The sequence below is a fragment of the Lissotriton helveticus genome, chromosome 8 (assembly GCF_964261635.1).
Source record: "Lissotriton helveticus chromosome 8, aLisHel1.1, whole genome shotgun sequence".
NCBI classification, from domain to species: domain Eukaryota; kingdom Metazoa; phylum Chordata; class Amphibia; order Caudata; family Salamandridae; genus Lissotriton; species Lissotriton helveticus.
The window spans coordinates 1,231,437,706-1,231,509,794 of record NC_136069.1 but is presented as its reverse complement, the minus strand read 5'-3'; positions in this window follow the sequence as shown (position 1 = coordinate 1,231,509,794).

Below are 72,089 nucleotides of genomic sequence, written 5' to 3'. Positions count from 1 at the left end.
AAAGCTGCAGTTGCATTATCATAAAAATAAAGGTCCTCTCAGTATTCTACAATGGAGTTGGAAAGCTGCAGTAGTGCAACACTACCAATAGAGGCCCTCACAGTTTAGTACAATGGAGATGGAAGCAGAAGATGAGCTATACTGCCAAGAGAGATTCTCACAGTATGGTACAATGGAGATGGAACCAGCAGATGTGCTACACTACCAATAGAGGTCCTCGGAGTATAATACAATATAGATGGAAGAAGCAGATGTGCTATACTACCAATAGAGGTCCTCACAGCATAGTACAATGGAGATGGGAAATGCAGTTACCCTGTACTACCAACATACATCCTCACTTGCATTGTGCAATAGAGATGGGAAGTTGAGATTTGGGGTCCTCAACCTGGAAATTCACATATACAGTCTTGCTACTCTAATGACTTGTGTTTGTTTTTCTAAAGGGTAAATAAATATATCAAAGCTGTTTGATTATGATGAGACAACATTGCTAATTAGAATAAATGTCTTCACTGTTCTGGAAATAGTTGATGAAATCCCAACATATATAGGGAGAAGAAGTTACTGGGATCTATGTGTGTCAACAATATTTAAGTGGTGGAGAAGTATATGCCAGTCTCAAAGCAAGGATTTTGATTTAATCTGGAGATTTCCATATACAGTCGCTATTTTTTCAAGAATAAAGAAATATGATAAATCTGTATGAAAAGTATGAGTCAACATTACAACGTACAATAAATGTCTTGATTGGTGTATAAGTAGTTAATGACATTGTACTACATATAGAGACTATCAGTCACTTTGATTAAAAGTATCCAAATTCATTCCTATTTAATTTGTTTACATGTGTACATACGTTTCACTATGCTACCAAGAGAGGTCCTTACAGAGAGTTGTACAATGGAAATGGAAAATGTGTTTCACCTGTGGTACTCACAGAAAAGTACAATGAAGATGGAAAGCTACAGTTGTACTATATTACCAACAGACCTCCTCACAGTATAGTACAGTGGAGCTGGAAAGCTGCAAAACGCTGTACTACCAAGAGAGGTCCCCTAAGTATAGAATAGAAACAATATAGAAACAATGATTTTTTACAGAAAACAATGTCCAAATCTAAGTCAATTGCCTGGTCTCAGTTAATGTTTTGGTTCCACAATATCATAAGGCCATTAGAAAATTGACAATGGCTCAGTTGGGAAGCATCTCTTATTATGTTGTTTATTAATTACCATTTTCCCAACCTTATCTGTCCAGATGATTTCAGTATCTAACATACATTAGTACTGGATCCTGTAATTCTGATGTGGCTGGCAACACATGTTCCCTGCCCCATCACAATTACAAGATCTGTGAATTTTCCGTGGATCCAAAGCCTTCACTTGGGGTTTTTGTGCATTTCAGTTGCTGAAAGGAAAGATCTCTTGGTGAAATACAAGGGAAAATACAAGAGAAACGGATGCAGATTCATCAATTCTCCCTGTAATTCCTAATTTCCGAGGTTATCCATAATGTTTATGTTGAGAATGAAGTACACTTCCAAATGAGGATAAAAAACAAGTATTTATTCAGTGACAGCCCCAGCAGTCCTCACAGCTGTACAATCGATCAACAGCTTATTCTCCACACACCGTATGTTCCAACTGTCATGGACTGCTAAAGTCAACCAAGAGGGGAAGGAAAATACGGGGATGGGGCAATGGGAAAGAACGGGGTAAACAAATATTTACACATCCAACACATCCAATATTTACATATCTTAATCCTGTATACATATGTTACACATCTACATACTAAAATACACTAGAACAGTTCATGTTGTAATCTCGTGGTATTCCTCCTCTAAAATTTCTTATACACCCAGTTTTGGCAACTGATGTAGATTTCTTTATCTAGAAAATAAGGTAAAATGTGACTTTTATTAAAGGCACAAAGACGAGGAATTTGCCAGCTCTTTACTAGCCGAGTAAAGAGCACCTATCCATTTTACAATTAGGGATGGGCGAAATAATTCATTCCGTGTTAAGTGAATCTGAAACCGCAGATTTTTCTGTCGTGTACACAAGTAGGTGCGTCAGCCTGCCCCTGACAGGAAAAAGACCAAATTCCCTGCAGAAGAATAATTCCTCATTCTACACAGTGATGAATGAACTGAATGAGTAAGTAGTTGACTATGGATTGTACTACTGAATACCGAGGCTAAGATTACAAAGATAAAAATATATTGTGGACAAAATACTGAAGATCAAAATATTGAAAGGTAAGTGCATTTAGATGAAGTATTGATTTACTATTAATAACTCCACATCTATCTACCAGGAAGGTATTCATGTAGTCAAGGTACATGTATTCGAGGTTAGGTACAGAAAATCTACAATTACTTATCTTTCAATTTTTGGGATTTAATATTTTGTCCTAGATATATGAATACCTCGATATTTTAGTTTTGATATTCAGGGAGCATACCTTGATGATGTCATTTTATTTTATGCAACAGCATATTTAGTCTCTGGTGCCAAAAGAAATGACCGTATCTCACTGACACTCCACTGGCTTCCAATGAAGTCAGAGCTATTTACAAACCAGCATGAATCACCCACCAGGCCCTTCACACTTACTCCACATTGTCTGGCTGCCATGTTTAAGATTCCCAGTGGGTCCATCATTGAATGCTAAAGCTCTACTTCTAGAACCCCCGAACTATAAAAAGGAAAGATTTATGGCCCAATCTTTTTTGCTACAAGAGTCTGAAAGTCTTTACCTCCCAGCCTAGACACCAGTACCTCACTTGCAATCTCTTTAGCTGATTTCTCTTCACTCTGTATTCCCTAAAGTACCATTCTCTGTGCTGTTCAATGCCTTTAGACTAACCTCTCTATATCTCCATTATTTTTTAGCATCTGCTAGTCTTGCACCTCTTTTCGCCCTGTTACTCAATATGTATGTTTGCAATACTTATGTGCCTGGTTTAATGCTCTATTTCTATTTTTACGCACTCTAACACCCGGGGAAGGTGCACAACGATCTATGCCCTCAGCATGCACGTCAATTCACCAACATGCCTGGGGCAGTAGAAGCGACACTGTATGCCATTTGATTTTTTACTGTGCCTCACACACACATGCTAACACATGATAATATATTCACACACTCTCACGCACATAAACACTCTCACACGCAAACATGCATACCACATAAATTTAACAAAATGGTTTACTTACCTTAGCTTCCAGATAGGGAAATATTGAAAGTTAATGTACTCCATTTTTATTGTGATAATAGTGAATAATATGATTCACTATTTGCACAATTAAAAAAGACAGAAACCAGGAAAGGGAGCTCCAACCAGCGTCCATTATTACAAAGAGATGCCCCAGTGTTCAAGGCATGATTTTGCAACCTCTGAGGCCAGAGGATCTCAAAGGCAGTGCCAGGGGTAGCAATGGGGAAGCCAGGGGTTGCAGCGACCCATAGAGACAACTAAATGACGCCCATGCTCCCGAGGCTTAGCTCTATAACTCGTAATTATGTGGCCTTGCTCTTGGTTTCATTGTTACTCTGATGACCGTGTAATCTATGTGCCTAGCCCAATTCTCTCTTTCTACTGGAAATCACTCTAACACTTTTGGGTAATGTTCACGCTGTATATGACTAACTAACTAGCTTCCTAAATAAATAAATACTTAATGGTATTTACAATAAGTGTTAATTAGACCGCCCAGCACCTGGCAGTTGCTCTTCAAAGCAAATCCCTCTGCAGGGGCCCTTTTTCTGGCACCTGCCTCCTAGACCGCCAGGAGGACCCTACAAGCAAACGCGGCACAGTATGTACTTTAATACAGTTAGCATTTCATTTAATATATTGGCCAGATTCTCACAGAGCTTGTTAAATCAACTGTGTATTTGGCTTTTTGGGGGGGGGGGGTCGGGGGTCCCACCCAGCGGATCAGCCATAATTGTGTTGTATGCCCACAATTTCCACCCACCCGTGTTCCACCATATCCTGTCTTCTTTTATTACCAACATATTGGAAACAGTAGGAGGAGACCTTGGGCAGCTGAGAATGACAAGACCTTATTGCTCCACCCATTTATTGCTTTTGCCCCTCTTTTTGTCAATACTACTTTATCAACGTACATCACCTTATAGAAGGTTCCTGGTGTCTGCAAGGCGGTATAAGTACTTTTTGGTCAGAGTGATTGGACGTTTTCGGTTTTGGTTAATTTTCCAGAAGTTAAGAGAAAAGTCGTTTATTCCTTCTCCTTAAATTAGCAGCTAGAGAACTTAAGCAAGAGAAGATAAGCATAACACCTATTATCATGTCTAATAAAACTGAGACTGCCCGTCACTGTCAGCTTAGAAAATGAACATTATATATAGGGACTTACCTGATAGATTGCCTTGAAGACAACAAGATGTCATGGTAACTCAATAATGAAGAAAGAAAAACACGTTGTTAAGGCAATGATGAAAATAGTGTCACGTTGTCAAGCAGTATTTTTTCAGTTCTTTTTAAAACCAACCCAGTAACATTATGAGAAAACCGTTGTATTATAAACTCAGCGTGACAGGTAAATGATGCTACCATGACAGTTAGCTAAAAATAATCACATTTCGCATTTCTAGTCATGAACTGCAAACAGTTATTCAGATGAAAAGTTATTTATGACATTGTCTGCAATATAATATTGAAAGAACACTTTTCATGTTTTCCTGGAAGACTTTTCCAGTTTTAATAAAATCTTAAGATTACATTTTAATTGCAAACATGAACGTACATTGCTTTTCTCCAAGTGAAAAACAAATAAACTGCTGCTTGATTTATAGTTTCTGAGGCTCCCTGCTTTAAAATGTTTAAAATGTTTTATTATTTGACAATAGTATCTGTACTTTGGCACGTTTATTTATTTATCAACGAATGATAACGTATTCATCTTTATTGTATGTTCCCTATAGACATTAAGATGCAAGTAGGGTTAGGTTATACAAAAACTGCACCATCATTCTTTGTTGCCTGTAGGGTTTTTGGTCTACGTTAAGTAGCCATAAAATACTGCACTTGTTTTTTGATCGCAGTTTTGTTATACATAAATTGTGCCATTTATGGAACTTGTATAGTGCTTAGACGGTGCTGCAAATGTAAGTGCTTGTGAATGTCAAAGTCACCAGATTAAGACCATCGAAGCACAAAGTCCACTATAACAGGTAAATCTTCTTTACAATTCCCAAAAGAGAACATGAGGTGAAAATGTATTTGGACCGCAAAGGAGCGGCACAGACCACCAAGAATCTCCTAATGTGTGGATAAGGCCGCTTTATTGAAGACAGGGGCACCTCACAAAAAAATTACCCTTGGCCTTTGACTTACAAAACTACACCTCACTATACATGAATTCACCTACATATCCTCCTAGCCCAGCCATAATGTTTCCCCACCTTTCTCCTTTATTTGCAACTATTTAAAAACCCCAACTCATTCATTAACTGTGGAACTTTAACCCTGTAACCTCTTGTCTACTTCTCTAAAGATCTACCTAACTAAGGGGGTCATTAGGATGACAGGTGGACTTAGTCCGCCCGCCATCCTATCAGGACTAGGGACCGCCCGCCATAAGGGCGGGCGTCCCGTGGGTGGTATTAGGATGCGGCTGCCACAGTGGCGGCCGCATCCCGCATTTATATCATTGTGGTGGCGGGGCTCTCTGCACCGCCTGCCACAATGCCATAAATGCATGTATGCATTTGCATACACAATGCGGCAGGCAGGCACCGCGCGGTGCCTACCGCATTTTATATGCAAATACAGGGGGGTACCACAGGTACCCCCTGTGTGCACCCCCCACCCCTCCAAAGTGAAGACCGCATGCCTTTCCATGGCGGCATCGCCGCCGCGGAAAGGCACCTAAAGACGCCCATCATAAAATGGCTGGCGGTGTCTGATAGACACCGCCACCATATTATTCCTTTTCTGCCCCGGCCGCAAGGCGACCGGGGCGGAAAAGCGGCGGACGGTCTTTCGGTCCGCCGAGGCCCCCCCCGCCATACTAATATGGCAGGGGGGGAAACGAGTGTGGATGTCGGGCGGATTGCCCCCGCCAGGCTGGCTGTGGCTACCGCCAGCCTGGCGGGGGCAATCCGCCCGACATCATAATGGGCCCCTAAGTATCTCATACTTTACTTTATTGCCTGCTCCCAGAGTAACTTATTTCCAACCATAAGGGAAACTGTAAAGATGTAAAAAACAACTAGCTACCAGATGCCATGCACCTGCTTCAAGGGACAACCCAATACATTGCTCCCCCCCCAACCCAGTGCACCTGTGATCACCAAAATAACTGATATTTCTACTCAAACTAAACAAAACCACCTCGTCTCCAGGGTGGGAGGAAGGGATTTTTTTTTTAAAAAAACCTTCTATCTCTACCACCATCAGGGACCCCTTACCGAAAATGGTGACACTGCCTACAAAATGGCTGATTAAATAGCCCCTCGCCTGCCGCCCAAACACCAGGCTAAAAAAGAGCCCATTGGGCTTGGGCTGCACCAAGTGGCCCAAAAACCCCAGGGTGCAAGCCTCTCTGCTGGTCGGCTGCCCACCCCGCATCCCCATTAAGTTCCTTGTGATCGAAACCATTGATGCATTTAGTCTCTAATAGGTCACAAGCAGGCATTTTTAAGAAAATAACATTTCAGCGCTCAATCTAACCTGCAGGTTAAATCACATATCTGGCAAAAATTGGGTTTGTGCTGGGATTCCGAGTATTGAGTCTGGAGAAATTTGCATGGGAAAAAGGGATCAGAAAGAGGGACAACTTGTCAAAACACACACACTGATTCCGCAGGGTATCCCTTATTCTAACCTCTTAAACTTAGCATCGTACCTGTGGAAGGTCAGAAAGAGAAACAACCTGTCGAAACAAGTGGCATACTGATTTTGCAGGGTATCCCTAATGCTAACCTCTTAAATTTGAAACCAGCCCTGAGGAAAAATCACAAGAAGCAGAGTTGATATTTTTTCCCCAGGCAATGTTAGCAAACAGTAATTTCAAGCAACTTAGAATGAGGGCCTTTATAGTGTAATAATGAATCCTCACTTACCGCGCCTACATGCAAAATAGAGTTTGGAGTGACTGCAGTGCGAGGCTACTTGTGAGTGCAACTCCTTATATGTTTTAAAAGTTTTGATGCTGGGAGTTTGCGCAGACCTTGGTCTAGGAGGCATTGTTTAAAGAATTAATCAAAAGCCATGTTTTTATTTACATCCGATTTTATAAATACAGACAGCGATGTTTTGCTTTCTATCTGTATATATGTATGAAAATCATTATTTTCTAGGACCTGAGATCATTTTGTAGCATGCCAGTTTGTGTTGCAGATATTGTTCGCAACAACTTCTAAAGTGTTATATTAGTAGGGGCTAAGCTCTAAACACTTTCAGTAACCATCTGATAGCAATTTGTTTGTCCCATATAAACTCAGAGGTCGGTGGCCTTCTCTAAGGAGCAGGGGCTGTTAATCACTATGGGGCATATTATCAAGGGGGTTTATCTCCGCTTTTTTGGCTTTAAAAGCCAAGAAAGCTTACCTAGCTGTCGCTAACACCAGTTAGCGACAGCTAGTAGGAGATAGCGACCATCTTGGGCCCCGCTTTGCATGTCAGTGAAATTTATCACTAATGACTTGCAAAGTGGGCGTGCCAAGATGTTAGCGACTGGAAACAGTCGCTAACATCGCTATCTCCTATTACCAACTTTTGGAGATATTCGCGCTATGCGCGATTATCTCCAAAAGCTAACACCTGCCCCTGAGCAGTTCTTAGCCATGTTATCCAATGGTAGGTGGATAACATGGCTAAGAGCATTAGCTCGGTAATGCATGAATATCGCTGACTTTTCAGCGATATTCATGCATTTCGGCCGATTTTTATCGCTTAGGAGATAAACCTTGATAATAGCAAGGTTCCTAAGCGATAAAAATCGCCGCAGCTCGGCGATAAAAATATTGCCGCTAAGCCAACATAGCGATAATTATCGCTAGTTGTTGGTAATATGCCCCTATGTACTTCAGAGGCAGTCATGCTGCTTGCTTCAGTATTCTCCTCTAGTCAAAACCCCTCATACAAGTAATGGGTGAATGCCTGGATTGATTTCACCCACTAATAAACATTTGTATTGCATTCCAAACCATCATTTTTGCCCTCTACACTATCGCAGGCAGAGACCAGCCATGTGAAAACCAGTCTTGTTTCTCCTCCAATAGAAAATATCTAGTCCCGAAGTGACAAGCTAGCCCCCCCGCCCCCCAGATGTGATTGCATGCAACCTCTGTCCATTTTTGGCCTGGTTGGACCTCATTAGTGGGGTTCAGCTAAAGTCCTATGGCACAGTGACTGCGAGACCCACATGTGGGCATACATGTATCCTTTAGGGTGTCTCCCTTACAACACAAAAAAGTGTTGAGTGGAATGCTTGAGTTAATCTTAGTCACTCTTAATGAATCTTTCATGTCCTGTATTTGATTAAGATGTAATTGTTCTTGAGACCTCAGCCAGTACGGAAGGTTTGGGACTAACAGAGAAATACCTAATCCTGTGTGGTCGGGGACTGTACATTGAAGTACATTTCTCTACAGGCTAGTAAGGGAACCCTTTATGTCACAAAAGGCATGATACCTGGCTACAGCTAAACATAGCACCTGCGATCTGAAGGTTTCATTTAAAGTTCTATTTAACCTCTCAGCTATTACGCTGCTCTAGGATAGATATGCATTTCAGAAATCATCACTGCAACCTAGAGAAGATAGAGAATAATCTAGAGCTTTTGCAGCAAAATCGAACCTGTGGTCTGAATGAAAAGAGGAATTCCTTTCATCACTACTTTGATAAGCCAATCTAATGATGATGCAAGCACTGACTACTCATTGTTGCCACACCCACTGGTCAGCACCTACGGAAATATGTTTATATTAGTTAACAGGTAAAGACCCAATGTGATTTTCAAACACCACTTGAAAGGGCTCCAACGTTTTGGTGAAAATGCTAAACTTTGGCTTTAATATAATAGAGGTTTAATTAACTGACCAATGATATATGGTAAGACATGTTTTTAATTTTGACATCAATAGTCACTTGTGTTACTCTTGGAGTTAGGCCAGTCCTCCAGTTATACCACCTTGGACAGACACTAGCCCTTGACGGACAGCTTTAAAAACTGCCTACCTGACATTGGTGTTAGAAATATATTAATCTACAGTCCTGAGAATAGAATTTGTTGGCTTGCCCTCATATTGTAGAGTATATGTATATTTAACTGGGAAAGCTTCAGGTGGTAATGATGTTGCTTGCTTTTCTAATGAAAAGTCCAAATTAGTTTTAGTTTGTGATCTATTTACGGCTGTCAATTTGCAGGTGGATACAGTCAAGTCTGCATTAACTCTAGAGTGTGTTCTGGCTATCTTGTGCAACATTGTTTTGTGCACATGTGCTAAAAATTGATAATTTTAAAACAAAACCCAACTGTTCCTAAAGCTGTTTTGCTTTTATTGATCTTCCCTTTAAATCTTTAAACATGTTCTGTAGCCATTGTTTTAAACCTATGTTAAGCTACTGGACACAGAAATCTGAGTCCATAGTGTGGATGTCTGTAGGTTAGCTTTCTGTAAGGCTACCAACAATGCATGTAGTTCTACTACTTGAGTAGTGGAATCACCTAAAGTTTTTGTATGTGTATGAAAGGGGTTCAATTCAGAGCTCTTCAAGAACAGATAATAATGGTAAACTTACCCATGAGTAAGTGTACACATGTAATGTCCTCTCACACTTTGTAGTAAATTTACTTGTTTTAGCTATTCACCATTTACGAGTGTAAATTTACTAGAAAGTGTAGACTTACATGACTCCATCCTCAGAATTCAGGGAGTGGAGTCTAATCTCTGAGCATAACATTTCTACTAGTAACTTTTCACATGTAGACAAAGGTATGCAAAGGTCAGCGCCACAAGGCAGTATAGTACAGGGAAATTGGAAAAAGTAGATCAATCTTAAAACAGTACTAAAAATATGTTTATGTTATATATTAATGTAAATTATGTTATATATTTATTTTACATTTAGAACAAATAAAAACATGCTATAGCACCATTAACCTAATGTTGACTGAAATATTTAAATAATTCAAATATATTAAATAAAAAACTTTTTATGATTTATTCAAAAGTTAAAGTGAAATTTTTACATTTATTTATTATGCATTACAAGTTACCACACAATATGTACAGAATATAATTAGTTATTTAAAAAAGTAAAATCACATTTACTTTTATACGACAAGGTTATCTAAATATTCTGAATAAAATATAATTTATTCATGTATTATGTATTTATATTTCTCAACATGTTTTTAAAAAGTCCAAATGTATTTATTAATTGTGATAACATTTCCTATTTGGCTACCTTTTAAGCCTCTAACTCCATTATAACCTATGGGAGGTTGTTGCAGAATCAGTGGTTGGCTGCCTGTGGTGCTGAACTTACTCAATGCCTTTGCTGGAGTGCATTTACATCTGCTTTGGGCCTTTTGGGATAGGAAGTAACCCTTGTGTTTTCGGATATGGAACCCAAAAAGACACAGAACAATTTAAAATAAAGAGGGAATTACCATTTACTGCGGTGTGTAATTAACCATACTTCACTAAGCAGACCAGAATAGTGGCATGTGTTGTAGCTCCTAACATTTCAGCTGTTGTAGATGCCACACATGGACATACAATTACTATCAGAGCGCTTCTGCATTAGTAGAAAGAGAAGGGGTGAGTAAATGTCCCTAGTGGGAAGAGAACACAGAAGGGGGGGGACTTCCTATTATAACAACATGCGTATTGCACAGAGACCTATCTGCAGAATTAGTAGGAAAATTGCTCACCTCCCCGTTGTACAAGTACGTGAAGAAAAGGAGAGAGAAGAAGAGAGGTGAAATAGGGGATATGGGCACAATGTGGCCACCAGACGAGTCATTAGGCCTGATAAGGGCCCAAACATAAGGTAGATAACTGTAAAAGAACTATGATCTCACCTTCGTAACACGAAAAGCTCAGAAAACTGTGTTGCTAATATCCAAGATCGGTGATCCAGTGTATTGAGCTGGATGCAAGGGGAAGTTCCCAGGGCTAGGTAATGCCCAAAAACGAAAAAATCTGTTAATAAATAAAGGCTATGTTACAAGGGGTAGTATGAGAGGGAGCATGCCTGGGCCAGATGTGCCTACCCCTGGACAGAACACATAGTCTTTTGGGGAAGGTACATTGACATTTTTGTCTTTGGTCATGATCAGAGGACTCGCTCAGGGACTACTTTCATTATATCAATAAAAACCCTAACTATGGAATTCCACCAAGAGAAAATGAATTACCTTGACCTCCATTTCTACATAAAGGATGATACGGTGCAGACCGAACTCTATCATAAAGAACCTGCTTGTAATGCTGTGCTTCACGTCAGCAGTGCACATGCCAGCTCTGTAATTAAAAATATCCCGTATGGGGAGATGGTATGGATCAGGCTCAATTGCAGTGAGGAAGGGACATTTGAGAAAAACATCCAAGATGTGAAGATGAGATTTGGTGTGAGGGGATATGACAGGAGAATTCTGGAAACAGCAGAGAAGAAGGTGCAGACTCTTAAGAGGGAAACCACATAGGCAAACGTGAGTAGGAAGGATAAGCGCATGGGTACTAATATTTGAAGTTCGGTTTATCACACAGTAGTGATGAGATTTTCAGGCTGTTCAAAAGGAACTGGCACCTCTTGGAGGAGATCCAAAGCCTACAAGGCTCACTTAGAAAGACCCCTTCGCTCACATACAGGAGGGGCACAACACTTAGGAGTGAGTTATGTCCTAGCTATGCCACAACTACAAAGAAGGGGACCACATGGCTGCCTGAGAAACCAAAAGGTTTTTATGTCTGTAGCTCCTGCAATATTTGCAAGTTTGGGGTAATCAAGATTAAGGAATTTGATTTCAACTGTTCAACTAGGCACAGGATCAGGCAATTCATTAACTGCAACATGGCCTTTTGTGGTATATGTGATTAGGTGTTCATGTAATAAGATCTATGTGGAGAGCACCAAGAGGAGTCTTAAACTCTGCATACAGGAACACCGGAGAGCTATCGTAAATGGTGCTTGAGATATCCCATGGCTGAGCATTATGTTAAGGTGCACCCTGGGGACAACACTTTTTGGTTCCATGGTATTGATCAGGTTGAAGCTGGACAAAGGGGGGGAAATAGGGAGTTACACCTAAGAGTGTGAATCAAGATGGATATGTAGACTGCGTGCGATAAATCAGGGGCACAACACTGAGAACGAGAAGCATTTCTTCCTTAATGAGAACCATTAATTGGGAATTACCCTTTTTGTCTTTTACCCATATGGCTTTGTTGTACAGACAGGGATGTTACTAGCTTAGTTTCGCATGACCATACATATTTTTATGCTAGAAGCTGTACCATCGATCATCTGTCTTTAGAGGTCTGCCAACTTGCTACGTAATTTGTGTAACCAGCTTCCCTATACTCCCAGGTTGACCAACTTGTCGGTTATGTGAACTACTAGAGAAATATTCCCTAATCCTCAAACGCTGCAACAGCCAGAGATATATTAACCATCTTACCCCAACATATGCCTAAAGTAATGATGTTCCCATTTCAATATATATGTGTCTCACTGTATATTAACGGTTTGCTACATTTACAAATCCCCTGTACACATATGCCTATCCTTCTGTATTAACTTCTCTCTTTTCATGCACCTCCATGAACAATCATTGCTATACTGTCCACTCTTATGTCTGTTGCCAGATCATTATGGGTGTTTAGACAACAGGCCCAGGAACCTTATCCCTGCTCTGTCTCCCTAGCATATATGGGGATGAGCACATCATATGCTGACATGCCCATGAGGCAAATAATGTTATTGCCATCTCCTATATAACTAGAATTGTTGACCTATCTTTATTTTACTTTTACTTGTCTCACTCACGCTCACACACTGAGTTTTGCTGGCTATACTGGAGGCTAGCCTCTGACTCAGCTGAATGCGCTTGGTGGTTATTTCAGTAGTTCTATTCCAATATGGCGTCTCCAATTTTGCCCCTAATCACACTTCGCGGGGGCAACATTAAGAATGCCACCTTGCACCTTTTGGCTATGCGTTTTTTAAATTCATTTTTTTAAATGTATTTTTAGTATCTATTTGTATGCGTATTTCTCCTTTCGAGGGGGTGGTTATTATGCACAGCTTCATGTACCAATGTAGTAGCTCTGACTTACTGTTTCTGATCTTCTATGCCTTAAAATTGCAGCTGGTGTCTCGCTATATTTCACCCTTCCAATATGCTGGCTTGGCTTTTACTCTTGATCATTGCCGGCCGTCCGGGGTTTGTGCTGACGCGGACGCTCTACGGAGCCATTGAATGGCTAATATAGATTAAGGAGAGGCACCCTGTCACTTCAAATAGGGATCGCAGCGGCGTTTCCACCGCTTACTTGAACCCGGACGAACGGACTGAGGTTGCAGGTAAGGAGAGTGATGGGGCATTCGAAACTTGCATTTATGGGGGGTTCTATTGTACACGGGCTGGGCTTAGCTTCGCAGCGGCACTACCCGGAGGCCTTCTTCAACAGTCATAGCTAATGAAGTTTGTGTGGAAGGACTGGTGCAACTTTAATTATGTTTGCAGTCTATTGATTCAAATACTGGCTTATCTCAAGCACCAGCACGACTATGAGGCTCACTATTAGTGGCGCTATTGTTTCGGTGCAGGGATTTCACTTGGTAGGAACTAGATGCTGTCCGCATGCCCAGTTGCACACATGCTAGGTATAGTCCATGATGGCCAGACTTCTGGCATTTGCAGTACGTTGAGACTCCTGATTGTTTACCCTTATTATGGGGTACTTCTAGGGGACAGATGCGATCTTTGTTATGTTCGCAGTCCTTCTATTTAAGTGCATATAATATTACAAGCGCCAATATTACTTTGGGATGCTTGTGTTCTCTTGGCACGAATTGGGTGCTGCCCGTATGCTCAGCTTGACACATGCTTGTTTTATTTTGTGCTGGATCAATGTCCGGCTCCGGCACAGCACTTTGGCTTATTTTACTTCCGCTACTCACTGGAAGATATGTGTTAGCCAGGCACGAGTCTGGTACTGTTGGGTAGAGGATATGTGATTGCACCATCTTGAGGTTCTTAATACTTAATCTGATTACGTGGATGCGTGTGAAGAACGTTACTACTTTACTTGAGCAAGGCTGATAACATCCAGATGCATAGATTTCAAGATTCATTGCATCCCTGTTGTGGGAATTCATGCTTAGAACCAGTCTCATTGCTACCTGCTATGTGTCTTTGCACAAAGGCTGTGTCTGGAGAACAGCCTGGAAATTACTTTGGAAGAGAAGCAACCCAAACCACATCTGAAGCAGGAGACAGTGGACCCACCTCCCCTGTCTGAAAAATGTGTGCAGAGTACTCAAAGAGTTGCTGGGGTACAACAGCTGGTGCCTGTCTGACAGCCAGAGTGCCAAAGGCGATGGGACATCAACAGAAGTCAAGACTGATGTTTCTGTGTCTTTGAAAAGACGTGAGGATCTGCCTGAAGAGTCTAAAAGCCTGCCTGATGTGAGAGGACTGGGGTGTTCATGTCCCTGCAAGGGTAGACTGTCCAGGAGGAAAGGTAGAGTGTGTTCCCGGCTTGAGAAGCCCCCAGAAGAAGCTGACTAGGTAGAGAGAGTCATCCAGGGCTAATTCCTGCTGTGAAGGGGTGCCTGGTCTCTCTGCGCAGTTCTTGAGGAGCCATACAAAAGACTGCACTAAAGAGTGTCATAACTGTGTTGCCCAGCAGGCTATTATAGGCCGAATTACTGGTGCTGCCACCACTGACAATGAGATGAGAAGGAAATTGAATCATCGCCAAAGCGGAATACCTCAAACTGGCCCAGAGTCTGCAACTAACCTAGACAGTGCAAAAAAGACTCGGCATGGAAGCTGCAAATTTCACAAGCTGAAGTATTGGCCAAGAGGTCATCCAAGGGGATCCTCACGGCTGAAGAGTGTTCCGTCAAATCATTTTGCTCGCAGCAGCTGCAGTGGTGATCTTCAAATAAGCAGTCCTCTCCATGAGATCAGAAACCCACCAAAGCCCGCTGGAGAGCCCAGACAGCCTCCAACAGGTAATTAGGGGGCCTAGCTGCACCTTGGGATGAGAGAGAGACATACAGACAAATCTTCTGCACCTTCTTGAGCTCTTCTGGTACCAATACACCTAAAGTCAATGAACTGAGTTACACACATAACTCCTGAGAACTTTTGAAAGATCTGAATCTGAGCTTAATCCTTGCATATGGCTTGGTATAGTGGAGACAGTAATAGAGAGAGCTTGACCATAGCGAGAGGGAAGGTGGTTACTGAGGAAGAAAGGGGAAGTGTAGAGTGGCTTGTGGTTAAAGTACAATTTATGACAACCCTGTATCAAGTATTATTTTGATTGGCAAGTATTTAGTTCTGCTGAGATTAAAAGTGTTTTCTTTGTGAACTTCAAGTACTTGGTTGAACATTATGTTTTTGTGTCTGTTGTTTGACTTACGCTTTGAGCTCTTGGCCCCATTCTACCACCCTGAAAAACTTGTGACTTCTTGCTCTTGCTACCCTGTGAATCAAGTGCATAAATGGTTGTACTTGGCCAAGTTTGCAGAGCCATATTAAGAGGGATCCTAAGACACTATTTATAGACAACCGTAGTTGCCATGGTTAGGGTCCAGTAGCCTTGCCTGTAGCCCTCTGATCAGAGGTCTGGCAATTACTAAGTTCATGGTTGCAAATATGGGACAATCATGCAATTGGCTGCTGGTGTGAGCTGAAAAGCATAAATACATTTCTTGATTGGTTCACTCTCTCTGAAGTGTAGATTGCCTTTTCTGCCTTTGCAATTCTACGAGGGAGCATCTATGCACACATCATTACTCAGGAACATTCCATTGCAGTACATTTGTAGGCAACCAATGATCAGTGGGTAATTTGATGCACAGCAATTACTGTCCTGACATTTGATGGTGGTCATTACTCAAATTGTGATTATAAGCATCTTCTATTAAACATATGTAATAGTTGACTATCGTAAGAATCACTAAGTGTGTAACAATGACATATTAACCATGTTTGCAAAAAACTACTTTTATCAACCTTTTCCAAGAACTGCTTGCCGAACTACTACACACCGCAAATACCTTGTACCACATGTATGCTGAGGACACCCAGATCTACATCAAGATCTCCTCCATCGAGGAGATTCTCTCCATGAATGAAGCCTTGAAACTGTCTGTCCAATGGCTCTCATCCAATCAACTAAAACTCAACACAAAGAAGACAGAATTTCTGCTAATATCCCCACCCAAAACCAACCATGAGACTCATATATGGATCAAGGCCATCACAGCCTTAAACTGCCCTCCAACCATCGTGGACTCGGCCTAATACCTCGGAATAACCCTGGACGGCAACTTGAACATGCAGGACCACATCAACTCAATGGCTAAATCAGCCAGCTTCCACCTGAGCTATCTAAAGAAACTGAAACCCTTCCTCGACTCTCCAGACCTGAAAATAGCAGTCAAGGCACTAGTCATCTCTAGACTGGAATATGGCTGCTCTACCCTCTCCGGTTTACCCAAGATCTCACTGGCACCTTTAAAAGCTTGCCTCAACACGGCCGCTAGGCTTCTAACAGGCTCAAGGAAGTTCGACCATATTTCACCACATCTGATAGCGCTGAACTGGCTTCCTCTACAGGCCAGAATCAAACTCAAAATGGCATGTATCACGCACACGGCATTATACACAAACTCCCCTGCATATCTTTTCCCAGAAACTCGTGTTATCCGGAGGGACCAAAAACTCACGGCCCTCCAGAGACCTCCTGCTCCACCTGCACACTTAAGGAAAATAAAAACGTACAATAGGGCCTTCTCTGGGGCCGCACCAAGAATATGGAACTCCCTCCTGCCTTCCATCAGAAGAATCCCGTCGCTGGCTTGCTTAAAAAAAATACCAAAACCTTCCTAATGGGCAAATTCTTCGCCTAAACTCTGCCTGTTATTTTACCCAGAGATGAGATCTTGCCCCATCTCCTTTCTATTCATCTCAGGGAGTACACAGGCGCTATCCTCTCAGCACTTTTGGGTTTCCCACCATTGACTTTGGGACCCTCATTTCCTCGTGAACTGTAAATGTAATTGCACTTTCTCCTTTTTATCCCTTTGTTTCCAGCCCCACCCCCCTCCTAGTCTTTTGTATACTACTGCCAATTCCTGTAAAGCGCTCTGATACCCTAATGGGTCAAGTTCGCGCTCTATAAAATTCAAAATACATAAATAAAATCTCAATATTTTCAGCAGGCACCAGCCAAAATCAAAAGGAGGGAGACAATTAACCCAGTGGTAGATAACTGTAACAGTAACTTCAGAGGATGAAGAAAAAAAAGATGATCTACTGATTCCCACCTGGGGATAGAGCAGTCAATGTATCCAGATTATCCAAGGTTTATGTACAAAGGGAGTAATGGTGATCCTTGACATCACCGTGGCCCAGGAATAGTCACAAAAGGAGGAAGCTTCTTGGCATGAAGACACTATGGCACTCTCTAGTGGTCCCCCATCAGTGCTGAACAGTTCCTCCATGTCAACCATATACCTACCCTATGAAAGCATGTGTTTGATCAGTGATCTTCTTTTGCATTCGGGAGCAGTTTGCTGCCCAGCACAGTCACATGACCTATGTGCTGTCTTTTTGGATATCTTCCCTACCCTCCCTCAAATGTTCCATCAATGTTATGCCTCATGGAGGTGCCTGCAGAAAGTACCTCTGTCACCCATCCTGCTCAGGAAGATGTGAATTTGGTTACTTCGATGTCTGGAAGGATACATATGAAGTGCTGGAAGACAACAATGACACCCAGATAGCTGATGAGCAGCGGCTTGAAGTTTTCCCTGAGACTTTTCTGTTAACTAAGGACATTCCGATGTTTTTTAGAAGCCTATGTTTTATTCCTTTTATTTGGAACATTAATCCAACCATAGTCAAACCCTCAGGTGAAATTGCACTCAGGATTTTTGTATCCATTTTTAAAAATGATTTTTTTCTTTGCATTTTATGCACCCATGCTGACAATTTGATTGATCGCACACACTTTCAAACGTATATAAGTAATTGTTTATTCTATTAAACCATGTAAATGTGTATGTGCAAGTTCTCTCAGATTGCTTACTGTAGTATGAGTTGTGAGTGATGTGTCGGGCAACAAATAGAATTATGTCTGGGTATTTGAATGCAAAATGCATATCTGGAATACTATATGCTGACTATACCACAAACTCATGGCATGTATCAAGCTCTCGTTGGGATCTTGCATACCGGAATCAGACCAGGTTTTCTGTTATAGGAACATATTTCATTTTACATTATGAGGCATATGTGCGTTAATGTGTACAATAATATAGCGAGTTGTAAAGGTATGCATGTGGAGAAGTGTTTGAGACAAATGGGAGTACATGAGATGTTTCCATGTTGTGAAGTGTTGATGACCGATGTGCTCATCAGTAGGGTGTGTCATCTACACATTTGGGGATAGTACTCTGATCCTCACCTTCACAGACCTGGGTTCGGGTGTGGACATCATTGGCATCTTCACAAAAAAAGATACTGGAGGGCTGCAGAGAATGGCTCTATTGGGCCTGAGGCCTGAGGCTTACAGTGCACACCTTAAGCCCTCATCTGGTGCTGACAGCCTGTCTGCTACAAGAGTACAGATTAGTTGCTGAATGCTATTGCGTTATATGTTATAATCCTACCTTAACTGTGTCATGCGCTCATGTTGCATCTCTATTTTGGCGTATAGGATATAATTTTACTCCTTCAGAAGGTTGTCCAGGCTGAAAGATCTACATCAATGATGCACAGGGGGTCCCTGTGTACATGTATACATAGCCATATCTCATGGCCTCCTGCCGTTTCGAAAAAAGTCTTCCTCCAATGGTACAGATCTTCCTCCAATTGATAACTGGTAGACCAGGTCCTTTCTAATTGATACATTTTATTTACTAGTAAGTCCCAAGTGTATTTTACTACATTTACCCACTACCTGTAAATTAAATGCTACTATGGGTGACAGCACTCTTTGTGTCACCCACTAAAGTAGATACTGTAAAAAATGTCTCAAGCCTGCCACTGCAGCCTGTAGGGCAGTTGTAATCTCCCATTTTGACCTGGCAAAATAAACATTTTGCCAGGCATAAATCTTCCATTTTAATACCCATAAGCCACCCCTAAGGTAGACCTTAACCACTACCAGGTCAGGGTGTATGGTATTTAAAAAGTAGGATGTGCATTTAAGTTTTACATCTCCTGATAGTGAAAAATTCCTAAAGTCATTTTGCCACTGTTGTAAGGCTATATCTCCCATAGTCTAATTTATTTATTTAGAAAGTTTAATATAGCGCGACCATGACCACCGAGAGTATAAGATCGCTTTACAGTAAATGCATCAAGAGGGTAGACATAAAACAAAACAGAGTAAACCAGGCAAAAAATTCTCAGTCATAAAATGTCAAAACACAATAAACAAAGTGAAAAATTCACAGTCATAAAATGCCCGAAACATTCTCGTGAGCCAGGAAACCGGCCCACGAATCTGCGGTGTTGCCCCAGCATCAGATGGAAAGGCCAGACTGAGGCAAACATTTCTTCATTAGGAGCCCTTTGGCTTCTTTCTTGAAGAGGAACGTGGAAGAGTTTGTCCTGACTTCAGGGGGAAGGGAGTTCCAGATCCTAGGAGCCATACCTGAGAAGGCCGATTATAGGCATTTTTTTTCTGGAATTTTTGTGGTTTGAGCAATAGGGTGCTGGTGCTTCTGGATGCTCTCAAACCACATGAGAGCTCCGATTTCTGAGCGAAGTACAGCGCCGTCTTGTAGTGGATGGCTTTGTGTGCCATGCATGCAAGTTTTAGCTGTATCCGAGCTTCATAAGGAAGCCAATTGAGGGCCAGAATATCCGGAGAAATATAGTTGACTTTTTTTGTGCCAGTTATGAGCCTAGCCACAGAACTGAGGGCAACCCTAAGAGGAGCTGTCTTCACTTTGGGCAAGCCACATAGCGTTGCACTAACATAGTCCAGCTTTGAAATCACTAAAGCTTGTACTGCAACCTTTAGGTTAGGAGCAGGGAGATGGGTTTGAGTTTCTGAGGATGTTGGAAATTAGTTCCTTTGCTGAGGGAACTGATGTGCTTCTGCATGGTCAGGCTTTTGTCTAATATGATACCCAGAGAGGATTCCGAATCCACGAGGTGAGGTCTACAGTTGAGGGCAGTAAGCTGATTCAGTCACTAACAGTGTGTTACCATATTAAACATACCAAGTGATAACCTCAGTTTAAGAACTGATAGAGAAATGCATCTTTCACTCAAATTGTAATTCACTATCCTCTTTATTGTTAAGGTCGGTTTTTGAGTCACTATTCTGAAAATGCCATGTGCAGAAAGTTGTCACTTTTCTGCCTAAACCACCTGTGCCTTTCTGCCAGTGTCCAGGGTCATATGACGGTGAATGGCTCTCCTGTGGTGTTTTGTGTATTCCTTACAGACATGGGGACAAACGCGACTTGTGTGTGGAGCAGGGTGTTGCTCTCCTGAGCAGAATGTGCTGGGGGTTGTACTCAGCATTTGCTGAGCTCCAAAAGGTAGCTTAAGGGCTTGTCAATCCCCTTACAAATGCCGTTTACACGTAGGCCTGCCCTTTATTACCCTAGACAATTTGGAGCCAAACCCAGAAAAGGGGAATGGTTGGACACAGAGTGCACCCCCCTCCCACAGGCTGGCACGAGCAATAAAAGTGGAAGTTTCAGAACCTCTCATCAGAACACTACTGAACCTGGGGAAGATCCAAAAGAAAGACTGTCCTGCTGTCTGAAGAAGGATGCCTGGAGCTACTTGCCTTGAATCCATGCTCCCCAGACGTGACTCCAAGTGTCAGTTGGCTGACTTCCTGTTTGAGCTACTGGGCCACAACAAGCTTCCAGAGACCTTTCCTGCTTTTCACTGACCAGACACATTGGACCTGAACTGGTCCCCTCTGCCGGCCTTAGCACGAGTGGGAAGTGCTGCTCTCCCAGTTATGTATCTTTGGCTGGAGAAGGAGTCTATTCCTTCTTGACTAACTGAAGGTCCCATCACATTTGATGCAAAGCAATACACGGCCCGCAAAGCCACGCAGCTGCGAACCGAAGTTTTTACAGGAACTGGCTCTTACTGAAGCAAAACCTCACAGGGCCAAGCAGAACAGATTCCATCTTAAAGTTGCACTGGTTCCAGTGCAGAGCAACAACCAGCGCCCACATAGCCACTCAGCTCCTACCTGCAGCTTCATCCCAACTGACACAGTGTGATGCAAAGCCACGCAGACCTTGCATCAAGTCCTGCCATGCTCCATCGTGGTTGGCCAGAACTTGTGACTTCGCCAGGTTCAACACGACCGGATAACTGCAGTTGGTGGTTTGAGCTTTTTGGCGCTATTTTCAATAGAACATTTTAATATACATAACCAAGGTTATTCTGATGGGATTTTTTGTCATTTTGGTGCTATTTTGCTTAGTGACATGAACCCTAGTTGTCTAAATTGTTTTTGAGTTTTCCTTGCATTGTTTTCACTTTATTAATATTAGAGTGTGTGCGAAATTGGGCTTTTGTTTGACGTGGGTGAACCCCAACTCAAGCAATAACTACCATCCTTATCAGGGTGAACAATCGAAATGTCAGTGATGTAACCTGTGCTTAACACTCTGGTAGCTTTCCACAAAAGTAGTTAGGCTTAACTTAGAGGCAATGTGTAAAGTATTTATGCAGCACTCAAAACAGCAATAAAGTTAAAACACAACACAAGAACAATCCCTAATTTACACAGAGAGTGCATTTCAATAAACTATTTGACAACAAAATGTCAATAATCCAATCAGTAGAACCAGAGTTATGAATTGTAAAAGTTTAAAGTGTAAATAGTGCCTAAAAGATCAAAGCCCCAACTGCAGACATCTAGGGCCATATGTATCAACACAATTCCCCATAGACACAGAATGGGCAAAACCCTTTGATACATCTGGCCCTATAGTCACAAGAGACCAAGGCAATGTGGAAAGTTATGGCCAACCACGATGGAGTGCAAGTCAGATACATGAACTGGGATCGGACCGGTCTCCAATTACCTTTTGACTTGCTGCTGTGGAGGAGAACGTAGCAGGAGCTGCCGTGAAGTCAGGCTGACCGGCGATGCACTTTCGGTGGATCGGCAAGCAGTTACATCCTGGTTTCCTCCCACTTCTCAGAACACTTTTTGGCAGGAAATTTTCCAACTCCCAAGATTTGGGCTATCTGGACAACTTTATCACTACTTCCAAGTGTCCACGAGTAGAAGGGCACCAGTTGGTGGGTGAGGACTCACTCAGGCTGGGTCCAGGTGCGGTTTCAGGATGTTTAGAGACTTTTCTGCCCCTCAGGATGCCAGCTAACTAGTCCTTGGGGTCACGCTGGAAATCATGGGTTCAAGCAGGAAAGTAGGTCTCTAGGAGCAGGGCTGTTCTCTGAGGGCACAAGGCAGGCTTCAGGGCGCAGGGCAGTCCTCTTGGTGCAGCAGGGCATTCCTCTGAAAAACACAGCAGGCCACAGGCAGTAGGGTAGTCCCTTGGGAGCCGTTTTCCAGGTCCAGAAGTTAACTCAAGAGTGGATCTGGGGGGTCTATTTTTATACGTAGTACCTCCTTTGAAGAGGAAGAAACATCTGGAGTTTTCCTCCTTCATACATGTCTGGACTTTCCTCCCTCCCTCCCTGCCCTGGTTCCAATCTGTCTGCAGGCACCACAGTTTAGTGTGAAGTTCTTTGTGTGTGAGCTGAAGTAGGTGCTTTGAAGTGCAGGAAGGGTTGTGAACACCTTTGCTCCTCCATCCTGCTTGGATGGCCCAGTTGCCAATACCCAGGCTCTCTATTGTGTGGATTTCTGTGAGGAATACACAAATGCCAACTGATACCTGCATCTAGTCAATTAACCCAGGAAACAAGCTGCAGACAACACATAATTAGGACAAGAAAATGCCACCTTTCTGGATGTTGCATTTTCAGAGTTGTGACTTAAAATCCAATTTTAACATTAAAAAAGATTTGAAATTACAATTCCTCAGACACCAAACATTGACTTTCTACCTGCCTCCAAACAAAAGCTATCACGTATTAAATGTAATGAGGTAACCGAGTGTTATCCAGGGAGAGGTAGGACTCACAGTAGTAGTACAAAATAAATTGATGGTTTTTTACTACCAGTTCCTGTAAAACTTAGAAATGCATGTTCAACTTTTGAAATACATTACACCCTGCCCAATAGGCTTTTTAGGACCTATCCTAGGGGTGAATTGCATGCATTAAAAGGGGAGCTTTGGGCTTGTCATAGGGGTTATTTTGCCAGTTCAAATTTGCAGTTTAAACTGCATGCATGCTGCAATGGCAGGCTTGAGACATGTTTTAAGGTGCTGCTTACATATCTGGAACAATAATTGCTGCAGGTCCATTTAGTAGCATTTAATGTAACATCCCTGGGTAGATGGCATACCACTTTACTAGGGACTTAGAAGTAAATTAAATATGGTAACCAGATGTAAGCCAATGTTAACATATTTTAGGAGATGAACACACCCACTTTAGCTCAGGTTAGCAGTGATAAAGTGCACAGAGTCCAAAGGCCAACTAAAACAAATTCAGCAAAAATAGGACAGGTGTAGGCAAACCATTTGGGGAAGACACTCTAATGCTGACAATTCTAACATCTGTCCCCCCAGCTGAAAGTAAGGAGAACTACTCAACCTCCTGAGAGTTCTCATCACTAAGGTGGACGAACCTGGACAGACCATCAGCAATGGAGTGGTCTGACCCAGGGCAGTGTTCCACAGTAAAGTCCATACCCGGTAGGGAGATGGACCACTTCAGCAGTTTAGGATTCTCACCACTCATTTTCAGGAGCCATCTGAGGGGTTCTGGTCTGAATGAACTCTGAAATGAGTCCCAAACAATTATAGTCTCAGGTAATTCAGGGCTCAGACCACAGCAAAGGTTTCTCTCTCAATAGCACCCCACCTCTTTTCTAGAAGTAACCTTCTACTAATGAAGGCTACAGGTTGGTTTAGGCCCTCCTCATTCAACTGTGATAATACAGCTGCTATGCCATGCTCTGAAGCATCAGTCTATGAACTCTTTGGAGAAATCAGAGACCTTAAACACAGGTGTTGTACATATGGCCTGCTTGAGGGTGTTAGAAGCTTTCTGGCAGGCCTCTATCCGGATCACCTTTTTAGGCTGCTTCTCAGAAGTCCGCTCAGTTAAGTGTGCAACAATGGTGCATAGCTCTTAACAAACCCCCTGTAATAGGCAGTGGGGTCCAAGAAGGCCCTCATTTCTGTCTGAGGTTTTGGGGGTTTCCAGACCATGATGGTCTCAATCTTGGTCTTGAGGGGCTGCACCTTGTCACTGCTCACTAGGTGTCCTAGATACACTGCAATTCCCTGCACTAGCTGGTGCTTGCTGGCCTTAGTAGATAGACCTCCCTCGTGCAGGGCCTGAAGTACCTTCTGGTGGTGGTACAGGTACTCTTCCAAGCTGGAGCTGCAGACTGTTATGTCATCAAGGTAGGAGGCACTTAAGGCTTCCTTCCCAGCCAGAACCTTGTTCACCAACCTCTGAAAAGTGTCAAGGGCATTTTCTAATCCAAAAACGGCTAAATTGATGCTGGTGTTCTGAGGTTAAGAATGCTTGCCTCTCTTTTTCCCCTCAGTCTATCCAATCTGCTAGTACCCTGATGTGAGATCAAAGTACTGAGTAAATTGTCAGCATCCAGTCTGTGTATGAGTTCATCATTTCTGGAAATGGAATAAACATCAGTCTTTGTGACTGAGATGAGTCCCCTTTAGCCCACACAGAACCTTGGGGCAGTGCATGGTGAGGCAGGTTTGGGTAACTACACTACTGGGCTGGACCAGGGACTATTGGAGGGCGCAATCACCCCTAATGCCAGCATTTTAGAGACTTCCCCATTAATCCAAGCCCTCATTGTATCTGACAACCTGTAAATTATATTCTTCACAGGCATACTATTTCCAGTGTCTATATCATGGGTACACAAGTGTGGTGTATGAGCCCAGGGGTGAGGAGTGAGGAGAAATAGTGCGACAACATGCCCCAACAGCTGGCGACAATCCCTCTGCTCTTTTGGGGTCAGAGAAGGGGAGAGGCTGACACCTCCTTAGAGGATACAAGTCCAGGAAGAGGTTCGCTCTCCTCCACCACCTCATCTCCCACCAGGAGCATGGTGACCTCAGACCTCTCGTAGTGTGGTTTGAGGCGTTTGCCATGGAGAACCCTTAAGTGGATTCTAGGGGTCCTAAGGTTGTTGGCCCCCTCCTTCCTCTCCTTCACCTCACAGGGCACTAACCAACAGTTTTGGAGGCCCCTGGACTCCACGGACTTCAACAACCATACTTTCTGGCCAGGGTGAAACTGCACTGGAGTATCCTACTAGACATACCAGAGTTTCATGACTTCCTGGCTCTGATCTGGATTTTCTAAAGTCTTTTTACAGAACTTCTGGGTCTGGTTCCTGAAGACTAGCATATAGCTGACTACATCCTGGGGGTTTCATTGGATCTTGCTTCCATCCTTCCTTTACCAGACTGAGAGGTCCCTTAACAGGTTGACCATAGAGGAGCGCAATGGGGCTAAACCCTACTCCTTTATGCAGTATCTCCGTGTAGGTGATGAGCAGTCATGGCAAGAGGACTTCCCCATTCCACCTCGTGTGCTCAGGCAGGCCGATAATCATGCCCTTAAGTATCTTGTTGAACCTTTCAACAAGCCCATTGGTTTCTGGGTATTAGGGGGTAGATAACTTGTAAGTTACTGCATGCTCATCCCATATGGACTTCATGTAGGCTGACATGAAGCTGTTGCCCCTCAAACACCACTTCTTTGGCGAATCCCACTTGAGTGAAACTTAAGCTCACTGTACAGGAGGACATTCTCCCAATATATGAGGTGATCTCCAGAGGTGTCACCAGTTGTCTGGGCTTCAGGTTACTGCCTCAAGCCCTCTAGGGTTAGGCACTCCTACTGTGCTTTCCAGAATTCTTCCCTGGTGGGCCCATCCTCAACTTGCCATCGAGTAAGCTCAGATAGGTCTCCCAATGCAGTAGTTTCCTCCTTGGTAGGCTACAGGGCAGCCTTCACAGGGGCCCCATCCAAGTAAATCATGGGAGTTCTGGTGGCTGACTTCCCATGCCCCCTGCCTTTCTCTTTCTTGACAGCAGCCTGGGCAAATTTTCCAGGCTTTCTTAACCCCCCTCATGGACAGCCATGGATCTGGTGGTCGTGCAGACCCACTCAGGCAAGCCTAACATCTACTGGTGAGACCTGAGCTCCACTTCCTTCCAAACAGAGTGCTCCAGATCATTGCCTAACAGACCATCTACAGGCATGGATGTGCCCATGGCTACCTTAAGAGAACCTGAGACACCCACCCAACTCAAAGGGAGAAAGGGAACTAGAGCCACGGGATAGTTACTCTCCCGGTTGTCTTCTACCTCAAACAGGAAGAATGTGTTTGGTATGATTTGCTCTGAAAACACCAGATGACACCTTACAGGAGTCATGCTGACTCCTGTGTCCCTCAGAGCCTCCATCCTCTGCCCATTGATGGCAAGCCACTGTGTATACTTAAAAGTATTGGAAGGAATGTGGGCTTTGAGCACCATCTCCTTGGAAAACAGGGACACTGGGGTAACCTCTGCTCTGTCCCCCACACTAATTGGGACAATAACCTCCCTCAGTACTACACTAGCCAGCCCGGGGGTCCATCAGCCAGTGGGGAGGACTATGCCCTCTTGGAGCACTTGGCATCCACTTCCACATGCTCACACTGGTAGTACTCTTGGAACCTGGGGACATACCTGCCTTCTTATCTCAGAATCCAGTGCTCTTTTGGTCAGAATGAGTTCAGTTCCCCTGCAAACTGTGCCGGGGGCCTTGAGAGAACTCATTGTTTTTACTTTTCTTCCTCCTTTCTTTCTTCTTGTGGGGACCATGACCACCCGTTTGGGAACCCCCACAGAAGCCTTCTTAGACACTCTGGTGCTGACCCAGAGACCTACCTCCTTAGCAAGCTCATTGGAATCAGAGAGCTTACTGCCACCCAGCTAATAGCACAGCTCTAAGCGCCCTCAAAATCAGGTTTAACAACCCAGTAAAATCATTAACTTTGCTGCCTCGCACTCAACCACTCAGTGCCCTGCTGGAATAATCTAAGAAATCCACCCAAGACTGGTTTGGGAGTCTGTGGCTGTCCCTGAACCTAAGATGGTACCTTTCGGGGGCTACCAAAATGTAGCTAGTAAAATGGCCTTCAAGTGAGCATACTTCATCTGTTCGCCCACCTCTAACTTATAAGGGGGTCCTTCCTCACTGTGGGCATGTGCTTCCATAAGCTTGCTCCTCTACCCTCCTCTGTGACCTTGTGCATTCTAAAGGGGTAGCTCTTATGCATAAAACCATTTATCTTTGTTATCTCCCACCAAATATCTGGGCACCAGGCCTTGCATAATGCAGGCTCTCACCTCGCCAGTGGACACTAAGAGTACACTGACACCATTGTTGCTGCACTCCAATTGTTTGGTTCCGAGGTCCAGAGCTCTGAGACTTAGCTCAAGGCCATTGTCCTTTCCTCCATAGCCAACTTATTTTCATCAATAACCCGGGTGGCCTCCTCCGCTGCCCTCTTGGCAGCAGCCTCTTCATTGGCTGCATCCAGTGTTAGTTTGGACATATGCAGCTTCAGGTCCTTTTTTTCTATTTTGATCTTCAGCTCCTCTTGGGACAGACCTCGGGAAGACACACTGCTCCCAGCCCTGACAAGGGGCTTCACTGCTAAAGGGGAGCTGTCCCCCTCCTGAGAGTGGTGCAGCTCAGGGCCTGCACTAAGGTCCTCCTTTTGCTCCTCCATAGCCTCCTTCTCCTCTGCTGTGTCTAGGAACTTGGGGCCCTTCTCATAGGCCTTAAGTGCCTTCCAAAGTTCCTACTTTTGCGCTGGAAGCCCTCTTTCCTTGAAGATTCCTCTGAGCTCAGTTGCAGTGTCGCTCTCCAGATTGCTGAGCTCAAGCTCCATACTTGCAGGTAGAGTCACAGGCACAGATAGTCAGGTAGAAGGGTAGGGAATCTGGAAAAAAGCAAAATGGCTAATTAAGAAGAATTTAAAAATAGTCTGGTATCACATTTTTTATATGGGATTTTAGTTACTGTATAATATTGCACAAACACAAGTGCTGGATCCTAACACTGATCACCAATGTGAGAAATTGGGTTTTGGGTAAAGGGGGAAAAGCCCTACTCAAGCAACAGCCACAATCCTTGTCAGAGTGAACCACTACAAGAGTCACTAAATTAACCTGTGCTTAACCCTTTAGCATTTTGGTCAAGCTTACCTTAGAGGCAATGTGTAAAGTGTTATGCAGCACTTAAACAGCAATAAAGTAGTCAACACCACATGAGAAAAAACACACACTAATTTAGAACAACAGTGTACATTTTAATACAATATTTGACTAATCAGTAGAACCAAAGTTATGAATTTTTAAAGTTTAGAATGTAAAATAGCGGGTACAAGATCAAAGCTCTAACTGCGAACATCTAATCGCAAAGTCAAAAGTTACGGCGCACCACGATAGAACACAATGCAGTGGATTGGCCCTGGTCTCCTCTTACTTTCACACTTTGAAACTTTTTAGAAGAAAAATGACTGAGAAGGTAAAGTTCAGTGGGGCAAGGCAGCCGGAGCTGTCCAAGGAGGAGGCATCATCGTCGGGGAGCTGTTGGATGAAGTTTCATTGAAGTTTTCTACGTTCGGACTTAGTCTCTTTTTTGGAAGTTAAGAATCCCCAATGGGTTGAACCTGCAGGCTGTAGCAGACAAGGGCCCCACAAGGCTGGATACCCCTTCTGTGAGGAGCTGTTGCACAGGGGAAGAAGGTAGCAGGAGCTGTCGTGAAGTCAGGCTGAGTGGCAAAGCATTTTGGGCGGATCGATGAGCATCTAGGTCCCATTCTCCTCTCAGTTCTCAGAGCACTTTTTGGCAGAAAATGTGTAAAGTTCCAAGTTTGGGATTTGGGCTATTTGGGAAAATCTAGCACCTCTTCCAATGGCCCAGAACTGGAAGGGTATTACTTGGAGGGTCAGGACTCACTCAGGCTGAGTCCAGGTGTGGGTTCAAGATGGTTGGAGCCTTTTCTGTCCCTCAGGCTCTGATCAGGTGGCCAGCTAACTAGCTCTTGGAGTGACTCTGGAAGTCTTGGGTTCAAACAGGAAAACAGGTATCCAGCAGCAGGACAATCCTCTAAGGGCACAGAGCAGGCTTCAGGCAGCAGGACAGTCCTCTTGGTGCCACAGGGTAGTCCCCTGAAGTACAAAGCAGGTTACAGGGAGCAAGGCAGTCATTTTGTTGCCCTTTCGAAGGTCTAAGATTGAACTGAAGAGTGGTTGAGAGGGTCCTCTTTCCAACAAGAAGGGGGAAGAGGTAAAGTTTGGAAGCAACGCTTCCTTTGAATGTTATCATTATTACAATTAGACTGTAATAGCCTGAGAGTGGGCAATATCTCTGTTGCCCACGGAAGCAAGCACTCATGGAAGCATGTAGGGTAGACAGTTTTGACAAATACTAAATGTTATCAGGTTAAAGTAAATACATAGAAAGTAATGTGCTCCAAATGTGGTAGGTTGAAATGTATTAACATGGTTTAGATTTTCTTAGAGGCTGATGAGTCAGTCAACATGTGTTTCACTACCTGTGTGGTGCGCAAGCCTGGGGCTTTATCAAAGCTGTATATTATTTTAGAAGAGTGCATGTACAAAAATTCGTAATAACAGGTAAAAAAGACATACATTAATAAAACATATTGAGTAAATCATAATACATAGAAACATGGGCTAAACTAAGAGGGGGAAAAAACAGAAAAACATCTACCCTACATACTTCCAACGATCCTATTTTATACCTGGTGCCCCCTTTGAAGTGAAAGAAACTTCTGGAGCTTCCTACCTACAGAAGTGTCTGGAATGTCCTGCCTTCCTGCCCTAGTCTCAGTCTGTCTGCAGGCACAATAGGCTACTTTGAAGTTCTTTTGTGTGAGCTCAAGCAGGGGCTTTGAAGTGGAAGTGGGACTCCGCACAGGTCCGTCCCCCCCATTCTGCCAACACTCAGGCTCTCCATTGTGTGGGTCTCTGGAAAGAATACACAAAGGCCAACTGCAAACTACACCTAGTCACATGAGCCTGGATATAGGCTGCATGCAGCAAATGGTTATGACAAGAAAATGGCAACTTTCTGTAAGAGACATTTTCAGAATTGTGATTTAAAATTCAACTTTACCATTACCGAGGATTTCAAATCAAAGTTTTTCAGACACCAAACGTGACTTTTGAAGCTGTTCACAAACACATTTGCCCAGCTGTGGTCCCTTGCTCACTTTGCCACTGGATTCAAGCTAGCCTGTCTGATGAAGGTTGTTACCCTGAAACCGGTCCCAGGATGCTTGTTTCTGGTCCAGGGAAGACCTGGCATGGCAGTTCGGTCTAGACTGTTCCCATGAGCACAGGGTCAAGACTGGTTTGCATATGACTTGGTCTGAACTAAAGTGACAAAGTGAGCTAAAGAATGATGATGGCTTCAACCCAAATCTGTGACTGGGGGTGAGTGTCTAAAAAAAGTTTCAGCGCTCCGTCCATCATCTCCTTGTGTTTGCACAAACACATTTTATCACTTACTAAATGTAATAAGGTAATCCAATGTTATCCTATGGGAGAGGTAGGCCTCACAGTAGTGGCGAAAAATGAATTTAGGAGTTTTTCACTACCAGCAAAAACATAGAAATACATGTCCAACTTTTTTAATACAATGCATCCTCTCTAATGAGATTCTTAGGACTAAGCCCGGGCAGTGAACTCTGCTCCGTTCGTGGAGATTTCTGCACTCCTTGCTCTGCTCAAGTTGGCAAAAAAGTAAAATCCACCTCCCAGCAACATTTTTCCTCGCTTGCGCTCCCCAATGTTAGGTTGGCGAACGCTGAAGAACCGGGTCAGAACCCAGCGGTGACAGGGACACACCTGAAATCTTCGGGTTCCACCTGTCTTGGTATACAGAGACACGGAATACTTCTGGGTGGCGTCAGAGACCAAGTTTATTAGTTGCAGCTAGTAACAGAAATCCCAACAATACATCACAATGTATATTCCTAGGAGACTGTTCAAATTACTAGGGCAAGACATCTCCTTTTATACACCATATTCTCATTATAAATGTACACCCACTGCGCAAAATTCTAACCAATAGGGCAACAAAAACCCAATTTACAGTAACCCAACCCAAAAGTTAATTATTAGGAATGTCCCAAATTCAATCTTTGCAAGCCGGACAAATTTATAATTGAAAAGCACAACCCATGTAATGTCAGAACATAAAGGAAACAGTAATAGATGCTGAACAAGATAAAACATGTGCAAGGAAACTAAAGGTTAACGAGGTCCTGAACATTAAGTGGCAATCTTAGACAAGGATCAAACCAAGGGAAATTGGCTTTGCGAGGTCAGTTTCAGGTGAAGAGGTCAGTTTCTCTGCAGTTCATTCAGAGTCGAAAGAAACCTAGTTTATGTATACATGAACTCAGAAGGCCAGGCCACTTGTTCGCCGGGCCTCTTTCACAGGCCTACGTGAGGGCAACACAAAATGGAGTCAGGCTCGAGAATTACAAAACCTCAGACCCTCCTTTTGCCATTACGTAGGCAATAACCTAAACTCATGTTATTCTGAATCTAGGTCCATATCAATTTTCATTAGGTCATCTAAGTGTTGCTGTAGCATCATCCTATTATTCTTTACTTCTCTCAGGACAGGTCTCCTAACGCACATAGTAGCACAAAGACTACAAATGGCGGGGCCACACTGGATGCAAAGACAACAAGAGAAAAGGATGGCTAAAATCATACCAAGGAATGTCAAAATCTTCCATCCCCATTTAGACAGCAATTTCCAAAACCATCCCGTCAATGACCAGTCTCCTTTGTCTACATGGATAGACTCAGAGATGTTATGTAACCTAGAGATGGCTTGGTACACTGTAGGAGCATTATCTGGTACGTAAATGCAACAACTAGATCCGATCAGTTTGCATACTCCACCTCGATCTGCAAGTATGACGTCTAAAACCATACGATTCTGCAACGTCATAAGGCGGTCCGCTTGAAGCTCCGCTGTAACATTACTAAGAGCACCTGCTGTCTCGTTAATAGTAGCTTCAACAACGCGGACAAGCTGTCGAATATGCCCACTATTGATCATAGGATCCCAAAAGGGCAGGAAACCCTTGAAGAAATCTCCTGCTTCTTGTCCTGCAGTATCTTCCTTATCAAATACCCCTCTACCATATCTCGTTCTATGATAGTCCGGAGCCGTAGTATATGTAGGGGGAAGCAAAAACGCCACATAACATGTACTTGAAAAATCAGGTGGCAACCATGTATAGGCTCTGTCGTGACAAACAAAATATGTGCCTTTAGCTGGTACGAACGGTGGAGAAGTCTGGGACGAAAAGACATAGGTGTGAACACACACACTCTTACCTAACTGCGCTTTCGGGTTTCGACCAGTGCCTTGCAAACAAAAATAACCTTGATGGGGCACAATCCAAATCGGAGGAGACCTTTTTCGTCTCTCCTTCTCAGTCAAGCTGGTACTATATCTGGTCAAATTCCAACCAATATAAGCCTGCATCTCATCCTTGGGGATAGCATTATATGCCTCGATATCTCGGATCATATCTACTATTCCCTTTATCAAGGCGCTATTGCTAGAGTTATCCTTAAGTGAACTTGAAGGGCGTATCTCATTTGCATAGATAAACATAGTCTATAATGCCCACACAGACCCATTAAAAGAAAAAGGCAAAACCAAATATGGCATACCCTTATCGGTCGTATGCGGCATAAGACCACAAACCCAACAGTTAATGGTATTCACTACTAACTGATGCTGATGCAAAAACTGTATGAACGAGTTGTTGACAAATTCTGACCTCCTTGTCTGTTCATGTTCAGGCAACGTATAGAACTGATGCAAAGAAACAGTAGTGTAAGAAAGCATAAGTTGGGAAGTGGGTGCAAACGTCTGTTGTGGAGCATAGACAATCCATCCCACATAAGCTATCGTAATACTTAAAAACATTAAAAAAACATGATATTATAAAACATTTGCTACGTATCAATGTACAGAATTTCATTTTAAGGTCTATTTTCTCAACATCTCTCTCAGGTACAAAAGACTCCATCCTCTAACGTGCTGCACGCGGCAATTTTACTTCTTCACTCAAGTGTGCGTCCAGGCGTCCTAGACAACCTAGAACCACAGACCTTTCGTAAATTCGCAGTTCACCCCTTAAGTCTTATACCAAGACCCTGCAGCTGAACCCGGATGGTGGTTCGAAAAAGCAAAAAGAAAAATAGTCTCTTGTCTGAGAGAGCACAATACACAAAAAAATATTACTTTATTTGTCCTTTTTTAGACCTCGGCCTTAAACTATAATGTTCTTTATTCGGCACAGTTTGATCCTGAAAAAGAATCTCCGGATGCGTAGTGTCCAGTCTCAAATGCGGCGGCACAGCTTCTTGCAAAATTTCATCATCCGCACGTTCCGACTGAGTCCATTTCAAACGAGCATCACTAAAAGGCAAAAATCTCGGGACATTTTCAGTCTCAGAATCGGCAACACCTTCCCGGACCCACTGATCATACGGTGAGGGCAGAGGTATCCTTTTCGTGTGGGTGGCATGCACCCATCTCTTTTTCCCGAAGACTTTCACAGCGGTCCTCGTTGCTAGCAGCACTTGATAAGGACCAGTCCACCTCGGCTGTAGGTTCTTGGACCTCTGGAAGTTCCTGATCAGAATCCAGTCACCAGGTTGGATCGCATGTGCCGCGTCAACAGAAGCTGAAGGTAAGGTATCATGAACCTGTTGGTGATGAACACGCAATTTAGCAGTCAAAACATGTAAATAGTCAACCAACATAGGGTACTCAATATCGCTGTATTCTCTTGGCCTCGGCACACCCCAAACATTCGCCGGGCGTCCAAAAACAATCTCGTATGGGCTAAGTCCCACGCGAGAATGTATTGTCGTTCTTGTGGACAAAAGTGCCAATGGTAGAGCATCGGGCCATGTGAGACCAGAGCTCGCTTGCACCTTGGCCAACTTCAGCTTTAACGTGCTGTTATAGCACTCGACCAGGCCTGCTGACTGGGGGTGATTCGCTGCGTGGAACTTCTGTCTAATTCCCAAACCCGCACACACTTTCTGCATAATCTGACCCACGAATTCACTTCCGTTATCACTCCAGACCATCCTCGGCAATCCATACCTCGGGAAAAACTCTTTGAGCAAAACCTTGGCTGAGACAAGGCAGTATTATCCTTCAGGAGGTAGGCCTCTATCCATCTGGAAAAGGCACAAACAACCACAAGGACATACTTCAAGTTATTGCATCTTTCCATGTGAATATAGTCTATCTGCAACACCTCGAACGGATACATTGGAGGAGCAAAATGACCCGCTGGAGTTGGGGTTCCCTTGCCAGGATTATGCATCAAGCAAATCATGCAGTGTTTAACCAAATTATCAGCACATTTGGGAATTCCCCTATTCTGCCATACCGGAGCCAACAATGTGCATATCCCTTTTGAGCTGATGTGAGCCATCCCATGAGCCATAGTAACCACTGGAAGCACATACGCATCTGGCAACAACCATCGCCGATGCTCTGACAACTCAACCCAACAGCCTGTCGAATCCAACATTCCCGTACTCTCTCTCCACGTACTCAATTCTTTCTCAGTAGCTTCTGCCTGAATCATCTTCACACTTTCTATTGTATCTTCACACATTCCTCTTTCCACAAACCATCTTGCAGGACCTGCAACATACATTCGACTCGTCAAATCTCTCGCTGCTTCTCTCGCTACTTCATCCGCAAACGCATTCCCTCGACCCACATCATCTGTAACCTTTTTATGCACACTACACTTTACAATGGCGATTTGTGTTGGCAAAGTAGGCGATTCAAGAAGCTCACTCACTAATTGGCCATGCTGGCTTTTCGGTGCATGAGAAGTAAGAAATCCTCTTTCTTTCCACAATCGTTCAAAACTATGAGCAACGCCAAACGCATACTGGCTATCAGTAAAAACATTCACTCTCTTTCCTTTTGACAAGTCTTTAGTCAAGGCTATCAATTCAGCTGCCTGAGCTGAATTCTGTGCAATACGCGCTGTTTCAACAGTCGTGTGCAAAGTTGTGACAGCATATGCTGCAGTCGTCTCTCCATTCGGAAGCTTAAAGCATGAACCATCTACCCATAGGGTACCATCAGGGTTTGAAAGAGGAGTATCTTTCAAATCAATTCTACCCTTTGTTTCCTCCTCTGTCCTAAGAACACAATCATGCTGTTCTTGATCATCTGTCTCTACACAAATCGGCAACAATGTAGCTGGATTCAATTTGTTGCACCTCTTAATGTGCACATGACTAGCCAAAAGCGTCAACTCGTAACCTGACAGAGGTGCACTAGTAAGGTGCTGAGTCTTCGTCCTGTTTAATAAGGTATCCACTGCATGTGGGACCATCACAATCAATGTATTATCCAATACCAAACCAGCAGACTGTCGGATGGAAACAGCTGCTGCTGCCGTAGCTCTTAGGCAACCAGACAACGCCCTAGCTACCGGATCTAAAGTAGCCGAAAAATACGCACATGGGCGGGGCTTGTCTCCAAACTGTTGTGTCAACACTGACAATGCACAACCTTCTCTCTCGTGCACATAAAGTGTAAAAGGTTTACTATAGTCAGGGTTACCCAACACCGGAGCAGAACACAATGCATCACGCAATTCAGAAAAACTCTTCTGACATTCATCAGACCAAGGAAGAGGATGTGGTGTATCTTTGAGAGTAAGTGCAAACAAAGGTTTCGCTAGCAAAGAAAAGTTCGGGATCCACTGCCGACAATACGAGGTGATACCCAAGAAACCACGCACTTCTCTCTGTGTGGATGGTACAGTCATTTGGGCAATCGCTTGAATACGCTCTGGGGTCAATCGTCTTCCCTCCTTCGATAAGAGATGACCTAAGTAGGTCACTTCTTGTTGACAATACTGCAACTTGGAAGGGGAAACTTTATGATGAAGGTCAGACAGATGTCGTAGCAAAGAAAGAGTAACCTCTTTACAAATCTCCTCATTATCAGCAGCCACTAGCAGATCATCAACATACTGGATAAGAGTAGCACCAGAAGGCAACACAAGAGTATCGAGTTGAGTTTTCAAAGCCTGACTATAAATGCAGGGACTCTCACAATAACGTTGAGGAGCTCGCTTAAACCGGAAGCTGCGGCCTCCTAAAGAGAAGCCGAAAATATCCCTACTTTCCTCAGCGATCGGAATACTGAAGAAAGCATTCTTCAGATCAATCACAGAAAACCAAGTAGCTGAGGCAGGGACCATAGTCAATAAAGCAGTAATGTCCGGAACAACAGGAAACTCTGGCACAACAATCTTATTGACCTCTCGAAGGTCGATCACAAATCGATACACAGGTGGCTGAGAAGAGTCAGTACGCTTAAGAATAGGCAGAACAGGACTGTTACACACATTACCTCTCGTTTCGTCAACCACACCTTTCTCAACCGAATCATAAATAATCGCTAAAAGAGCTCTTTCACCATCACTGGAAATTTTGTACTGAGGAATGCGTGGCAATTTAGCATTTGATTTAAGCATAACAACGTAGGGTGGAATCTGCAAAAGACCAACATCATTAGGACCCGTAGCCCAAAGTGTATCAGGGAGAGAACGCAATTCCAGCGGCAGGCAATCCTTAGACAAATACATCGGGGAGATCACTTTCTTACCCAAGGTAAGATGTACTCCCAACGGAGAACAATATAATGTTGCATGCAATCTTTTCAACAAGTCCAAACCCAACAAATTCTCACCACAACCAGTCGTTAGAATAAGGGGAGCCTCCAATTCACAAGGACCAATAGAAAGGGGCAAAGGACTAGAAACCGGGCTGCTAACTGGGGCTCCAGAAAATCCTACTGAAACATTCGTCAAGCCAGACAAAGGTGCGCCAGGGAGTTTAGAGTGCATGATAGAACTCTTTGTTGCACCAGTATCCAAAAGAAAAGGTTCTGCCACACCTGATGTAATCACTTCAACATAAGGCCCACTCTGGTCTACTGGAACGGACACTACTCCCTCTCTTTGTCCATGGCTGTGAGGTACTGGGTTTTTAAGAACCGGCACAGAACCGGTAACCCAGCGGTGTCAGGGAATCAACACCCAAAGACCTCGGGTTCTCCTGAGTCAGACCTACAGAAACTCAGAGTCTTCGAGGTGAAGTCAAAGATTAGTTTATTGGCTGCAACCAAGGTAACAGGGTCCTAGAAGTACAATACGGGTATATTCTCAGGAGACTGCACACTTTCACGAAGTCAGGCTTCTCTCTTTATACATGATTTTCAGCCTTGGGCAAAACATTCCTTGAATTCGTGGTATTTCATTTATAGTTACTGGTTACAAAAGAAAAGCAGAGTCATGATGACATGTACATATTTCATGTCGTGCTGCCCATAACAAATCATCCGGCAAGGCCCAACATTTCATCAGATATCGCTGGACCCCCAATAAAAACGGTCACCTCCCCATCATAAAGCAAGTAAAGAAAAGGAGTGGAGAAAAAGATGTGAGCGAGATATGGCAGGTGTGCGTGCTCAAATGGTTTTATGGCCGGTTGAGCCTAGATGCTATCTTGCTCGGCCACTGGGAGGGAACTGACCTAACGAGTTCGGCCTGGGGCAATGGTTCTAACTTGTACTGAGGTCAGGGAGAAGTTGATTAAGGAGTATGTGTCCTTGTGGAATCAAATTCAACTGGATTAAGGCCTATGTAAAGGGCAACATGTAAATGGGAGAATGGCGAATTGGAGGTGGAATCGTCACTCGAATACGCCGAAAATACATGTACATGATGTACTCGTCATTCTCGGTCTTTTGATACCAAATTCGTCCTATTTCGACGAAGTTTTTATTCTCGAGTCCAGTACTATTATATGAATCCAGATTTTCAGAACCACAGACCCTCCTTTTGCCCTTACATAGGCAATTAATCTATCCTCATGTTAGTCTGAGTCCAGATCTATATTCCTAAAGTCATTGAGATGTTGCTGTAACATCATTCTAGTGCTTAGTTCATTTCTTGACACAGGCTTCCTTACACATGATGTAGCACAGAGGCCACATATTGCAGGAGCACACTGTATGCATAGACAGAACAGGAAAAGAATGGCTAAGACCATCCCAATGACCATCAGAATTTTCCATCCCCAGGCAGATATCAGTTCCCAGAACCATCCCATTAACGACCAATCTCCTTTATCCACATGAATAGATTCGGAAATCTTATGTAGTTTGGAGATGGCCCTGTATACTGTTGGAGCATTATCTGGGATGAAAATGCAACAACTGGACTGGATCAATTTGCATACTCCACCTCGGTCCGCAAGTATTACATCCAAAGCGACCCGGTTCTGAAGGGTCATAAGTCGATCCGACTGGAGCTCAGCAGTCAGGTTACTAAGGGCACCAGCAGTTTCAGTCACGGTGGATTCAACTACCCTTGTCAATTGCCTTATGTTCCTGCTGTTAGCCATGGCTCCCCAGAACGGCAGAAAACCCATTGCAAAGTCACCAAATTCTTGACCTGCAGTGTCTTCTTTACTCAAAACACCTCTAACTACCCTTGTCCGATGGTAATCCGCCGCTGCTGTGTAGGTGGGAGGTAACAGGAATGAAACAAAACATGAGCCCGAGAAGTCAGGGGGCAACCATGTATAGGCTCTATCATGGCAGATGAAATAAGTACCCTTAGCGGCTAAAAACGCAGGGGAAGTCTGAGATCCGAAAACATACGTTTCTGTACAGACACTCTTCCCTAGCTGAGCTCTGGGATTCTTGCCAATACCTTGCAGACACAGGTGACCTTGATGGGGTACGATCCAGATAGGAGACGATCTCTTGGCTTGCTGTTTCTCACTTAATGTAGTGCCATATCCGGTCACGTTCCAACCTACATATGCAAGTATCTCATCATCCGGGGTATCTTCGTAAAAAGTTACTTCCTTGATCATGTCAACTATACCTTTGACTAGGGCGCTAGTCTTGAGGTTGTCTTTTACAGAACGTAGGGGTTGGATTTCTCGTGCATATATGAACATTGTCCTATATGCCCATACTGATCCATTGTGACTAAATGGCAGGACCAAATAGGGGATACCTTTGTCCGTTGTGTGAGGCATGAGACCACACACCCAACAGTTAGTTGTGTTCATTACAAGTTGGTGTTGGTGTAATAACTGAACGAAGGAGTTATTAAGGAACTCTAATCTCCTATTTGATTCGTGGTCAGGCAGAGGGTGGAAAGAATGAGAGGAAACAGTAGGAGGAGGTATGGGTGATGTAGTGGGTGCAAATGTCACATGAAAAGAGAATAAAACATAGCTTATCAAAAAGACCATTACGCTGAATAGCATAAAAATACACACTATTATAAAACTTTTCTTCGTCATCGTTTTAAAAAGTCTCTGCTTAAAGTTCATTTGTTTGGCAGGCCTCTCCACATCAGGAAACTCCATCCTCTCTAAGGTGCTGCCCGCGGTGGTAGGTTGTCTCTGCGAAAGGATGCTTCCGTCAGTCTAGGGCAACTCCCTTGGACCAACCAGAACCAGTGACCTAACGTCATCAGCTGCACCCAAAAGTCTTTAATCAACCGCGACCCTAGCAGCGGAACCCAGATGGCGGTTCGAAAAAAAACAAAAATAAGCAAGTTACCTAGATGGGAGATCTGCACTTTCAAAAATAGGATTTGGGGAAAAAACACATTTTTTTATTAGTCCACAGGTTCTTCTCTCGGATCATAAAAGAAATCACTTCTACTTTAGTCTGTTTTTCTTGGTCGTAAATTGTAGCGTCTTTTCCCGGTTACTGTCTGGTCCAGAAATAGTAGTTCAGGTTCCACAGAGTTCAATTGTTCTGGTGGTGGCACAGTTTCTCAAAAAATGTTCTCACTTTCACAGTCAGGGTTAGCTTCTTTTACACGTTCATCAGTTGTGCGCTCTGAGTCAGTGCCTCCTTTCTGGACCCATTGGTCATGTGGCAGAGGGAAGGGTATCTTCTTACAATGGATCCCGTGGACCCAATTGGCCTTCCCCTCCACCCTAACAGCCGACCTTGTAGACAGGAGGACGAGGTGAGGCCCGGTCCATCTGGGCTGGTCGTTTCTTGTTCTTTGAAAGTTGCGGACAAGCACCCAGGAACCGGGGTCAATGGAGTGACCCGGTGTCTCGGAGACCGGAGGCAAGGTGTTGTGGACCTGTTGATATAAAACACGCAATTTAGCCGTCAATTCATACAAATAGTCAAGCAAAATAGGGTGTTGCAGCTCGCTAAACTTCGTGGGCCTAGGCACTCCCCATATGTTGGCTGGCCGACCAAAGATTATTTCATAGGGGCTGAGTTTCACTCGCGAATGCACAGTCATTCTGGTGGATAGGAGTGCTAAGGGTAGAGCGTCAGGCCATTTAAGGCCTGTGCTCGCTTGGATTTTGGCCAATTTAAGTTTAAGCGTGCCATTGTAACATTCCACTAATCCAGCTGATTGGGGGTGATTTGCAGCGTGGAACTTCTGCCTAATGCCTAGCCCTTCACACACTCTTTTCATCACACGACCCACAAATTCACTTCCGTTGTCAGACCAGACCATTCTAGGCATTCCGAACCTGGGGAAGAACTCTTTTACAAGGGCTTTCGCTGTGGACAAGGCAGTATTGTCTTTTAGGGGATAGGCTTCTACCCATCTTGAGAAGGCACAAACAACCACGAGCACGTATTTTAAGTTGTTGCACCTCTCCATGTGTATGAAATCTAGCTGCAAAACCTCGAACGGATACGTAGGAGGTGCAAAATGACCAGCTGGAGTTGGGGTTCCCCTACCAGGATTGTGCTTCAGACATACCATGCAATTCTTGACAACATTCTCTGCATACTTGGGAATCCCTGAATTCTTCCACACTGGGGCCAACAACTCGCAAATCCCTTTCGCGCTGATATGGGCCATTCCATGAGCCATTGTAACCACTGCAGGCACATATGCATCGGGTAACAACCATCTCTGTTGCTCTGACAATTCAATCCAACAACCATTTGCATCCATTCTCCCTGTACTTTCTCTCCACATGCTTAACTCTTTCTCCGTGGCCTCAGCTTGGATGGACTTCACACTTTCTATCGTGTCTTCACATATTCCAACATCACCAGTCCATCTTTCTGGGCTCGCAACATACATTCGGCTCATCACATTCTTTGCAGTTTCCTTAGCGGTTTCATCAGCAAATGCATTTCCACGACCAACATCATCAGTCACTTTCTTGTGAGCACTACATTTCACGATCGCTATTTTCAGGGGCAACGTCAGTGATTCAAGAAGCTCATTCACCAACTGACCATGCTGAATCTTAGCTCCATGCGAAGTCAGGAACCCACGTTCTCTCCACAATCGTCCAAAACTGTGAGCCACTCCAAAAGCATACTGGCTGTCGGTATAGACAGTCACTTTCATTCCTTTAGACAACACACATGCTCTCGTCAGTGCCACGAGTTCAGCGGCTTGAGCTGAACCATGTGGTATTCGCGCAGTTTCAATGACTGTGTGCAAAGTTGTGACAGCATATGCTGTAGTCACGTTACCATTTGGGAGCTTAAAGCATGAACCATCCACCCATAATGTACCATCTCATTCAGCAAGAGGAGTGTCGAACAAATCAACTCTCCCTTTCGTCTCTTCCTCTGTTCTAAGAAAACAATCGTGCTGTTCTGAAGCATCCGATTCCTCTGCAATGGTAAAAATGTGGCTAGGTTCAAGGTACTGCACCTTTTTATGTGCACATGGCTCGCTAGTAGCGTCAATTCGTAACTGGACAGTCGAGCACTAGTTAAGTGCTGTGTCTTGGTCCTATTTAACAATGTGTCTACTGCATGCGGGACCATCACAATTAGTGTATTATTCATTACTAGACCAGCAGACTGTCGAATGGAAACAGCTGCTGCTGCTGTGGCCCTTAAACAACTTGGCAATGCTCGTGCTACCGGATCCAAAGTTGACGAAAAATAGGCGCATGGCCGCTGTCTATCTCCGAATAACTGAGTCAGCACAGACAATGCACAGCCTTCCTTCTCGTGGACATACAATGTGAAAGGCTTACTGTAGTTGGGGGTACCTAACACAGGGGCCGAACATAATGCTGTGCGTAATTCGAGAAAACTTTTCTGACACTCTTCAGACCAAGGAATGGGATTGGGTGTATTTTTACACGTTAATGCCACCAAGGGTTTGGCTAATAACGAAAAATTTGGAATCCACTGTCTACAGTACGATGTAATGCCCAAGAAAGCACGTACTTCTCTCTGTGTTCTTGGCACACTCAATTTTGCTATTGCCTGAATTCTTTCTGGGGTCAGTTTCCTTCCCTCCTTCGATAAGAGATGACCTAAGTAGGTCACTTCTTGTCGGCAATATTGAAGCTTGGAAAGTGACACCTTGTGATGCAGATCACATAGATGACGCAATAATGACAATGTGGCCATTTTACAAATTCTCTCAGTATCCGCAGCGATGAGCAAATCGTCCACGTACTGTACAAGAGTGGCACCTTTAGGCAAAACAATTGTGTCAAGCTGGGCTTTCAGAGCTTGACTGTATATTGAGGGGCTTTCACAGTAGCCCTGAGGAGCGCGTTTGAAGCGGAAGCTGCGACCTCCTAAACTGAAGGAAAAAATATCCCTGCTTTCCTCAGCGATCGGGATACTGAAGAAAGCATTCTTCAGGTCAATCACCGAAAACCAGGAGGCAGAAGCTGGAATCATAGTCAATAATGTGGTAATGTCGGGGACAACTGGGAATTGTGGTACGACAATTTTATTCACCTCTCTAAGGTCAATCACGAATCTGTACACAGGTGGCTGAGAAGGGTCAGTTCGTTTTAAAACAGGCAGAACAGGACTATTGCAAACATTGCCTCGTGTTTCTTCAATCACGTCTTTTTCAATCAACTCGTAAACAATCGCTAGCAAAGCTTTTTCACCCTCATTAGATATTCTGTATTGGGGAATTCGTGGCATTCTGACATTCGACTTCAATGTTACAACATATGGTGGAATTTCTAAAAGACCTACATCATTTGGACCAGTAGCCCAAAGAATATCTGGGAGAATCGACAATTCTGCTGGAAGTGCATTTCTCGACAAATACATGGGAGAAACCACTTTCTTACCTAAAGTAAGTTGTACTCCTGAAGGAGAACAGTACAAAGTCGCATACAATCTTTTTAGCAAATCTAATCCTAGCAAATTTTCACCACAACCTGTTGTCAAAATAAGGGGTGCTTCGAATTCACAAGGACCAACAGAAAGAGATAAAGGGTCAGAAATCGGATTTCTAACTGGGGCGCCAGAAAAACCTACAGAAACGTTCATTTCGCCAGACAAAGGTGCGCCAGGGAGTTTGGAGTGCATAATAGAACTCTTTGTAGCACCAGTATCCAACAGAAAAGGTTCTGACACACCTGATGTAATCACCTCAACGTAAGGTCCACTCTGATCTACTGGAACTGAAACGACTCCCTCTCTTCGTCTATGGCTGTCCTAGCAATCCTCATTTTCCCACTGCTCATTTTCTGTGTAATACTCATCAACGTAGTATTGAGCTGTCCTGTCAGATACGTTATTTTGCTGATCAAACCTGTTCATAGAGTATTGTGGTGGAAGGGGACGCGCGTCCTTAGGGGCGTTTCCACGCCCTCTACCTCTAGGCGCTTGCTGACTGCCACGACCTCTTACACCAGAAATTCCATTTGCACGTTGTGGTAGGGCAGGACAGTTATACTTGTAATGACCCTCCTGTTTGCAATATAAACACTGGTTAGGACCTACGCGGGGTTGAGTGTAATCGAATCTTTGCAAGTTTCTCTGATATTGTTGAGGCTGCTGAAAAGTATTCTGGTAGTGATTCTGACCATTATTATTTTGATTACCACCACCACGTGGCGGATAGGCTTGCTGTAGCAAAACCTTCGTTTTGAGTTCTCTAGTTTTCTTTTCTACTTTATCTTTCTCATCTTTGTCTCTATTCTCGTAGTACTGTGCGGTAGCTAATATCTGGGCTGAAGATGAGACTGCCCAAGAACTTTCTGAATCTTTTAATTTCCTACACAATTCTGGAAGCAGATTGTGCACAAATTTATCGACAAACAATCTCTGACCACCTTCTGTGGTCATATCTTGACCGCTGTGGTCAATGAATGTTTCTTCAAATCTGGTGAAGAAATCTGAAACAGTTTCTTCTTTCTTTTGCTTGCATGCAGATAACTTATCCCAATTTACGCGTATGGCAGGCATTATCGTTTTCATGTAATCTACTATTCTACCAGGTAGTTCTGCTATCAGAGGCTCAGGCTTGGCACCACCAACTTGTCGTGCATCTGCAGCAGTAATATTAGCCCACGTGTCACCTAATTCCTGGTCATGATCTACATGGCGAATTTTACCCCATAAAGGCTGTGGAACAACGTTCCCGAATAACATATCGATATCGGCCAAATTCATTATACATGACCCAGCAGTTTGCGACAATTCTTTATAGTACCCTGCAGGATTTTTACGCGGATCTGGTAGTGTTTGTTTGAGTGCTAAAACTTCGGCTCGCTTCCATGGGACATGTACCCATACACGGTGAAAGTGTGGCAGGACAGGTGGGACAGCGGTCGCGTCACCCTCTCTCCACTGTGGGGGAACTTCTCTCATAGGGTATTGTCGTGCCTTTTTCCTACTAGATGCACTAGATTCCGATGGTGATCCAGAACTGTTTCCCTTACTTCGATATGATAATAACATTTCAACTGCCTTTTCCACATCGGGACCTACCATCATACCCTCTCCAAACTTAAATCGTACACGACACATCTCTTGTGGGATGCATTCTTGATCATTGTCTTCTAAATCCTCGCCAAGAAAGACACACATCTGTTCGAAAACATATCTCTGTGTCGCTGCTTCTCATTGATGGAAGACTTCCATGAAAGACTGTACATCATATTTTGCAGTGTCCATGACCCATTTCCGAGCTAAACTATTCAGGGAATCTCTCTCTTGATAATCAGGCAGTTGACTTCGCAACTGTCTTCTTCCTATGTTAGGGGTCGTAGCAGGCGACCCGAAAAGAGGTAAAAGAAGATTAGTAACAGTGTTGGCCATTTTCTGCCGAATGGAAGGTGAAACTGAAGGACAAACAGATGGAAAAATGGGGTGAGATAAGGCGGGGGTAGAGATAGCAGAAGAGGTATCAGGGGAAATAGAGGGGGCACTAGGCAAAGTTGTAGAGGGAGCATTAGGAGACGTAAAAAGTATAGTAGGCAAAATCGTAGAAAACACAGGTGAAACAGAAGTGGTCGGTGGGCCTAGAGGAGGCTGCACCGAAGAAGTAGGAGCCAGCTGAAGAACAGCTGGTGGGTGCTGTGGAAGAGCAGGAGGCGCAGCTTGTGCAACTAGAGGTTGCGGGGGTGCTGTGGCATTCTGCGCATAGGGTGGTGGTGAAGTTAATAATTGCGACATTAATGGGTCTTTTTCACGCTCTTTTGCTGCCTCTTGCTGAAGAGACGGCAAAACTGGATAACACTTATCTATTGCCATTTTACGTTGCCTGTGCAACCGCTCATTTATCTGCTCTTCTTCATTATCTTTAAACTGCACGGCAGCTTGCATTACCGAAAGTCCTCCTTCTCTCTTATTTTTCTTAGCTAATTTAATTTCTTTTTGTTTGGCTTCTTTGCGCCATAAGCGGAAAGAGTCAAACATCGCCAGCCGGGCTTTCTTTTTGAAGAGTTTAACTTCAAGGTTGTCTAAGATTTCAGAATCAAAACTACCATATTGGGGCCATTTTAAAACACCATCTTTCCTAGTGTATTTAATCCATACTTCGTTGTAAACGATGGGGCCTACCCCATGTTTAACATATAGCTCGTAAGTCGGAGTTCCAACTGGAGGAGCCGGACATGAGTCCTCCAATCGGGAGTCCTTATTATTACTACCAAGACAAAACAAATTCCCAAGTCTAAGACTAGGCATCCTCGCTCTCTAGTCTAGTTCCAAAACTTCAAAGGATTTATCGATTACGATATTTCTCGTGAATACACGAGTCCTTCGGTTATGGTGCTTGCAAGAACCAATACAAAACCTTTTGTATCCCAAAGATACCACAAAGTAAGTCCAACTAAGGACTGGGAGACGCTCCACTTATACTTAACTGAAAATATCGATGGCGTCACCGGAAGACTCGTCTCAGTGTTTCGCTCTACCGAAAACTTCAAGGGTCCAACATCAGGGCGATAGCCAGGGCAGCAGTCCTTGTAGCCGTCGGGAAGCGGGGAACCTCGCAGCAAAGACCTTCGGACCACGTCGACATGCAGGGGTCGATGAGGTGGTGGGCCCTCCTCCGGAATTTCCACACGAAGCTCCTCACGATCTTCAGGCTGACTGGTACCACTGGAATCGCCCCAAACGCTGGGCGCCAATTGAGGTACTGGGTTTTTAAGAACCGGCACAGAACCGGTAACCCAGCGGTGTCAGGGAATCAACACCCAAAGACCTCGGGTTCTCCTGAGTCAGACCTACAGAAACTCAGAGTCTTCGAGGTGAAGTCAAAGATTAGTTTATTGGCTGCAACCAAGGTAACAGGGTCCTAGAAGTACAATACGGGTATATTCTCAGGAGACTGCACACTTTCACGAAGTCAGGCTTCTCTCTTTATACATGATTTTCAGCCTTGGGCAAAACATTCCTTGAATTTGTGGTATTTCATTTATAGTTACTGGTTACAAAAGAAAAGCAGAGTCATGATGACATGTACATATTTCATGTCGTGCTGCCCATAACAAATCATCCGGCAAGGCCCAACATTTCATCAGATATCGCTGGACCCCCAATAAAAACGGTCACCTCCCCATCATAAAGCAAGTAAAGAAAAGGAGTGGAGAAAAAGATGTGAGCGAGATATGGCAGGTGTGCGTGCTCAAATGGTTTTATGGCCGGTTGAGCCTAGATGCTATCTTGCTCGGCCACTGGGAGGGAACTGACCTAACGAGTTCGGCCTGGGGCAATGGTTCTAACTTGTACTGAGGTCAGGGAGAAGTCGATTAAGGAGTATGTGTCCTTGTGGAATCAAATTCAACTGGATTAAGGCCTATGTAAAGGGCAACATGTAAATGGGAGAATGGCGAATTCGAGGTGGAATCGTCACTCGAATACGCCGAAAATACATGTACATGATGTACTGGTCATTCTCGGTCTTTTGATACCAAATTCGTCCTATTTCGACGAAGTTTTTATTCTCGAGTCCAGTACTATTATATGAATCCAGATTTTCAGAACCACAGCTGTCCTAGCTATCATTAAAACCAGCACTCTCGCTTCCAATATAATAATCATCAACGTAGTACTGAGTAGACTGGACGTTCAGGACATTCTGTCGGTCAAAATAATTTGCAGAATTCTGGGGGGGAAAGGAGCGTTCATTCTGAGGAAACGTACCACGTCCCCTACCCCTAGGTACTTGTTGGTAACCACCACGACCTCTCAGACCAGACATACCATTCACACGTTGTAGCAAGACCAGACAACTACTCTTGAAATGACCTTCCTCTTTACAATAAGCGCACTGATTAGGGCCTAGCAGAAATCGCGGAACAAAAGACTCAGGCGTCTGCAATGGTTTCTGAAACTGTGGGGGTTGCTAAAGCTGACGCTGATTAGGGCGAGGCGGATAAGCCTGTTGCAAAAGAACTTTCGTTTTTAATTCTTTAGTCTTCTTCTCTACTTTATCCTTCTCATCTTTGTCTCTATTCTCATAGTATTGTGCAGTAGCTAATATCTGGGCCGAAGAAGAAACTGCCCATGAACTCTCAGAGTCCTTTAACTTATTACAAAGTTCGGGGAGTAAATTAAAAACAAATTTATCTACGAACAACCTCTGACCACCTTCTGTACTCATGTCCTAACCGCTATGATCAATGAATGTTTCTTCAAACCTAGTGAAGAAATCGGACACACTCTCATCTTTCTTTTGTTTGCATGCTGCTAACTTGTCCCAATTCACTCGCAAAGGAGGCATCAAAGTTTTCATTAAATTAACAATCCTACCAGGTAGTTCTGCAACTAAAGGCTCAGGTTTAGCACCTCCTACCTGTCTACCATCTGCAGCAGTAATATTTACCCATGTTTCTCCTAACTAAGCATGAGCGCAAAATCCGCTCCGATCGCGGATTTTGCGGATTTTCGGTGAATCCGCGGTCCGCGAACTCTCGCGAATTCACCGAAAATCCGCAATCCGCGATCGGAGCGGATTTTGCGGTCAAAAGTTCAAGCCTAATGCCTAATTTACGATGGCGCCGGCAAGCTGCCAGTGCCATCCTCAAATGGTTACTTAATTAGCTTCAACAGGAAGCTCTAACAGATAAGATAAAGCAGGGGCTCGAGCGCCTGCTTTATTTTATCAGTTGGAGCTTCCTGTTGAAGCTAATTAAGTAACTTTTGCAGGATGGCGCTGGCAGCTTGCCGGCGCCATCGTAAATTATTTACATGGGGAAAAACGGTGGTGTCTTCTTGAATAAATATGAAGGGCAGGGTTCATTCTGGCACGACGGTCCTGGCACAAAAAATAAACCTCAACAGGAAACACTTGCAGATATCAATAACGCATGTGCCCTAGTTGAAGCTTAAATTCAGTGACTCATTCATCAGCCCAAAAATAATCGTGAGCGTTGTGGAGGCTGGGCAGGTGTGTCGAGCACGAGTCTGTCTCTTAATCTGCTGCTCTGATCGGTCTCTGACCTTTTATACACACAAGCGCCATGTGCGCTCGCATGGAAGCCCCGTCCGTTTGGCCCCGCCCGAGCTTCTGTCTCTTAATCTGCTGCTCTGATCGGTCTCTGACCTATTATACACACAAGCGGCATGCGCGCTCGCATGGAAGCCCCGTCCGTTTGGCCCCGCCCACACACTCGAGGAAGCCCCGCCCCCAAATCCGCCCATCCGCATAATCCGCGGATTTTGCGGATCCACGATCCGTGAATCCGCAAATTCGTGAATCGTGGATCCGCAAAATCCGCCCATGCTTACTCCTAACTCTTGCACATGATCCTCGTGACGGATCTTCGCCCACAAAGGTTGAGGAACTACATTACCCATCAACATATCGATGTCAGCTAAATTCATAACACACGCATCAACTGTCTGAGACAACTCCTTGTAATAACCAGCAGGATTTTTACGGGGGTCAGGCAATGTCTGCTTAAGTTCCAAAACCTCTGCTCTCTTCCAAGGGACATGTACCCACACTCGCTGAAAATGTGCTGGTGCAGCCAAAACACCATTAGGAACGTCAGCCTCAATTGCCTCTCTCCATACTGGAGGAACCTCTCGCATAGGAACTGCTTCACTTTTCTCCTAACAGAAGGATCAGGTTCGAACAATGACTGAGGTGGAAGTCTAGACCTGAAAGTAAGTATTGTCTCTACCGCTACCTCAACATCTGAACCCACTATTGTTCCCTTAGCAAATTCGGACTGAAAATTAATCAAGTCCAACGGAATTGGACCCAACTCATTATCTTCCCACTCCTGACGAAGAAAGGTACACATGACATCAAAAACATACCTTTGCTTTGGTGCTTCCCACTGTAGAAAAAACATCCATAACCGCTTGTAAACCGTACCTGGAAGCATTTGAAACCCATCTACGAGCAAGGAGATCTAACACTGCCCGCACTTCGGGACCAGGAAGCTGACTACGTTTCTGCTTATGTTCAGAAACAGGGGTCCTATTCAGTGACCCAAAGAGAGGAGACAAAAGACTAGTGACAGTTTCAGTCATTCTTTGTCGAGCAGAAGGAGAAGAAGCTGACATAAGGACAGGAGACAAAGTAGTCTGAGGAATAGGAGTCATAGGGACAGAAGTAAGAGTAGACGAAGAGAAGGCAGTGTAAGTCAAAGGAGTTTGAGGAAAGGCTGGTAACAAAGCTGGCGGGCCTAGAGGGGGCTGCACCGCAGGAGGAAGAACCACTTGTGGAGCAACAAATGGCTGAACAACAGCAGGGGGTTGAACAACAACAGGGGGTGCAACAACTGGAGGTAACGGAGGTGCTGTAGCACTCTGCGCATAAGGGGGTGGTAATCTCAGTAGATGCGACATCAAAGGATCCTTTTCAGGGTCTTCAGTCACAGTTGAAAGGGGAGGTGGCAAAGCCGGATAACATTTGTCAATGGCCATGCAATGCTGTCTATCTGACACTTCAATCGCACGATCTTCTTCGTCGTCCTTAAACTGCGTAGCGGCTTGCATTACTGACATATTCCTTTCTTTCCTATCTCTTTTCGCTTGCTTAATTTCTCGCTGTTTGGCTTCCTTACGCCAAAGGCGGAAATAGTCAAACATCGCCGGCGGGCTTTCTCCCTAAATAGCGCAACTCCTAAGTTATCTAAAATCTCTGTTTCAAAACTACCATGTGGGGGCCATCGTAAAACACCGTCCTTCCTAGTGTAGCGGACCCAAACCTCATTAAAGGTAATGGGACCCACGCCATGTTTCGAATAAAGCTCATAAGTTGGAGTTCCAACCGGAGGTATCGGACAAGAATCCTCCAATTGGGAATCCCTATTAAGACCACAAACAAACCAATTTACCAAGTTTACCAAGACCAGGCATCTTGCTCACTAGTCTGGTTTCAAAGAATCAAAACCCAAGAAACAAAACAAAGTTGTGGGTGCGACCCACTTATACTTAACCAAAATGTCTGTCACGCCACCAGAAGACCGTCTAACGTCTCATTTTATCTCATTTTATACACCATATTCTCATTATAAATGTACACCCACTGCGCAAAATTCTAACCAATAGGGCACATTTTCTAACTGAGTATCACATTAACAAAAACCCAATTTACAGTAACCCAACCCAAAAGTTAATTATTGGGAATGTCCCAAATTCAATCTTTGCAAGCCGGACAAATTTATAATTGAAAAGCACAACCCATGTAATGTCAGAACTTAAAGGAAACAGTAATAGATGCTGAACAAGATAAAACGTGCATGGAAACTATAGGTTAACGAGGTCCTGAACATTAAGTGGCAATCTTAGACAAGGATCAAACCAAGGGAAATTGGCTTTGCGAGGTCAGTTTCAGGTGAAGAGGTCAGTTTCTCTGCAGTTCATTCAGAGTCGAAAGAAACCTAGTTAATGTATACATGAACTCAGAAGGCCAGGCCACTTGTTCGCTGGGCCTCTTTCACAGGCCTATGTGAGGGCAACACAAAATGGAGTCAGGCTCGAGAATTACAAAACCTCAACGCGAGCAAGAAAAATCCACCTCCTGGCAACATTTCTCAACAATGCGGTCGGATTTCGCAATGCGAGCGGTAGCAGGTGGTCACGAATGCTTGTGTTACGACACCTTCCATTCACGTTGAGAAAGTTGCCACTCGAGTACAAAATCTACTTGGGTGGCAGAAAAGAAGCAGCACCCTATTGCTCTGCTCATGGTGCCATTCGCATTGATTTTCCAGCGCAGGACAACACACCCGGCACTGAAAATCAACACGAGCAGGCGTGACCAATATCACTCTGCAACTTGCGGAACTCCACGTAGCGCAGCAGAGATTTTTGGTCACATCGCAGGGTTCCGCACAGCAGAACTCCGCGAACGTCACTCAGGTTTACTTAGGACCTACTCTAGGGATGACGTATATGTATTTAAAAGGGAGTTTTAGGCTTGGCAAAGGGGTTATTTTGCCAAATTGACTTGGCAGATTAAACTTCATGCAGACAGCAATGGCAGGCCTGAGACATGCTTTAAGGTGTTACTTAAGTGGGTGGCACAATAAATGCAGCGGCCCATTTAGTAACATTTAATTTACCACCGCTGTGTATAAGATATATCACCTTACTAGAGACTTATAAGTAAATTAAATATGCCAATCAGGTGTTAGCCAATGTTAACATGTTTTATGAAGTGAGCACAGACATTTTGTCACTGATTAGCAGTTGTAAAGTGCACAGAGTCTTAGGGCCAACAAAAACAAATGTAGCAAAAATAGGAAGGGAGTAGGCAAAGCGTTTGCCAGAAGACCACCCTAGGTACGACAGATCTAACACAGTGCAGCATAAATACTTTAAGGTAAGCATAACTTGTTTTATGTCAAGCTACCAGAGGGTTACGCACAGGTTTATTTAGTGGTTCACCCAGGCACAGTTTTTGTTCATTATATCAGTGGAGCATCCACACCTCTCTATTAATAACCACATTTCTTACATTCTTGTTCAGTGGTGGGATCCAGTACTTGTGTTTGTGCAGGGTTACTCAGGGATTTGACTAAAACCAAAAATCATTGATAATAATCTTTCATCTGAATCATTTTTTTTTAATAATCCTCTTTTTTGAACTGCCCATTTTTTAGATTTTTCTACATTTCATTCCTCTTACATTTCTCTTGTACCTGAGATTTTGGAAAATGAACTTTGAGCTCAGCAGCAGAGTTAACCTCAAGAAGGTAGAACTGAGGAAGTTTGGCAAGTACAGAGAGCTAAGCTTGGGATAGGTGGGCACAAAAGTGGATTAACCCTGGGAAAGGGGGCCACAAGAGTTAGCTTTTAAATAACCTTCAGAGCCTTTGATGAGGTATGTAGGATGCAGGCTCCCACAAAAGTGCAGGATGGGGATGACCCTGAGGATGGAGAGATGAGTAAGGAGGATGATGAGGAAGAAGGAGATGGTTTGGCCATAGGTCCAGAGCTGCAGCAAGGGGAGGATAAAATCTTACCCTCGGGTGCCAGGTCCCCTGCCAGTGTGTCTTCCCACAACCTGTCCTGTAAGGACCTGGAGAACAGGAGGGCTGAAAGAGAGCTCAAACTTCTACTGGACAAGCTAATATTGGCTGCAGAGGAAAGGAAAGTGGCTGCAGAGGGAAGGAAAGTGACCACAGAGGAGAAAAGTGCTGAGGCAAAGAGAGCTCTAGCCAAAGAAAAAGCTACGGTTGGAAGGGACCTGGAGGAAAGGAAACTTGCTTTAAGGGAAAAGAAAATGTTGCTGCCTCATTAAGTTAGTCAAAGGGAGCTGGATCTAAATGTCAAACAGCTCTCAGAGTCAAGCAGCAACGGTTGTGGTGACAATTCAGGTTCTAATGGAGATAAAAGAGTCCACATTTCTAAAGATATTGTAGCTAGCTATATGGTGATGGGTGATATTGATAAGCAGTTTGCAGCATACGAGGTAGCCCTGCATATGCAGAAATGATTTGATCCGCACACATTAATGGCAAAGAATCAGTTCCACCAAGTAAATTGTTCACACATTTCTTTATTCTTTGAATTTTGTTCTCTTTTCTTCACAGGTAGCCAACGCATTTCGTCCTATTTAAGGACTTCTTCAGGGCTCATCAATTATCGGTTGTATTGCATGAATGTTCCCTCTTCTCAGATTGGGCAAACCTTGATATACTTCTTCTGTGCCTCGATGGTATTGGAGTCCTCAATCAAAGTAGCGCTTGTCACTTTATTCCCTTAAAGATTTAATTGGAAAAATGGCAGCCTCCGTAGCTGTACATCTTTTATTTTGAGTCCTTAGTAGGCTTGGAGGTGTTTGACGCGGAAAGAGGGATGAATGCCCAGAACACGCTTTGAAAATTAAGGGTCAACAATGACTACACACCGAATATACTCTATAATATCAGCCCTACTAGAGACCCGTTTCAAGCACGGTGAGACCCAGCCCACTTAAAGAACTGCTTTGTGTTTACTTTAAAAAGTTCTTGCTGTTATATTATTCATTTGACATTTATTTTGATTTTTTTTTACATTTCTCTTCCTGAGCTGTTATTGATGTCAAAGGTTGTGTGACGTTTCTTCTTTTGTTGTCATCATGTATGTTAATTATTTCTCACGCCAAAGTATTTTCGAAACATGAAGTTCTGCTCCGAAATCTCAATTAGCATCGCACAATTGTTCTGTCGTAGGTAAATGATTATACTTTCATTCCAAATAAGAGAAACAATGTTTGAGTGAATTCAAAGTGCGCATTGACCATTTATGGCAAAATGTGTTTACTCAACCTACTCTCCCCTTCTATGTACTGTCTTGAAAAAAAAATAGAACGCACTAACAATACCAATGGAAACAGCAGAATACATTTGTGAACTAACTACAAAAGAGTGCATAAAACCAGATGAGGCATGTCAAAATTAAAGTCGTTTGAGTCAAAGGCTCGGCTGCGGCATCCGGCCAGTTGTCTCCTTGCCAGCAAGGGCTATTGGCATTACCACTACAATTATTCGGAGGGAAATGACTTCATGCGCGTGGTATGGCTCAAATATTAAAAATTCCTCCAGCCAAACGAAAGACGCTCCGTAGTATGATAGGGGAGGTGGGGGAGGGGCACGCACGTTTTATTTTATTTAAACTCGGCCACTCCAGCAGATGCCGAGGCAAGCGAAGGAAATTACAACGTCTCAGTTACAAGCCGCTCAGTTTTAACGGATTGGGGGTCAAATTTACTGCGCATGTATGAAACAATTAAAGTGGGGACACCGATGACAACAAAGCCAGGAAATAAATTCCGCTAATGAGACGGGAAAACCGTACAAGGAAGACGATGATCTACGCACGAGCCTTTAAAGTAGAACACGTCAAAAAGCCCAACGTCCCTGCAAAAGGAGCCAGGCAACAGATGGCGCCCAGGTCAGCCCCTGCCTCGTGCTCGCTTGTCTTTTATAGGGTTGCCCCCACCAAATCCCATCTCACCCCAACCGCGGTGAAACTCCGATTTTTCTGACATTTACTGCTATTTATTGGCTGCCAACGGAATAACTATAAATGTTTTGGAAAGGTGGGGCTTGCCCGAGTGAAAGGCCCAACAGTTTTAGGTTGTTTTCAATTGCTAGCAAATGTGTGGTTTGCCTGGCGGTCGAAATCTGTCGAAGTGGAGGGAAATGTTCTCAGTGACAGCTTGCAGAAAAGGCTCGTCTAGAGTTTCAGAAAAGAGAGGGCTGTACAAATTAGGAACACACACATGAAAGAGAAAATAGTCTGAACCACTGCACGTTTAGATACAGACTTGGTGAGTGGAAGTGCTGTATGAGATACAGGCAGCGGAAGTGCACACTGCAGCAGTGAGTAATCTTTTACTTGATAAGCCAACATATTTTCTATTACATTTAATTATTTGCTATGCTGCAACGAATGGGGCAACAGGACAGTCCTCTCAAGACCTTCTGATATTAATAAAATGATGTGCCTATTAAAGATTCATATAGGGACTTTCAGCCATTCTTCTTCATACACCGATCTGTGATTACATATCATTATTTGATAGACTGCAATGAATGCCTTACTGCCACAGTGCGCCGATATGTTTTTGAAAAATATATTTGAAGGCAGGTTTCTGACAAGCATTTTTCTAGGATTTAGAGATTATATAGCAAATGTATGTGCTTCTGATTCTACCTTAACAGATGACATTTTAGTAGTTTAGTAAAGCTCTTTTGATTTTACCACATATATATATATGTATATATATATTCACTGAAAAAACCATAGGTTATAGACCATATATAGTTAGGAATTAGCATTTAAAAAACCTTATTTTACTCACACAAAACCATTGAAATTCCATATATAGTTAGTTGCACTAACTATATATCGCGCACCCGCAATCCACTGCTGATGATGTCACATATTACATCATTCATGACATGGTCAGTGACATCACTGATGACATCACTGATGACATCTCAAATGACATCACTGATGACATGACTGATAACAACATCCAGTGATTTTTTGTTTCTGTAAAGTTTAAATATGTCTTACATATTGAAGAATGAGTGGATGTGTAAGTGTCTGGACGAAGGATTTAGTAGGTGCATGACTGACTGTATGACTGAGTGATTAAATGTGTCTCACTGAGTGCATGGGTTAGTGACTAAACTGTCTTAATTTGTGCATCATTATGTCTGTTGTTCTGTAAACTGCTGCATGTGTTGATCAGTAGCTATATGAGTAACTATATGGGTTATTGATTGATTGTCCAAGTATTTGTATGGGAGACTGAGTGTGTGTGTGGCTGGCTGGGAGGTGTGTGACTCTGTGCAGATCAATGTGTACTTATATCAATGATTGTATAACAAGGTAAGTATGTGTTAGTATATGTTTGAAAATATAAGGTGCTCTATGTTTAACTGTATAGACAAGAAAATGGAAGTGTGATTGATTCTTTACAGGACTGACTAGGTGTGTGAGTAACTCCATGGATGAGTGGCAGAGTGTGAGTGTCTGTATAGGTGTATGAGTGCATATGATAGTGTTGTAAAGATGAGTGATTGTATGTATGAATGATTGTATGGGTGAATGAGTGAATGTGTGTGTAGACGTAGGAATCAGTGAGTACATATGTAGTAACTAGTATTGGTGTGTCAATGGTTTCAAAAATTATACTCTGTATTTAACACTGGGTGAAACAGAGGTTATATTAAAATATGAGGAGATGCATTGTATTGTCACATGAATGATATCATCAGTGATGTGGTCATTGATGTCAAATGAGATGTCATCAGTGATGTCATCAGTGATGTCATTTGAGATGTCATCAGTGATGTCATCAGTGATGTCACTGACCATGTCATGAATGATGTAATATGTGACATCATCAGCAGTGGATTGCGGGTGCGCGATATATAGTTAGTGCAACTAACTATATATGGAATTTCAATGGTTTTGTGTGAGTAAAATAAGGTTTTTTAAATGCTAATTCCTAACTATATATGGTCTATAACCTATGGTTTTTTCAGTGAATTTTCAAGGTTTTCTAAATGCTAATTCCTAACTATATATGATCTATAACCTATGGTTTTTTCAGTGAATTTCAATGGTTTTTTAATAGCAAATATCATAAGCTGTCGAATGTCAAGTACGTGGTAAGTGAAAACATTTTTGTGTTTATGCACACTGATCTGCTTTGAATGGTGCCCCCCCCCCTCATTTCTATTAGGAGTACTCTCTCTTTGCACATAGTGAAGGGTAGTTAACGCAGGCCTTTGCCCCCGTTGTAATACGTCGTGCCTGCTCTCTCTCCATTTGATTGATTGTTATCCAAGTATTTACTGTTTTAGAATTGGTTCTCTTTGGTTCATTCTCTATTTACAAACAAACACAGAGTCGCAATACTCTGTTTAGTCTTTGCAGATAACGAAAAATCGTGTAAAAAAAGAAAGAAAAGGAATCGAGCAAAATCAGTAGGCCACTAACGGATCTCTTTTTGACCTCGCTAAAATAGAAACATTAGGAACAACCCCTCATGACAAATACAAAACTAGTGAAATGAACTGAACTCCACACAATGATGGCTGCAAAACAGCTCGGCTCCGCCACCCACCCCGCCCAAAATAACGATAAAGAGCGGCTGCCATGATTGGTTGCGGAATGGCCACGACGGAGCTACGAAATGGTACTGCTCTCATGCTAACCCCAGCTTCAGTCTGAAACATCCAGAAACACTGTAGACTACCAATTCGATCAGTTCCGGTAGCGCCCCAATGTAACCCGGTAGAGAAGAACTAGCCCTCCCCTCTTTGACTGATGGTTCTTGTTGCCTGTCCCTTCTGTTGTCATTTAACAGAACTATTTAGCCTGCTGAAAGGGGTTGTGTTCCGACCGCTGGTTGGTGGAGACATTTTGACTATATTCTGGACCTGCGTTGTCGCGTAATGCGTCATATGACGCGCCGCGTTAGCGCATCCGGAAGTCATCCGGGGCGCGCAGCGCGTAACGTAAGCATAACAAGTCATGTGACTTGTTAATAAAACTTTTCATTGGTTCATTTTACTTTTCTTATTCTAATGATGAAAGGCTTGGTCATATGACCTAAAAATTACGCTTTTTATTACTTCCGAACATTATTTTTTCTTAAATATATGTTATAATGTTCCAGGCTAATGTACTTTCCCGGAAAATTTACAACTGTCCTGCAAGTAAAATATATTCTTTTTTCGAGAAAAAGAGCGTTTCTTCGTCCCATGACGGAGCCGTTGAGCAAAAGAGGGTCGACCTGCTGTCTTAGTCGCCGATACGCCTGAATATGAGATTCTTATCGATCACTTTATGTTGCAGGAATAGAAAACACAACAGCCCTTGACCATTTATCTTTACTGCGTTCCTTCGTATTATACCTTTTACCCTTCATGTAATTGGTCTGCTTTATTTCACTTGCCTTTTAATGATTCTAAAACAGTGACTATTATTAAAAACTTTACCAATGTATATACTACTACCATGTTTTCTTTTAAAAACCTTTATTGTGAAAATTTCATTATACAAATACGAGCCTATAACCACGTGGGCCTGCCACGGAGCAAACTGTAATCGTATATGATGAGTAGACATTTACACTGTAGAGGAACGTAACGGGCGGGCCATTAGGTTGCAAGAACTAAGGTGTCTAACAGTTACGGAATCGGTGGACGTACATTTTATAATTAAAATACGACAGGGCCAGTTACAATAAAATTATCTAGATATACATTTGCGGGCAAGTACCATGGGTGACGTTAATTCGAACTTTCAATAGTACAGTAATCAATAACACATCAGAACTTAATATCAATAGGGATGTCGAAATATTCAATCAATTCTCGTCCCCGCCCGCCATGTGCTTCAAAACTGCATACGTATCTCGTGATTTCAAGGTTCTGCAACCAGTACACAACAAGGAGTTACGAGTCCCATTTATTCCGGCGCCATTTTGGGCGAGGACGGGCAGGTCCAGGATATAGTCAAAATGTCTCTACCAACCATCGACTATGATGATGTTCATATGCTGTATTTATTAGAGTAACACTCATCTGTCCACATGAAATTAATTTGCCACAATCTAAACATGTCATTTTAATCTTTCCAAAGTTCTTCTAAATATTTGGGACCGTTTCCCTTGCCTCTGATGCTGTCAGTGCCACTTCTTTGATGAATGTACTAGCAGGTCAGGGGTTCTCCTCCAAATCTCTCTTTTATGCAGCACTATAATTAATTGGTGCCACCTCTCCATATGACGATGCATGGTATAGTTACCATAACTATATTTTTTTTCGGTTCCTCTGGAGAGTTCATCGTGGCAGATGAAGCGTCTAACGTACCGGGCATTTACCTTTTTTTGCATGTACAGGAAAGGAAAAAAAAATCGAGCGTCCGAGTTCTAAGGTGTCCCAGGGCCATTTTAGTGGACCAGGCCCAAATCCAAAGAACAGGCCGCCATTTTGAGAGTCCTGTTGCAGCCGCCTGTCGCTGTAGCATCAAGAGCAGCCGAAACTCAGCTGAATGGCAACTGAAACGGTAAAGGGGCGCCCCACTACAGCAGACGAGCCTCCACCTAGGAAGGCCCGTTCACGCCGCCTCCCCCCCCCCCCTTCGGGCACCCCACGCCGTTATTCGGAGCAGTATTGTAGGATGGCCACACCAGTGCGGCAACTTGCTAGACATCACCTCGGTGGTAACCGAATCTCAACGCCTTGTGGTGTCTTCTATTCAGAAAACATTGTTATGCTGCCTTCGACCTATTCGCCGCAAGTGCGCACACAACTCAACTGCATAGCTTGCTAGACACCACCTCGATGCCATCCGGATCTTGGAATCTCAGCGCCTTTTGGTGTCTTCTCTTCAGAAAATATTGTTGCGCTGCCTTTGGCCCCATTCGCACATCGGTCCGCTACTGACGCCATCTCACAGGCTAATGGGGCGCCCCACGCCGACTTTCAGCATTGTAGGATGACCACACCAGTACAGCAACTTGCTAGACATCACCTCGGTGCCATCCGGATCTCGGCGCCCCACTGCAGATGAAGTGCCTCTCAACTATGAAACCAACACGGTGACATCCGGATCTTGGCGCGTTGTGCTGCCTTCGGCCTATTCGCACATCGGTCCGCTACTGACGCCATCTCACAGGCTAATGGGGCGCCCCACGCCGAGTTTCAGCATTGTAGGATGACCACACCAGTACAGCAACTTGCTAGACATCACCTCGGTGCCATCCGGATCTCGGCGCCCCACTGCAGATGAAGTGCCTCTCAACTATGAAACCACCACGGTGACATCCGGATCTTGGCGCGTTGTGCTGCCTTCGGCCTATTCGCACATCGGTCCGCTACTGACGCCATCTCACAGACTAATGGGGCGCCCCACGCCGAGTTTCAGCATTGTAGGATGACCACACCAGTGCACCTTACTAGACACCACCTCGGTGCCATCCGGATCTTGGCATCTCAGCGCCTTGTGGTGTCTTCTATTCAGAAAATAGTCTTGCGCTACCTTTGCCCCATTCACACATCGGTCCGCTACTGACGCCATCTCACAGGCTAATAGGGCGCCCCACGCCGAGTTTCAGCATTGTAGGATGACCACACCAGTACAGCAACTTGCTAGACATCACCTCGGTGCCATCCGGATCTTGGCATCTCAACGCCTAGTGGTATCTTCCATACAGAAAATATTATTGCGCTGCCTTTGGCCCCATTCGCACATCGGTCCGCAACTTAGACATCACCTCGGTGCCATCCGGATCTTGGCATCTCAGCGCCTTGTGGTGTCAGTCAGAAAATATTGTTGCGCTGCCTTTGGCCCCATTCGCACATCAGTCCGCTACTGACACCATCTCACAGGCCAACAGGGCGCCCCACGCCGACTTTTACCATTGTAGGATGGCCACACCAGTGCCACAACTTGCTAGACACCACCTCGGTGCCATCCGGATCTTGGCATCTCAGCGCCTTGTGCTGTCTTCTATTCCGAAAATATTGTTGCGCTGCCTTTGGCCCCATTCGCACATCTGTCCGCTACTGCCGCCATCTCACAGGCCAACGGGGCGCCCCACGCCGACTTTCAACATTGTAGGATGGCCACACCAGTGCGGCAACTTACTAGACACCACCTCGGTGCCATCCGGATCTTGGTGCGTTGTGCTGCCTTCGGCCTATTCGCACATCGGTCCGCTACTGACGCAAACTCACAGGCCAACGGGGCGCCCCACGCCGACTTTCAGCATTGTAGGATGGCCACACCAGTGCTGCAACTTGCTGGACACCACCTCGGTGCCATCCGGATCTTGGCGCGTTGTATTGCCTTCGGCCTATTCGCACATCGGTCCGCTACTGACGCCGCCTCACGTGCCAACGTATTTTCTCCGCATTTTATACCCTATGCCGCATAACAGGTCATGTGACTTGTTTATAAAACTTTTCATTGGTTCATTTTACTTTTGGTTTCCTAATGATGGAAGGCTTGATCATATGACCTAAAAACAACACTTTTCATTGGATGAAAACTTTTTTTTTTTCCCAAACGATGAAAGCCCCACCTTGTTTCTGGATGTTTCAGACTGAAGCTGGCGTCAGCATGAGAGCACCACCATCTCGTAGCTCTGTCGTGGTCATTCCGCGAGCAATCATGGCAACCGCTCCCCACCAGAAGCCTACAGGAGTCGGGGGCCCCCAAAACTTTTGATGAATCCTCAAGGCGGAGGGGACGCTTTCGAGAATGGGGTCCAAGACCTAGCAGACAAGCGTCCGATTTCCAAGGTGTCCCAGGGCCATTTCAGTGGACCAGGCCCAAAAAGGAAAGAGCCTGCCGCCATTTTGAGAGTCCTGTGACAGCCGCCTATCGCTGCACCGCAAGAGTGGGCGCAACTCAGCTGAATTGCGGCTTTTGACACAGTGGACCAAAAACGGACGGAATGGCAACTGAAACGGTAAAGGGGCGCCCCACTACAACAGATGACACTCCACCTGGAGAGGCCCGTTCACGCCGCCTCCCCCGGGGCGCCCCACGCCGTTATTCGGAGCAGCATTGTAGGATACCAAAACCAGTGCGGCAACTTACTGGACATCACCTTGGTGCCATCGTTCTGCTGCCTTGGAACTATTCGCACAACAGTTTGCTACTGATGACCCACCCCCCGCGACGCCCCACGCCGGAAATCTGGACGTTGTGCTGCGTTGGGACTATTCGCACAGCCGACCGCTACTTCGTTGTTTTTCCCTAAAAATGTTTATATGTTATTACTATTTTTGTTTTCTTGTATATATTTATAAGTTATTAAAGTTTTATAATCTTACTACTTTGTCGGAGTGCTATATATTTTTAATGTGACACATAATTGTAAAAACTTTGATGTACAAAGAGTCATCCCTGGAATCTTCCGCTTCAGGCTCGGTCCCCTCCCCAATCACAATACAGGATGGTTTTCAGATAATAGGAACGCGTCTGCTGTGACGGATCTCATCGAGTGTGGGCCTTGATCTACTATAACTCCTTTGAAGAGGGGTGATTCTTTACAGCTGTGGCCATAAACTACATCTGCAGGGCTAGCTGATACCCTAGGACCAGCCTGGACAATCGGACACAGAGGAAAAGGAGTGTCAGAGGGTGCGGTAGTGAATAGGGCGAAAGGGAGGTGTCGGGCGGGCACAGGGTGTGATTCTCAGGGAAGAGCAGCGCAGATGGGGGGAGGTTTATTACCCATGCATAAGACAGAGAGCGGGGGTGACCACTGCCTGGGGGAGATGCTTGCGAGGGTGGGGAGCCATGCTAAGGATCGACAGCGTGCACAGAGTGGGTCTGGTCAAAGCATCTAAAATGGCTGCCGTGCACGACAAAAGAGTGGCATTTGAAAAAAGACAAGATGGCGCAGACAATGTTTTTCAACACTTCCTGATTTCCTTCGAATCGAACGTTAACAGACGTTGGGGCATATTACCAAAGTTGAGCGATATTTATCCCTAACGATGCTTAGCAACGATTTTTTTTACCGCTAAGCATCGTCAGAAATTATCGCAGATAAACCTTGCTATTATCAAGGTTTATCGCAAATACGATAATAAACGACCGCAATGCATTAATATCGCTGAAAACTCAGCGATATTCATGCATTACCGAGCTAATGCTCTTAGCCATGTTATCCACCTCCCATTGGATAACATGGCTAAGAACTGCTCAGGGCAGGTGCTAGCTTTTGAAGATATTCGCGCTTATCTCGAATATTTCCAAAAGTTGATAATAGGAGATAGCGATGTTAGCGACTGTTTCCAGTCGCTAACATCTTGGCATGCCCACTTTGCATGTCATTAGTGATAAATATCACTCACATGCAAAGTGGGGCCCAAGATGGTCGCTATCTCCTACTAGCCGTCGCTAACTGGTGTTAGCAACAGCTAGGTAATACCGATAGAATTTTATCTCCGCGAAGCGGAGCGCTGTTACAGATATATATCTTGTTTTTGAACGTTAATTTCTCAAAATCCACTGAAGCACATATATTGAGACCTAGCAAAGGCACATCGAGCTACCAGTCCCTACAATTTTGCCAAGTTTCGTGCAAATCCATTCAGCCGTTCGATTATTATTATTATTGTTTTTTTTGCCCCGCGGGGCCCTTTTAAAACCTCCACATCAAACCTAAGAGGTCAAGGAGGATCTACTATGCCCCCTTATGGTCATTTGTCCCTTCGCTTTGGCCTCCTCTTGTCTCTCGATCCTACCGAGAGACAAGATGGCGGCCGCTACGGACTGTTTGCAATGTTTACAGACGCCGGAGAACCAATCAGCTTCGCAAACCTCCGTTACGCGAAGCGGAGCGCTGTTACAGATATATATCTTTTTTTGTACGTTAATTTCTCAAAATCCACTGGAGCACATATATTGAGACCTAGCAAAGGCACATCGGGCTACCAGTCCCTAATATTTTACCAAGTTTCGTGCAAATCCATTCAGCCGTTCGATTATTATTATTATTATTTTTTTTTGCCCCGCGGGACCCTTTTAAAACCTCCACATCAAACCTAGGGGGTCAGCGAGGATCTACTATGCCCCCTTATGGTCATTTGCCCCTTCGCTTTGGCCTCCTCTTGTCTCTCGATCCTACCGAGAGACAAGATGGCCGCCGCTACGGACTGTTTGGAATGTTCACAGACGCCGGAGAGCCAATCAGCTTCGCTACGCGAAGTTCCGTTACGCGTAAAGTCCGCGAACCGGAGCGCTGCCCGGTCCGCTGTTACAGATATATATCTTTTTTTGAACGTTAATTTCTCAAAATCCACTGGAGCACATATATTGAGACCTAGCAAAGGCACATCGGGCTACCAGTCCCTACAATTTTGCCAAGTTTCGTGCAAATCCATTCAGCCGTTCGGGCTAAAAGTGAGGCCAACCGCCCTATGGAAAACTCAATGTTAAAAACACGTTTTGGGTCCCCCCTTTCTTCTCGGCCCCCCCTTGACAAACCCCCCCCCACATTTTCAAGGGCTGCTCAGAAACAAAATGTGCCATTTTCCTGAAAATTTCAGCCAATTCCGTCCACAAACGCCAAAGTTATTAGACATAGAATTTTCAAAAATCCCATAGAGAAAAAATCCTAACTATATATACCTACTGGCGACCGCCAGTAGGTAATATGTATATATATATATATATATATATATATATATATATATATATATATATATATATATATATATATATATATATATATATATATATATATATATATATATATATATATTACCTACTGGCAGTCGCCAGTAGGTAGTTATAGTTAGGACCTATTTTCCATAGAAATCCGCAACATTCTATTTGGAATAACTTTGGCACTGGTTGCTGAATCTTTGCGAATTTTTCAAAACTAATGGCTAGCTCCGTACCGCTCCTTCCCTGTAACTTTTGGGGAGATTCGTGAAGCGGGGGCTGAGAAAAAAGGGGGTCCCAAAACGTGTTTTTTGCCCATGCAATTTTTCATAGGACCTTTAGCCACAGCTACACCCGAACTGCTGAACGGAATTACGCCAAATGTGGTAGAGATGTAGTCCTCAGTTCAGACTAGTGCCTTTTGCTTAAATGGTGTCAATCTGTTCAGTGTTTCCTGAGAAAATTACAGTTAAAAGCATATATATATATATATATATATATATATATATCTATGGGTGCGGTGGATCCGCCGACTATGAGCGCACCGTGAGTGTATCATAATCGGACCCTTCTGATCACGCACTGAATGCTAATTGGATGTCAAGTGGTTGTCAACATTCGAAACCAGGAACTGTTGTCAGCCATTTTGTGCATCGGTAGAAGCGAGGCTGAAGAAGTCAGTGGAACAAGTGTGCACAAATGTACAAAGGGGCAGGGTAGAAATAGTTTGACCCTCTAGACCTGCTTAGGGGTCCCAGAAGGACCCCCAGGGCCCACACATTTTTTGTTGTTGAAAAAACGGCAAGTGGCGTAGGGTGTGCGGACTCTGCCGTAAAATAAATAAATAAATAAAATGGAGCTTTTTTCATAATTAGCCCCAGGGGGGCCAAATCCCGGAGGCAAAATTATAACATTTTATGAGGGGCCCAGAGAGGCCCCCTAGCCCCAGGGATCGTCACCCCCGGGGCTACAAAAAAAATGGTTGGGGGGCTCCAAGGTCCACAAAGCCCCGGGGACCACCACCCCCGGGGCTTTATGTATTGTGGGAAGGGGGCTGCGTGGCCCCCCTCCTGGAGCACTCGAGGGTCCGTCATCCCCCAGGCCTAAAAAAAAAAAATGGTTGGGGGGCTCCAAGGTCTCCAAAGCCCCGGGGACCACCACTCCCCGGGGCTTTATGTATTGTGGGAGGGTCAACTCCTGCAGTGTCCCGGGGTGCCCATCCCACCCTCCCATAGCAAGAAAATCTGTTCTCTCTTTCAAAATCTAAACCAGATTGCTTTTCCACATGGGGAGCTGCATGTTAGTAGCTCCCCATGTGGAAAAGCAATGACGGCTCCCAAACGCGTAGAAGTTGTACACGAAAGGCGCTGGAGTCATGCACCCTACAGATTATGAGTCGTGCATCCAGCGCGTGCACACCAGGGGCCACACTGAGTGCCGCGCTGGTTGCGCGACTTTTAATTTTACCGTACAAAATAGACCCTATCAGTAATTTCTAATATCCCCGGGGATCCCATCCCCCGGGGCTTATATAAAATGCTGGGGACCGTGGGGGGAGCCAAAATGCCCCTACGATCCCAGCCGGATCCCCGCGTCCTTCCGGAGCCAGCATTGCTTTTCCACATGGGGATATGCTAATTTGTATGTGGAAAAGCTATCTGGTTTGAATTTTGAAAGTGAGAACAGATTTCACTGCTCTGTCTTTCAAAATGCAAACCAAGTTTGCTATGGGAGGGCAGGAGCCGCAAGACTCCCGCCCTCTCATAGCAAAAAAGCAGTGTCCCTGGGGTAGGCACCCAGGACACTGCAGGAGCCGGCCCTAGGGGGTGGAGGTCCCCAGGGCCCTCAAGGGCTCCAGGCGGAGGGCCACGCAGCCTCCCTCCCACAATACACAAAGCCTCGGGCGGTGGTGTTCCTGGGGTTTGAGGGGGGTCGTTGAGACCCCTCCACTTCTAATTTTGCAGGGGGGGGGCCTTGGAGCCCCCAACCATTTATTTTATAGCCCCAGAGGCTGGCTCTCACTCTTGAATATCAAACAGCAATGTTGAGAAAATCTTCCGGTAAGATAACAAAGGATTTTGAAGTTCATTTTTGGCATTTATGTTTTAGTTTGCAGCCATTAAAGCGGCGACAATTTTAACTCCGTCTTTATAAATATGCCACTAAGTTTTGTAATGTCGACAATCTCGTCTCCCATTTAAATAGGCACGAAGTATTTATTGAAGTGCATTGTGAACCGTGAAGCATCACTGTCTAACTGTGATCGATAAAGAATTGAATGAGTCGTGTACTTCTTTTGCTCGTAATGTGCATATGGGCAGATTTACAAGTTCATTGCGTTACTATTGCATCACTTTTAAGATGGAAAAAGTGACGCGAAAGTGGCGCAAGGGGGTTGTAAATCTGGTACCCAGTGTTCTGTTTTACGTTGCTTTCCTTTCTGTCATGTAGAGGATCCTGGGTAAATATAACAGTTTCTGTACAGCCAGTACCTTTCAACCCTGCCCCCAAACTGGTTACTGCCTGTTACCATAGTAACCGTTCATGGAACACTTAAGTGAGCACAGAGGTTAGAAGTTCACCATTGCAAATCGAACAGTTACTGTGCTGAAGTTTTAAAAGTTTTCAATAGGAACCGTTAGTCGTAGTTATAGACTCTGGTAAAGAGTTGGTAAAGAGTTAGCCTCAGTATTATACTTCAAGTTATAAATATCATTTCTATTTTTAAATGTTTTCTAACTGTATTATTATCACACTAAATAATAGTGAAATGTTGTCAGAAAAAGAAGACGTATATACTTTTTAAATTATCTTTTATTGAAACAACAATAAATAACTGGAAACGTAATGTAAAGATAACAATATAAACATAACTTTAACAAAACAATTTAATAAACAAAATGTGATATGGACTTCAATAGAAGTAGTGTAGGTAATCTGCAAAACAAAAATTAAAATAGGTGTTCAAAATTAGATCGATGTGACTAAATGAGGTCAAACATTACAAGTTAAGGTAATACTTGGCAATATCTTTTAATTTGCATGTCTGCTGTGTGCTTGATACATTCCACCTCTCTTATAGGCCCGCGTTCAAGAGGTGTCTGTATGGAAGTGCCTACTGCGTCAGATTTACAGTCTGGACCAACAAGTCTTTAAAATGATTCAGAGATGAGACAGAATTAGGTGAGAGATCACGTCATTATGTATGACAATATTATTTGGGGCTTATTTACAAGCCCCTTGCTCCACATTTGCTTTAGTTTTCTCATGTTAAAAGTGATGGAAAAGTGGCCCAAGGGGCTTGTAAATAGGCCCCTTTATTTCTAACACATTTAATCGGAGGCATTGTGTATCAAGGCCGCTCTGCTTACCTTGTGTAAACACTGTGACCAACAGAGTTCACAACTTGAACTCAGCTTTGGTTCTACACTGGACAGTAATAAATTCAGCCTTGATTTTTATATCTGCAGAGTCAAAAGCACCGTCCATAACTTTAAAGGAGAAAGAGAAACAATGTGAGAGAGAGTGAGAGAGAAAAAGAGAGAAAAAATGACGTTAAAACGTGAGAGAGAGAAAGTTATGGATGGAGCAGTTAATACTGGAGAAAATCTTCGTAGCTCACCTTTTGCCTTCGTTGTGTGTCCAAGCACATGCTGGTTCATAGTACACCCTCCAGTTTAGTGATCTGAAAGATAATATATAGAGTTAGTAATAGCATAGTACATACAACTGCACAAGTATATGTTTGCTTTATTTATTTGTACACTAGGGATAATGTATTTGGTCAACTTCCACTGTAAGGAGGTGTCTGTGCGCTGTTTTTCGTCCAAAGTAGTATATCCCATGCACTCCCACTGCATAGCGGTGAGTTCTCAATATTGCGTACCTAGACTATTGCACCCCATTGACTCGCAGACTCCGGAGGTGAGTGCTTTTTCTTGCAAACTCAGAGGCAGATTTACAAGCTCCTTGCGCCACTTTTCCCATGTTAAAAGTAAAACAAAAGTGGTGCAAGAGGCTTGTAAATCTGCCCCTCAGACTGTTGTAACCTATCTATTCTCACAGCTCGGAGGTAATTGTACATTCCTATGCAGTGAAGCTGCTGCACACTACCCACTCTCTCCGTCCACAGATGACATGTTGTTGTTTCGGAAACAAGCTTCTTTGCTCACCTCGTGCCATTGGTGTGATTCAAAGAGGGTGCACCACGTGTCGAAGCAGCCTTCTCAGACTTTGTTACGATGGCCACGCATCATCGCAGAATGCACGAACATAGAGCTTTGGAGGCGTTTGGGGGGGATGACGCCAATTTGTGAAACACAACCTGTAAGATTAAAAGGAAGTTAACATTGTGTGTCATTTCTTTATCAAAGGAGAGAGGAAGTGAGAAAGTGACTGCAAAGAATATTCGCAGCTGACCTTTCTGTCACCGGTGTGTTTTTCACCACGTGCCGTGACATAATACACCCTGAAGCTCTACATCTAAAAGATAGTATAAGAAAGATGTTATAATTGGTATTTTTTACTATCCTAATGTGGAGTAGAATTACATCGCCTTTACAGACACCTTCCCTCCTGCATTTAAAAACAACTATTTGTACAGTTCTAACTTGTTCAATAGGCTTTGATTTTTGAAAAATTACTATAGTAGTAATGTTTTTATGTGGTTGTAAAATCATGTGGTGCGAAGTGAAGCACGTGGTTTCGATCATCATGAGTGTCGGACATTTGACCGATTTAAAAACGTTCCCGCTATTGGAAAAAAATATATAAATGCAATAAGATACAGTATATAGGAGTGCGTACGCCTAAATCGCTGCGTCGCCTTTTTGTATCCAGTCTGCTGCACCCCAAGGACTCCCTCTGCTTGCGCACCTAGGCCTCATTGCTCACCTTTTCGTGGACAGGACGCCTTCTACATCATGCAGTTCCGCTCTGCCACGAAGAAGTCTGACATATGGTGCCGAGTCTTGATATTGCTATGGGAAAGGACATATTCGTGCTCCCATCATCATCGCAGGTTCCTCACCCGCTCAGTCCTTGCGGTACCATTAACTCAGTGACCAAAGAGGCCACGCACGTAGTAGTGAATACTTGTACTCGGTGGTTCAGGCCTACATGAGGCGTCCAAAACACTAGGACAGGCCATCACAGCGCTTGGGATGGGATCAACTCTAAAATGGCATAGAGCACGTGCGCCCCGTCTTTTTTATTGGTAGGGTCACATGTGTAGTGACGCATGTGCTGGATGGGTGTGGTGTGGGTGTATACCAGCCATGAGGGAGTGTGTGTGTGCCGTTCTGACAACTAGACCTGGAAAAAAGAAATCACAATAATGGAAATCTGGGCAATGTTGCTTTTTTGTTTTTTCCTGGAAGCGTAAACGGAGTGGGCTGGACTGACGTATGGCAGTGCTGCGTGAGGCTCTGAACCAGGATTACGGAGATAAAGGGCATGGTTCCGTCATTAGCTATATGAAAAATCAAGTGATTCGGGTGTCCATTTTATAGTGCTGACATCACCCGGGTCTTAAACGTAACTGTATCATTATGTCTGTAAATTTCCACAACATGGCCAATATGAAAGGTACGGGGTATCACTGACTCTATATTAATTCCTAGTTGCACTCATAAAAGATGGTGGACATGACGCATTTTTGTGATTATGAATGTTTGTTGTACATTCAGTGGAGTGTTGTAGCTGTAGTAATACAGGGCTGTGAAAGGTTTAAGTTGCAGTTTTTGGCACATGAAGGGCAGCTAATATATAAACGTATGAAGTCATTCAGGTAAACGGTCGAACTTGGTGCTGGAAATCAGTGTTCGAGGCTTGGAATTGCGTCCACATCCTGTTATTGTAGACTAATGACGTAATCTCCGGGTGCCTGAAAATGTACTGTAAATACGGTGCTCATGTAAATCGCTGACATAGTTTTGGGTCGACTTTGCGCTATATAAATATGCTATACACTTACTGTCAGAGGTAAGATGGTTGCATACACTATTTATAGCACAATATAATGTGGTAGAGCGCAGAAGCAGCATTTTAGAAACATAATAAATAAACTGACACAGATAGATAGTTGAAATGGGTACGGGGCAAATGCGCTCAACTCCATTTTATTACGTCGCTGCTGAATTTAACACTGTCTGCAGTATAGATCCAAACCAGAATTCAAGTTGTAACCTCTGCTAGATGCAGTGTTTGCAAAATGTAAGCAGAGCGGCCTAGGTGCACAAGGCCTCCAATTAAACGTGGTGCGAAGCAATGATATTGTCCTGCATAATGACGTGATCACTCACCTCATTCTGTCTCATCTCTGAATCATTTTAAAGACATGCTGGACCATACTGTAGATCTGAGCCAACAGGTACTTCCATACAGACACCTCTTCAGGGCTGGCCTACGAGAGGGGTGGGATGCATCCGGCACACTGCACACGTGCAAATAAGCAATATTGCCAAGTGTTATTTTAATTTGTGATCTTTGACCTCATTCAGTCACATCTCTGTCTCATTTTATATACCATCTATACCATAAGATAGGCCTAAGCCTACGACCAGAGCTGCCCTACAGACTCCTGTTGAGGGTGATTCTGCGGGAGGGGTGGGGTACACTACCCTGAGTGTGCATGTTAGAAAAAATGATCTTTCCTTCCGTAATGATGTAATCTCTCACCTCATTCAATCCCATCGATCTAATTTTAGGGGCTTATGTTTAATTTTTGTTTTGCAGGTTACCTACGCTGCTACCACTGGAATCCATCTCACGTTTAGTTTATTATACCGTTGTATTAAAGTTACGTTTCTATTTATTTATTTCTGTTTTAATAAAGTATAATTTAAAAAAATAAAAAAATAACTGAGTGTATACGTCTTCTTTTTCTGACAACATTTGACTAATATTTAGTGTGATAATCATCTGCTTAGAGAAGATTTTAAAATAAAAACTATTTAACATTACAGTGCACCTACAAAAAATAATGTAAGTAACTCATAGGCAGATAAATCCTGAGTAATTATACAACTACAGTAGTTCTATGAGTGTATCACTTTATAACAGCATAAGTACTGTCCGTCTGATTACAAAACAAATTAGGCACTGACTAGCACCACTAAGGCTTCAGAGACTGTCGAGGCAAACCCTGCATATTAAAATAAAGATCCTGAGTATGACAATTCCCGGACTTAAGTTGCCTCGAACAATTAGTAA